Raw genomic sequence first — 71365 nt, 5'->3', positions numbered from 1 at the left:
CCTGCAGTAACTGACAATGACCCTTGGAGATCAAGGTCACCTCTGGCAGCAAGTGTATAGATCTTTCATGAACCCACATCAGCCCACCTCCAATGTTTTGACACTCAAAAAGCCAACTGTTCCTAAGCTTAGTAGCTCTGAAGGTAAGCATTGAAGATGCTTCTCCAACCACCTGGGAGTCTCCCACCACCACCACCACATGCTAGCCCTGACAACAATTGTAGGAAAACAAACTCTACTGTTCTGTTGCTGTCTGAGAAGAGTTGGAACTTCCTTGAGCCTTATTGACCCTATAAATCAGTGCCATGGTGCTTCTGAAGGCCTTTTCTGGGGCCTCTCTATTCAGAGACACCAGAAGAAGGCATCAAATCTGACTACAGATAGTTGTGAATTATCATGTGGTTTCTAGGAATTGAATTTAGAACCCCCTGGAATAACAGTCAATGCTCTTAACCACTGACTGAGCCATTTCTCCAGCTTCCTCTGGAGCCTCTCTTAGAAAAGGCTTGTCAGAACTTCTCTGAAACACTGTTGACCTAATACTTGCTTAGTCATACCCAGTCAGGCTTAGGTCATATAAGAAAGTTAAGGTGTGTGATGGGAGGTCTTTCTATTCCACATCTCCTTGTGAAATAAAATACTTAGTAATAAACTGTCTCCTCTTTATGCTTACCAGACAGCCTCTGATAATAGCTTCACAAAAGCCTAACTAAGCAATGAAGTATAATCTGCTAGATGAAAAGATTCAACTTTCACCAAAGTCCCTGATGATTTTGTCCCAGAAGAACTACTGAAGTAACATCTCAGTTTCTCCAGGTTCCTTTAAGCATGGCTGTCTTCAGTACCAAATGTTGATTACAATTTCTTTTCAACATTGTCAACAGAGATTTCAGTACCTCATACAATTCCTCAAAATTATAGTAATAGAATGTAACCTGGAGCACATTTCTCTCCAATTACATATACGACATGTTACCCAGACTCTCTTGCAGCTAGGTATGTTGAGCCCTGATTTCTGACTGTTTCCAGTGTTGACAAGTTGACAGAATGACAAGTTTCCAGTGTTGGGTTCATATTTGTTAAAGGAAAAGAGCATTATTTTCTTCCTTTCTACTTTGATACTTCCTGCTAGATGGAGCTTGGGCTGAAGTCAGGAGCAGGAGTAAGAGATAAAGGCTGGATATCGAGGAGGCTGGGCCCTGCAATTGTGCAATTCCATGTTGGTTCAGGGCTTTCTGTTCACTAGGCTGGCAGTTGATAAACTTAAATCAGTGTTATTTTAATCCCGTTGATGCAACTAAATCAGTGTCCCAATGGAGGATTTCATACGAGTACATGTGTCAGGTAAATACTTTGGGGAAATTTTTTACTGAGAAAGTTAGTGTATATTTAAAGTCAACAGACAGAGAGCATAAAATCTATAGCCTGAAATTGTTAAATCCAGTTACAGTTTTCTCTTTGAAATTATTTGCTGAGATAAGCTTGGTGGTGCCTGCATGTGACCCCAGCACTAGGGAGGTTGAGGCAGGAGGATTGCAATTTTAAAGCTAGCCTAAACCATACAGTGAGCTAAACAAAAAGCACTAAGGCTGTAGCTCAGTAGTAGGGGGTTTGTCTAGCATGAAGAAGGCTCTGGTTTCAGTGTCCAGCAACAAAAACAAAAGAAAGAAGAAAAGGATGGATGGAGGGACCCAAGAAGAAAAATTAGAACAGCATCAAGAAAATATTTATTTTATTATTTTTTATTCAGGTGTTTATATGAGTGGATACCCCCAAAGACCAGAAGAAAGTTCCAGATCTCTAAAAAGTAGAGTTACAGTTGTGAGCTGCCCAATGCCATCACTGGGACCCAGAGACTGGTCTTCTAGAAGATCAGGAAGTGCTCTTAACCTCTGAGCTACTCATCCAATCCATACAAGAGCCCTTTATTAATGGTCCTACTCCAGTGTTGCTTGTTGGACTCTTTATTCATTTGAGACAAGGTTCTACTATGTAGCCCAGGTTGGCTTTTTTTTTTTCCAGGTTGGCTTTTAAATGGAGATTACCCTCCCTTGTTCTCAAGAGTGTTGCGATACAGTGTGCCAGCACATCTTACTTTCAAGTTCTCCTTACAGTCTTGTCTTACCGCTCTCCCACCAATGAACTCTGGTTAAGGTCATTGGGCCATTCCCAGAACTAGTTAGTAAGAGCCCTACAAGTTTTAGTAGCCCAAGGTTTTGGCATGGCAGGAAGAGGAGACCCAAACTGTGCAGGGAATGAAGAACTAAACCAGATGCCCTCAGGACTGTCTGTGTTCCGGTCAACTCTGAAAGCAGCTACAAGAAAGAACACAGCAGTTGATGTTTGAAAATTTAGTAGAGCCTTTGCAGGAGGTTGGTCAAGTCTTAGCGGTTACACATCTACTTGGAGAATGCATTAAGAACACTGCCAGTTCTGTGGTTTAAACACCCAAACATCCATGAAAAGTGGGTAGTTTTCTTCAGAATCCTGTAGAAAAATAATTTTCCTCAAATAGCATGGCTCCTGGCTGTTCAGAGACTCTAAGACATAGTATAGCATGATTTCCGAAAGTCAATGTCACAAGAGATATCCAAGACCTTTCTTTGTAGCCATGGTCTTTGAGGAGGAGAGAGAGCTGCTTTGAGGTAGGCTGGCAAGCAAGTCTTGCCTGTGCACAGGGTTTCCCTGACCTATGGCTGTTAACATGCCCCTGTAGAAGGTTGTAGCGGTTACCCATATCTGCTCTTACAGTTTCTTTGAAATATTTTACTGTTACTTACAGTTTCTTTGACATAATTTCCAAAAGATTGATGGTTTTGGAAAAACTAAAGCCACTGTAAACAGAATCCAAATCTAAAGGCTTTTTATTTCTTCTAGCTAGCTGAACCAAAAGTACTAGATAACGAGAAAGCACTAGAAGATCTTTTTATGTGAACGACTATCAAGGATAGATCCCTTGTGAACTAAGAAGCTTTGGGAATCTGTGTATAAAAGAGTTCACACCAACCAGGTTCCACCATGCCACGCAGTGCCTTGGCAAATGGTGAGGAAGAGATGCCCAAGTTAATGACATTGTCAGAGTGCAACTGCGCTGTGCAGAAGCCCCGGACTTCATCTGTACTTACAGAGTCCAAGCCATGTGGGCCATTAATATTCTATGACAATGAAGGGCAGTAACATGTGACTAAACTATGTGGTCATCACATGCCAAGAACTGAGTCTTTGTGGAGTTGCTGGATCTGTTATAGGAAACTCACCATTGACTGGGTCATGAACTTTTGGAAAACCAAAGGCAGTCTTGGAAGACTCTGGAGCCAGCTTTGGTCACCCTAGGAAGTGCAACATCTTCTTTACTAATGGGCTTGTCCACTTAGTACAGGACATGTGCAGATCTGACTGAATGGATCCATTTTAAGGTAAAGCACTTCTTGGTAATTAATCTGCAGGTTGGTTAGTTTTTAAGTGATGTAAACAGAAGCTTTATCATTGCCACTTAGAAAGACATGAACTTCCTGAAACACACTTCCCAGCTTTCACTGGGCCTCAAGAACCCAAAGTGGGACCCATAACTGGTCCATGCTTAGTGCTATATGGGACACTAGTATCCCATCCCCCACACCTAAGGCTCAGGGACGAATGGGCTGAGAGGGGCCGGAAAAAAACACAGGTGATAGACATCTACATGGAAACATCATTTGCTGAGCACAACAAGGTCTTTACACACAGGAACTAACAGTGACTGTGACTGAATGCACAAACCTCACCCAAGATCAAGCCAGTCCAAATCCCGGCATGGATAAAAGAGGTTCTCATGAAGTCGTGCCCTTAACTAAGGAGTTATTGGCAACTGATAGCTCCTGAGGTGGAAAAGTCAGTATTCTTCAGAGCCATAGCCCTAGAGAGGCTGCCCAGTAGATCATCCCATAGCTATGTGCATGCAAGTTGCACTAAATGGACTCAGTGTGTTAAAAAAAAAAGCATATGAAGTTGGGAGAGAAAGTTGATGGGGAGATAGGGAGGGATTGAAGGAAGGAAATGGGGGTGGATTTGGTCATAACATAATATGTGCATGTGTAAGATTCTCAAACAATAAAAGGGGGAGTCTAGGATAAGAACCTAAAATGGAAATGTTTTTCCTTGGAGTTCCAGAAAGAAGAGGCAAAAAAACAAAACAAAAACAAAACAAAAAAACCAAAACAACAACAACAACAAAAACCAACCAACCAAACAAACAAAAGCCTCACAAAATCTGCCCCTGTGAGGAACAGGGGGACAGGTGACATGGGGATCTGGAGAGCAAAGAGGGGACCAAATATGAGGAGACAAGGGATGGAGGCAGGGCAACAGAGGATGTGGATGGATGGATGGATGGATAGATAGATAGATAGATAGATAGATAGATAGATGGATGGATGGATGGATGGATGGATGGATGGATGGATAGGTAGGTAGGTAGATAGATAGATAGATAGATAGATAGATAGATAGATAGATAGATAGATAGATAGATAGATAGATAGGCAGGCTAGGATTTAGAAATATCCAGCAAGAAGCAGTTCCTGGTCCCAGCACTGACATAAGCTGCTCCTTGCTGTTATTCTGAAGGGACATTTATTTCTTTCTCACAAAGGGCATGACTAGGAGCCCCAGCAGCGAGCAGGAAGGATACTTTAGTGCATCAGTAGGGCACTCTACCAGTGTGGCGTTCACCTTCCACATCCCTCAGACAGAAGCCACCAAGACTCTTGTATGAACTCAGATGTATGTGTGTATGGAGATAGCAGCTTTGTGTGTACTAGGCTTCTCATAGTGACACAGAGATGAGTCTGGCATTGTCTGGGAGATTTGGCTTTTACCTAGTACAGAGACTACTAGGTAAACATTTAGTAGTGATGATCTCGGTTTTCTTTTTATTTTATTTCATAATGGAATGGGATTATTGTTAAATATTTTACCTTTTTAATTTGTCCTTTGAGGCAATAAAATTCTCAAATAGTCACAGCCTGAGGTCTTAGTTGGCAAGGGCTTCATCTTCCAATCCCTCTGAAGTCCAGGATAAGACCCAAACTATTAAACAAACAAGCAAGCCAGTTGTACTTGCTTTGGGCTGCCTGCCAACACCCCTGGACCTTAGAACTTAGGGATACCTGCCTGTATGATCTGCAGGATTTCCAGGGCACCCTAGTCTCAGAGCATCCCTCCACAGGGGTCCTCGTTATATTTTATGTCCATATTGAAGAGTGATAACATGTTAGCCCTGAGTTTCTGCAAATGGGTGGGATTGGAAGAATGAAGGCAGACAGGGTTTCCCAGCCCATACTGGAGGATGAGCAGGGGTTCCAGCCAACACTAATAAGCCCTCTTTTATCACTGTCTCTCTTTTCGGACTAAGCAACAAGTTTCAAATATTTTGGATTGGTATGATTTTTGTATAATGATGAAAACTTAAGGTTATATTTGCTACAATGTAGTATAGGTATGATTCAACCCTGGTTTAGAATATACTGTCTATGACGGTAAAAATGTAAACTTATATAGATCTACTCAGAGTAACAAAAGTTGACTTAGAGATTTATACCTAACTACTTAACTCTTTGCTAACTGTCCAGTACCAGATTCTAAAAAGAGATAAGCTCACAAAACAGACTTGGATGTAACTTTTTACTATTTGTTTTACTGTGATCTTTCAGTAAGTAGCACCTGTCTCATGACAGATGATTGGATAGAAAAAGTAGGTTAAGTTTATGTAAGGTCTGAGGCTGTGAAAGCTCAGATTGTGAGAGGCTAAGAAAGTGTTTTTAGTGGTGTAAATACAAGTTGTAAAGGTAAAAAACAATGACTTAAAGTATATAAAAACGGAAACTATTTCAGATTTCTCTCCCTCGATATACTGTTGCTATGTAACACTCCAAAAGTTCAGAGTTTACATTCAGCAACGGTTCTGACAAGCTCTTAAGCTCGCCCTAAAGAGCACTATCATCCTAATGACAAACTCGGTGTTTTACATTTCTTCCGGTTGTCTTCTAAGGATAGACTTAAAAGTGCTTCTCATTGTGTTAAGAACATCTGTCCAGTCTCCTGGACAGAGGAAAGAGTGCTCACGCTTTTAGCCCAGAATGATTTGGGGTCCAAGCTTTTACTGGGACTCAAAGGCATGAGCCTACTGCCTTTTCTGCAGTTCAGATTGCAAACACATCTAAAACTCACCTCTTTCTGTAAATGTAAAATGGTCCTGTAAGCTTCAGGGCAACTGGCTTGAATCCACCCTCACAGGTCAAATGGACTTCAGATAAGCACTTTCAACCAGTAGCCTGTTTCCCCACCTGCCTATTCCACTTTTTCCTGGGAAAAGACCTCCCCCTCCCTCTCCCTCTCCCTCCCCCTTTCCCCCTCCCCCTCCCTCTCCCTCTCCCTCTCTCTCTTCTCTATCTCACCCTCGTCTTGGGACTCCTCTCCCACAACTACCAGGACCATGGGCCTAAAAATTTCAAATGTACACCCTGGGTATATTTTTTTTTCTTTGAACTCCTTAACTGTACCTTCTCTCCCTGGTCTGTCCCAAAAGATTTCAAGTCAATAGCACACTGGTCCAGCCCCAGCCCCAGCCCCAGCAGTTCATCCAAATCTGCATCCTGGATAGCTTCAAAGCCCCACGTAGGTGGTCCCACTCCACAGATGCTTCCAACTCTGTAAATCAAGTTGATGCTGCTCACCCAGGAGGCTCTTCTCCTGAGTAAACAGGATTGCAGGGTTGTGCTACCTCGGATTTGTGCTCTAAATAAAGAAGCTCAGGGCAAGCCCCGTTCTAAACCAGTAACTCAGGGCAAGATGGAGGAACTTGAGGGATAGAAAGAATACCCTGCTCTGTAGAGAATTCCAAAAAAAGTGAAAGGACATTTGTGGTTTGTTTTTTTTGTTTTGTTTTGTTTTGTTTTGTTTTGTTTTTTTAACTGATAAATGTGGCACCCTGTTAACATCTGGCTGAACAGAGTGGGGCTGGATTCGCACCACAGCTTCTACATCCAATCTCTTTTCTTGTCAACTCTTGGAACGTTAGGTCAGAAAGCCCACAACTTCCCCCTAACCTCCAAGCTTACTTCACCCTCTCCTGATGATGCAAGACTCTGAACCCACTGAAGGAAGCAGAGAACTGTTAGACAAAGGCGACCAACCACCACCAACCCGGATCACCTCCCAGTCCCCAGACAACACACTCCCTCCTTCCACCATGGTGGAAGGAGAGAACTGACCTTACAGTTTGTTCTTCTACACCGCTGTGCTTCCCCTGGGAGGAGGAGGCAAAGAAATAACCGTAAAACATCAGCAACAAAACCAAAAGGTGGAGTAAGGGGAGGCAGACTTCTCCAGAGCCAGCAACGGCAGAGCAATCAATTCACATTCACTGATGGGTAGACAGAGTCGTAAAAGGCTGACCCCAGGCTAGGTGCTGACTCAGAGCCTCTGTCCCATACAGGGACAGTCCCAGGTGCAACTTTAAGATAACACTGTCTCCCAGAACAAACAGCTGTACCCTTCAGTGTTTCCTCCATCAACAAAAGGCCACAGCAGTCCCTCGGAGAAGACAAAGGGCTGGAGGCTCTTTCATAAATACCATGATGGGAGGCAGGGAGGTGGAGGGAGGGGCAGGACCATCATTCACTCCCCTGCACTTCTCTGTGAACAATGGTGGAGACCGGAAGGACTCCACTTCGCATGGTTACAAGTTTCAAATCAAGCCCTGCCCTGCCCAGTGACTGCCTGCAATGTGGTTGCAGTGTCTGCTGTGTGAGGGTCGAGGAGAAGATAGCATGCTCACTCGCCAGTGCCAGCAGACATTGCACTAAACATATAGTACAATCCTTCTGGGTTGTTTCACCTTTCACAATAGTCTTATCGGGTACGAAGGACCAGTGCTATTAGATAAGCAAACTCCCTCAGATCACACAGCTGATAGCTGGAGTGCCAGGCCTTGAAACCAGACTGGCAGAATTCAGAGTCCAGGTATTTAACCAGCATGCCATATATTAATCTGACTAAATTGATTCAGTGACTCGATAAGGTATTTTGAAAGTAAGATAAAATATTCTGGCAGGGCTTGGCAGTGCATGACCTTAATCCCAGCAGCCAGGAGGTAGAGGCAAGAAGATCTCTATAAGATTGAGGCCAGCATAGCCTACGTAACGAGTTCTAGGACAGCCAGGACTGTGTAGAGAGACACTGTCCCTGTCACTGTGGTGATCGGGTATAGTGTCCACTGGGATGGTAAGCCATTACGGTCACTGTGACGGGCAGTCATTGTCACTGTGGTTATCATTTGGAGTGGTCACTGGGATGGTCATAGTGATCACTGTAGTGGTCAGGCGAAATGTCCACTCTGGTGGTCTGTGGTGGTTTGAATGGAAACGGTCCCCATAGACCCATAGGGAGTAGCATTATTGGAGGTGTGGCCTTGGTGGTGCATCACTGGGGATGGGCTTTGAGGTTTCAAATGCTCAAGCTAGGTCCAGTGTCTCACTCTCTTGCTGCTGCCTGCCGATCCAGACATGGGAATTTCAGCTACCTTACCAGCACCATTTCTGCATGCTTCCTGCCACGATGATAATGGACTAAACCTCTGATCTCTTATCCAGCCCCAAATGAAGTGTTCCCTTTTAACAGTTGCCATGATCGCTGTGTCTCTTTACAGCAATAGAAACCTTAACACGGTCAGTTGTGGTCACTGTGGTGGTCGGTTGTAATGTCTACAGTGATCATCAGCCCTAGTTGTCAGTGTGATGGTCAGCCCTAGTGGTCACTGTGGTGTCAGTGGCAGTGTTCACTGAATATGAATATGGGATGAGTGATCTTAGTTTTTCTCCTTTCAACTTTCCCAGGGATGTTCACTGACCTAACACCCAGAAATGGAGTTTTGGTATACCCTGCCCAAGCCTATGCTTTGAACCCTTGGGGCTTCTTTTATAGCCCTCAGGACAAAGTTCAGTTTTATATTAGCCCACATGAGATGCTGCAAGGATCCCAGCCTGGTCCTGGTCACCCCTCTGCTGCTCCCAGTCTTTGCTCCATCTGCAGGGAGGCCTTCACTACACTTGGCTTTAGCACATGCTGGCCTCTCTACCCAGAAGCTTACATTCTCTTCCTGTCCCTCTCAGGGGCTACTTTGTCCTCGTCTCTACTCATCACTTCCTGTGGAAGTCCTCAAGGACCTTGCAAATCTAGATACCACAGGAGTAACGACACAGGACAGTCTGGTGTCCCTTGGTGCATTTCTTCCAGTAAATGACATTAAGTTAATCACAGCTGAGCCTGAAGACTGCATGGGGAGCACTCTGAAAGTGTTGTCACACAACATGCCAGGCTGTGTGAATGGCCCATAAAATGACCACATAATCCTACTGGATCCGGTGGATATAGAGGGAGAAACCTGACTCCAGGAAGTTAAGCAACTTAGCCAGGCAGTGGTGGCACACACCTTTAATTCCAGCACTCGGAAGGCAGAGGCAGGCAGATCACCAAGTTCAAGGCCAACCTGGTCAACAGAGCAAGTTCCAGGACATCCAGGGCTACACAGAGAAACCCTGCTTCAAAACAAACAAACAAACAAACGGAAGAGGAGAAGGAAAAGGAGGAAGAGGAAGAGGAGGAAGAAGAGGAGCAGGAAGAGGAGGAGGAAGAGGGGTAGTGAAAGAGGGAGGAGGAGGAAGAGGAAGAGGGATAGGGGAAGGGGAGGAGGAGGAGGAAGAGGAGGAAGAGGAGGAAGAAGAGGAAGAGAAACAGCTTGTTCAAGGTCCCTCAGATGGTAAATTATCTGTTGTAGTGTTTACACCTGAATCTTCAAATTCAGAGCCCAAACCTTCAGTCTCTGGTCACCATGTTATAATGGCTTTTTTTTTTTTTTTTGAGACAGAGTAGAAATTATTTAGTCTGGAGAATAAGTGACCTGAAGGATGTCTTTTGTTAGGGTTTCTATTCCTGCACAAACATCATGATCAAGAAGTAAGTTGGGAAGGAAAGGGTTTATCCTGCTTACACTTCCACATTGCTGCTCATCACCAAAGGAAGTCAGGATAGGAACTCACACAGGGCGGGAACTTGGCAGCAGGAGCTGAAGCAGAGGCCATGAAGGGGTGCTGCTTACTGGCTTGCTTCTCCTGGCTTGCTCAGCTTGCTTTCTTTAGAACCCAGGACTACCAGCCCGGGGATGGCACCACCCACCATTGGCTCTCCCACCCTTGATCACTAATCGAGAAAATGCCTTACAGCTGGACTCATGGAGGCATTTCCTCAAGGGAGGCTCCTTTCTCTGTGATAACTCCAGCTTGTGTCAAGTTGACACACACAACCAGCCAGTACAGTCACCAAAGTGGCAGCCCGCACTATGTCTTCGTCACTGTTCTATTGCTCGAAGAGACACCATGACGGCAGCAAAATCTTATGAAAGAAAGCATTTAAGTCTGGTGGAGAGAGAAAGACACTCTGGGCTTTTGAAATTTAAAAGTCCACCCTCAGTGATATGCTTCCGCCAACAAGGCCACACCTCCTAATCCTTTCAAATAGTGTCACTCCTTGATGACCACACATTAAAACATATGAGCCTAGGGGGCCATTCTTATTCAAGCCTCAACAACCGGGGCCTGATTGTAGGCTCAGAGATTTAAGTCTATCGATATCATGACGGGGAACATGGATAGGAGGTAGAACAGTGTTTGCTGTACCAGGCAAACACCACTCGAAGTGGAACTGTTAAAGAAGGCCTACAGCCTCAGTTCCCTCACCTGCAGGCCAGGGAGCCTCTGTGTGCCCTGCTTTCTCATCTTGCACAAGCTTTGACTCCACCCTATGCACTGTTTACACCGTGATCTTCCCACTCCCTTTCTGAACTTGGACACTAAAGTCCCCAGCTAATGCCTTGCAGAAAGCCTGTGTGCAATGAGCTTTCACTCAGGCATCGCCATGCCAACTGGACCCCAAGCCTCTTCTCAGGACCTCTCTAAGACCTGAATCATTTTCTTCCTGCCCCTAAAGAGAAAAAAAAGAGCAAACTCCTCCAAAGAGAAAAGGAGAGAGGGCCCGTCACACTTCGCAAAATGTGCACCTGCCAGCACAAAACAGTGGCAGCGTCAATAACTGAGTTTGAGAAATCTGGGTCGCCTGGGAATTTGAGAGACGCTCCTTTTGTTTGTCTACCTACGGGGCTTTTCCACTAAACTCGGTGACAACTCTTTCTCAGTGAAATCTCTTAAGCTGAAAAGCCACAGATGTTGCATATTGTTATGTACTCAAAATCCCCAGAATCCCAGAATCTTGGCCTCGCACAGATGAATACCATGTGGGAGGTACAGACGTTTCACACGCTTGTGCCTCTCACAGGCAGATGCTCACAGGACAGTGGCTACTCACACAGACAGACGTCCACGAGGAACACGATGTACACCACAAGCTCCCTCAGGGTAGTCTTGACATAAAGCTCTCTGTTCTCGGCTGTGTTCTCAGTCAGCGTTGTCCCCCACAGCCCTACAGGCATAGAAGGAACACCCATTCAGAGCCTGCCCCACATGTGGCCCATACATATACAGCCACCCAATTAGACAAGATGGATGAAGCAAAGAAGTGCAGACCGACAGGAGCCGGATGTAGATCTCTCCTGAGAGACACAGCCAGAATACAGCAAATACATAGGTGAATGCCAGCAGCAAACCACTGAACTGAGAATAGGACCCCCGTTGAAGGAATCAGAGAAAGAACTGGAAGAGCTTGAAGGGGCTCGAGACCCCATATGTACAACAATGCCAAGCAACCAGAGCTTCCAGGGACTAAGCCACTACCTAAAGACTATACATGGACTGACCCTGGACTCTGACCTCATAGGTAGCAATGAATAGCCTAGTAAGAGCACCAGTGGAAGGGGAAGCCCTGGGTCCTGCTAAGACTGAACCCCCAGTGAACTAGACTGTTGGGGGGAGGGCGGCAATGGGGGGAGGATGGGGAGGGGAACACCCGTAAGGAAGGGGAGGGGGGAGGGGGATGTTTGCCCGGAAACCAAAGAATTATTATTAAGTATTAAATAAATTAAAAAAAAATACTCAAGTTAATAAAAAAAAGACAAAAAAAAAAAAAAAAAAAAGGAAGTCCAGAATTCCCAACAGCACATCCTTTTAGTGATCCACTCCTCCCTGTCCCTAGTCCCTACCCCATCTCCACTGGTCCTTCCTTACCCACCCAGTGTCCCCCGGGACCTGACTACAGCACCCACACCCCTGCCTGACCTCCTACCAAGTCCCTGAGGGAGAGGGGGTGGGGATACTGGGTCAGAGTGAGGCTGTGAATGGGGTGGGTATCTGTTCAGGTGGAGTGGTCTAGAGCCCCTCACCTCAGTGTTCCATGCACCAAACCCACTCTCCTACAGTCCCTGGGATCCCAGGTAATGTCTGTGCTAAGTGACCTTTCTGGCAGACCAGGAGCTGGGCCTCTGTCCCCGGGGCAAGCAACTCTAACACTGACAAATTAGCAACACCAAAATTTCACTTCTTCCTGTGATCCCCTGCCTTCCATAAAGCTGTTCAAGCTCCCTTCAGACTCTCATACCCCAGGAGAGCCCTCTCCCACCCTATGCCTGTGGTGCAAAGACAGATACAGAGACAGAGGCTGGACACTGGGGTTCTCTGTGTCTTCTCCTGGTATCTGTCTTCAGGCTTCTTGGGTTGAGGCTCAGGGAGAGCCACAATGGAGACAGTGCAGATCCTCCCGGTCACAGGGAATTGGGGGCTGCTGTAAGCAGGGTTGTCCAAGGCTCTGCTCCCCAGTTTTTGCCGTTCCTGTCCCCCTTGGGACTTCCTACAGTATTCATGGGAAAGGGGGTTCCTATTCTTAAAGTAGAAAAAGAGCACAAGCCCAAACGGGCATAGTCAGAAGACAGCCGAGGGACCAGCACCTGAGAGCAGCCTCTGCCAGTATGGCAGGGAAGCTGAGGTCCTCTCGGGTACAGAATATCCATGAAGGGATAAGGATGACATCAATCCTCATCCTTCCCCCTCTCTCTGTCCCTTCTCTCTGCAAGGCTCAGGACACACAAGGAAAGGAGCTGTGAGGAACTGAGGAGTTTAGGATCAGAGACGAGGAGTGGTCGGGGGTTAGGGCGTGGCAGGGGTGGTATTCTGAGGATCCACATGGACCCTGCGGTGTGAAGTCTGGACCTCTTACTGTACAGATGATCAAAGGGTAATTGGAGGGGCTGAGGAAAGAGGTGCTGTAGAACACGGTGGGTCTAAGCTGACATCCACCAGAAGGGCCAACATGGACTGCAGTGGAGATCACACCCAGAGAGGAAAGTGAGAGGTATTCCTTCCCCTCTGCTCCACCAGCTCAGCAATGGTCACACAGGTCCTGTGAGCCATGCCCTAGTGAGTAGAGATAAAGACTTCCCCCTCTCAACCTGCCCTGAAACTGGGGAGCGAACAGGGGCTGAAGTCAAGCCATTTTCAGATTCTAAAAGACATCAAAAGCTTCGTTATGAAGTGTCCCTATAATGGGGTGCCAGAGATCCAGCTCAGCCCCTTGATAAACCAATGTACCCAGGTCTAGGGCACTGAAGAAAAAGTGTGTCACCTCCCTGAACCTGTCACATGAATTTCCTCCCCAAGGCCTGGACACTGGAGAGGGGTGACTCCCTTCACGGCCTGCATCTGAGGGCTGTCTGGGCCCCCCTAAAGGGATAAGTGTCCTCTCCGCTGTTCCAGACAAGTGAGATGCACCGAGGTGCCAGTTTTCCTTGGAGAAAAGGGTGAGAAGCTGGGCCAGGGGGGAGCATCTTGCATTGGATCAGCTGAGCAAGGAGGGAGCCTACAGCCTTTTAAGGAATTGTGCAAGGACTCCTGGGTCAGGAACGGGGTGACAACAGCGTGGTCCCCAAGAAGCAGAGAGTGGAACAAGAGATGGTTTCCCATTCCCTCGGGCGAACCTGAATTCCTGAGGAGGCCTGAGACCAGCAGGGGTCTGAGTGGACTTGAGGACATTCCTCGTGTGACAAGTCTCCTCATATGACAGAGCTCCAGACCACGACCCACTGCTTTATTCATGGCCACCCCTCCTGGAACCCATCCAGTTGCTTTTCCTGCTCAGTGCGGAGTCCTTTTCCTCACGAGTGGATCAGATTCTACCGCCCTATGGGGCAGGCTCTGCAGCTCGGGTTGAGAAATCCCAGAAGGCTCCTTCATTCCTCTGCTGTTTAAACTTACTCAAGAAGCTGCAAATGTGGTAATCGAGAGGAATCTCATGATTGTGTTACTTGGTATTTCTCCAAGCTCTCGAGCTTCAGTGCCCACTCGACTTTTCCTGTGAGGAGGGTAATCAGAGGTCAAAATGGCAGGTTTTTGCCAAACTAGGCTGGTTGGTATTCAAAACTGTACTATGCTGCAGGATTCAACAAACCAGGGTTAATGTGACATTATACAATCCATGAGACTGAAGCTATGAGAGAAGGCAGAGGAAGGCTTCGGAGAACCCCTGCACTGACAAAGGGGTGGGGGCAAACAGTATGGGTGGTGGGAGTGAGGAGCCTCAGACTCAGGCTGCCTCTTGAGGAAAAGCAAAAGCTCATACATAGTTTGTGCCAGTCTCAAGCCCATAGCAATCCTCCTGCCTCAGTTTCCCAAGTTCTGGGATTCTAGGTATGCACCACCATGTCATGCACCCCTTTTCTGCCCTATGGGGAGAGCTGTGGAAATTCCAGCTTCCCTGAGGTTCAGAAATAGTTTGCTGCCCTAAGCAGAGGAGAGTGGACCAAGTTCTAAGACCAAAGCGAGGGTTCCTTAGGTCCCGCATGAAGGCTGGTTGAGGCGGCCAGGAACCCTCGTGGTCACAGGAACATGAGCCGAACTGAGCCGAGATGCCTGCATCAGATCCTTCCCTCCAGGTCTGCACCAGCCTCATTTCCATTACGAAACTGGGTTATCTCCTTAGAACCTGGAAAAGAGACAGACAGTCATGAAAGGGCAAGCCGAGCAGGTGAAAACACCCAGAGATTCAGTTTCCAGTTGAGAATTGAGAAGTGGTGGCTCTTTATCCCTTCATCTCTTCTACCGTTCAATCCCAAATCTAGGACTCGGTCAGCATTGTTGGCAATGACTTTTCTCACTATGATAAAGTTTAACAATGGGGGAAAAGCTTAAATAAATTACAATGTAGTTTCAAAAGGAGAACTGATCGTGGAGAACTTCCTTGTCTTTTGGAATGATATCCAGGGTCATAAAGTATTTACCATATACCGTATTGTCACATACACCTGCAGTGTAGCAAGAGTCTAAATAGAATAAAGTGAATTTTAAAATTGCAGTGGTCACTTCTAGGCAATTCCAGGTGCTTTTCAGCCCCGGCAATTTTTTTGTGCAACATTTGACACTCATATTTGGAAAACAACTGCCTACGACCAGACAGCAGTCTGTCTTTCTGGGGCTTGAGGTTTGTTTGATCCTAGGCTCAGAGACTCCTCTGGAGCTTCCCAGGCTTTCGTGGAGTTCCTATCTTACCATGGAAGTCCTGAATACAGTAGGGATGTTGTGTTAATGACTCCCTCATGGCTTCCTCCCTGCAGGTTCCAGCTGGAGGGGGAGGACTATGGTGAAGTGTGTGCTGAGTATGACAAGAGCCATACTGAGAGGGATGGCAGCTCCCAGTGCTTCAGAGGAATGGACCAGGGAGTGGGGAGGTCATGAAGAGAAGCTGGAGGGAAATGGCCCTGAGGTGAGCTTTTTTAGTGGGTGAAGAAAGAAAGAAACAAAGCAAGCATGCTCGCCATGCACTGACCACCCGGAGGCCAAGCGTGTGTGATAGTGTATTATCTCAGTTAGCTGTCATATAATCGTGTGTGTGTGTGTGTGTGTGTGTGTGTGTGTGTGTGTGTTCTATTCAAGTATGTGTCTGTGTATGTGTGGTATACAAGTATCTGTATGTGTGTGTTGGATACAAGTGAGTGTGTGTATATGGATACAAGTGAATGAGTGTGTGGATACATATGAGTGTGTGTATATGTGTTGGATAAAAGTGAGTGTGTGTGTTTTGGATACAAGTGTGTGTGTATGTGTGTGTTGTACACAAGAGTGTGTATGTATGTGTAGACAGGCATGACGGTGAAGGACAGAAGTTGGCATGAACTGTCATGGCTCTACACTTGTTTTGGAGACAGAGCCTCTCGCTAAACTTGGAGCTCACCTTTTCAGCTAAACTGATTGGCCAGCATCTTGCTGTTTTTGTCTGTATTTGTCAACCTGACACAAGCTAGAGTCATCTGGGAAGAGGAACCTCAGTTGGGAAATGACCTCCATCTGATCGCTTCTGGGCAAGTCTGTGGGCTGTCTTCTTGCTTAATGATTTGTGTGGAAGAGGCCGGTCCCCTGGATATGGTGCCACCCCTGAGCCAGTGGTCCTGTGTTGTATAAGAATTCAGGCTGAGCACGCCATGGGGAGCAAGCCAGTAAGCAGCACCCCTCCACAGCCTCTGCTTCAGCTCCTTCTATTTTAGTTCCTATTTTGGCTTCCTTCAGTGATCAACTATGACCAGCATAAGCCAAATAAACCCTCTCCTCTCCAAGTGGCTTTTGGTCATGGTCTTTATCACAGCAATAGAAAGCACACTAGAGCCATGGGTGAGCCCCAGGGTCCTCATATCTTTACCCCACACACATACACACTCCCAGGCTTTCTCACACTGGGGCTCCAAACTCAGGACCACGTATTTGTACAGCAAATACCTTACATGCTGAGCTGTCTCTCAGGCTCAACTCTCGAACTCAGATAATCTCATGGGGGTCATTCTTCATGATCAGAAGAAGAAAATGGGGTTCAGAGAGATTATGCGCCATGGAATTAAGCTTCAGAACCAGGATTGTGAGACAAAGGGGAAAAAAAAAAATCTGGTTAATTCACAGAAGACCTTAATGGTGTTTTGCCTGGTACAGCCACCAGGTGGCAGCAGGGCCCCAGGCCCCACCTCCGTTCCTACTGTGTCTCTCCTCCAAAGGGGTCCTAAACTGGCCCCACTTCTCTCCCCATCCCCTTCCCTTTGGGTAGCTGAAAGCTCATGTTCTCTGCTAACAGATCGTAAACCCCAGGGATTGGTCACTCGAGGTGTCTGGTAGTCCTCTGTGTGGAGCTGGGTCCTCGAGAAGCAAGCAGAAACTACCCTACTGTGCAAGTCTTTCAGAGAAGAGGTGGGGTTGGGCTCACAAGGGCCAGAAGCTCACTTCTGTCCCTGAGGGAGGGAGATGGGGAGTAGAGAGTTGGTGAATTACTATGTTGTGGCCTAAAAAAGGGGGATTGATAAAACCTTTAGGGAGTCGAAATAGGCCACCAGAGGTGTCCTGTATCCTCCAGGACTAAGCTTGCTCCCTGATTGGCCTCTCTGTTTCTGGGCCAAGAGCAACGAAGGAGAGTGTGGCCTCAGGTAAACATTGTTGGTCAGAGTCTCTCCCTGTAATTGGAGCCCCATGATTCAGGTCTTCTCCTTGTGGCCTCCTTTGGAAACCTGGCAGCCTCAGCTCTTGGGAGCGTCCACGAAGTGCTCTACCTGCTTCCCACCTCTGAAGGGAGAATTCACTCCTGACCTCCCACTTTCTGTGCTGACCTCACTGCCTTCTGTCCATGGCTTCCCAGCGACCAGAGCATAAACTCTGTGCCCCTCCCTAATGGGACCCTGTTGCTGGACACCCAGACATACTCACCATGTCCACCCTAGCTCCTCCTACATCTGCCTGTGAGGCCTCCCTGCCTTCACTGTGGACATCTGTTAGCCTCAGCACCCCCACCCAGGCCCAGACACCAGTCTGCCCTGGCCACAGGCTGGTTGGCCAACATCAGGTCCCATGCCATTTTTGGACAACCGGTTTCTGGGATCACTCTACCTGGTACCAAAGTTAACCATGAGGTCACTGCCATGAGCAAGACCAAGTAGATGACAGGAAGCCATAGCTTTGCCAGGTGGCCCAGAGGGTGAGGTTATTATAGGGCAACAAGAATAATATGCTGGCACCTGTCTGGGGAAAAAGAAGTGTGTGAAGAGATTGTTAGGGGAAGAGAATGCTGGATGCTGGGATTGTCCTGGGGACCAACAGATCACAAGCCCCCTCTGGGCTTCTAAGTGTCCTTCAGGGTTGGGAGCCTTATGGTGAGGCTGAGCCCCCTACCCCAACCCCCACAGAGAGCCTGCCGGGCTCTCTAATTCACTAACAGCCATTCCCCAAGGACCTATTATTTCCATTTTCTTTCCTAAGAAAGTTTACAGATCTCAGGCTGCCCGACTCCCAGACACCAGAGGGGTTCAGAAGATGGCACATACCCACCTGTATAATGGGTACACCTTAAGTAAATGTGACCTTTTCCCTCCACATCCTTGGAGTCACATGTTGCTCAAAAGGCATTCCCTCCTCGCCTCCTAACTCGAGGAACTTGACAGACAGCCTCACTGTGGAGAGCTATGGGCTGCTCACCAACCAGTGATAGGAAACTTCCTGCTACAAAGGCCTGATATCTCTCTTATCAAAGCCCCTTGACATCCTGTCTGTTTACCTTGGGGCTTGAACTCACATGGGAGCCTCCGCCATGCTGCTGTCTGCCTGTGGCCTTAACAACTCTTCCAATGAATCTCTTACCCAAAGACGTTTGCCTCAGTGTCTCCCTTGAACTCTAAACACCAAACCTTACACTGCTTTAACAGAAACCGGAGACTGCAAGAGCCTGTCTGAGGCAAGCAACATTGCAAATCCAGCGTCCCTTTGGGAAGAAAGAAGAAAATAACCCTGGACTTTGAAAGGGAATCCAGCCAGATCCTGGCGAGCAGGGAGCAGCCTGAACAGCCTGGAAATGTACCACAGTTACATTCACTTGTGCCTTGGGTTCCGAAGGCACAGCTGTGACACCAGCTGGGTTTTCCCCTTTCCCCTCTTGGGCAGGGAGAGATGAGGCATAAAGGATTGGAAAGGGGAGAAGAAGACATCTCCTGGGCTTGTCACACCGTCCTGTGCCTAAGGGTCAGGACAAAGGTGTCTGCTTGGAAGGTGTCCGTGGGACACTGGGTGGTGGGAGGAGCAAGAGAAGGGGGACCTGGTAATTAATTTCGACTGTACTGAGCAGGTCCGTTCTGTGGTTGGAAAGAACCATGCAGCAAGCAAAATGTGCAAAGTCCCTACACTCATTATCAGATTTAGGTTCTGGTACCCTTCCACCACAGGGTCCCCCAACCTCAGCAGCTGTTCTGAGGATTAGAGAACAAAGATAGCACCCCGGTGACTGTTAGCAGAGTCACAGAGCTATGACGATAGTACACAACCTTAAAACGCTGCTCCGTCCACCTCAAGCCTGTTTTCTCCACCTGCCCGACTTAGGGGTCCCTCTGTTGAGAAGGCTTCTCTCCTTCCCTAAACTCCTATTCCACTTGGCAGGCTGTTTGTATCCTGTATCATCAGGTACTGGCCTGTGTGGTTGGCCTTTGTGCTTTGTCCCCGCTTCCCTTAGAAATCTGCGAGCTCCCCAAGGCGTCAAGGGAGCTTGGTTTAGTTGTTCTGCACAGAGCAGAGCATCGGATTTCTGCAGGACACAGAGGAGGCTCAGTCAGCACTGGGGCCCCCGGGGGTTATCTTGGCACCCAGTGATGGCATGAGAGAATCACAGACTCCTGGCTGGGAAATGTTTGGTGGAAGCTGGGGTTAGGTCATGGCCAGCCGCCCTCTGGACTTCACAGCCCTGCTGTGGCTGCTCAGTGCTGTGTCAGTGCAGACCAAGGGTGACATCAGTCCAGGGAGGTTACTGCAGGGTGAGGCAGGATGGGGACAGTGGGCTGGCGGTCTGTGCTCCTGTGGAAGCTGAGGCTACATGAAGACAGGGAAGGCATCTTGTAGAGAAATAGGGGGAGGGGACAAAAGGGGGGAGGGTCCTCTTGGTGGGGGGAGGGTAGCAAAGACTGGGATCTGTATCTTAAACCTAAAGGGGAAAAGGAGGTACTGGTTCAGGGCACAGAATGGCCGCCATCTGCTCCACTCTGGATTACTGCAAGAAACCAATAGGACTACCTCTCTCTCATCATAAAGACAGAGGAGCACAAGCCCCTCTTGTGTCGCCTTGTAGTCCCCCAAACTAAGACAGGGCAAGAAGGATGCAAAGGGTGCTCCTTTCCGCGTATTAATTTGTCGTCAGGGGCAGCCCAGAACCTGTGTCACTTGCTCTCTGTGACTGTCCACTCAGAGGCTCACACACAGCACAAGCTGCTTCCAGAGTTGGGGAAGAGCCTCCTGCAGGTCTGCACAAGAGGGAAGGAGCAACCTGGAGCCTGGGAAGAGAAGGTCAGGCCACCGTAGAAAACAAATCCTGAGACCTTTGTCCCCAGGTCTCGGCTGTGCAGGCTGTCAGCTCTTGATCACACGCTCTGCTCCTGAGACGTTACTTGTTCCAGCCACATTCACCCTGCTCTACAGAGCCCAGACAGGTAGGGACAGCCTGGCAGAGGTCACTCCTATGGCCCCATCCTTATGCCGCAAATGTATCTACATGTAGCACGCACACACACACACACACACACACACACACACACACACACACTGCTCACACTCCAGTTCTGTGCTGAACAGAGGAGCAGCAGAGAGAGGAGAAAGAGACAGGGATGTTGGGGACAGCTCCTTGTACCACATGGACAAACACATGACCGTGGGCTTAGACAAGTTCACTGACCTCTTCATAGCTAGGGCCACACCGTTCAAGACCAGACTCTCTAGCTCAGAGCCTGTGCCAAGGGTACTCCTTAGTATAATGTCACATTCAAGCCCCTTCTCCAGTGCTGGGCTCTAAACTGCCACTTGTTCTTCTCCTGTCTAACTCCAATGGCCCCTTGGGATTTTTTTCACACTGCCATGTTCTCCATAAAGTCTTCCTGCTTCTCCCAGGCTGGTCTGGCCTGTGTCTGGAGCCTGTGACACCCAAACTGACTCCAAATGGGACTTTGCCTAGGGTCTCCCACCTGGACCATATCCCCAGAGGTCTGTACTCCTTCTCCCCCCACCACCAAATGCCCTGTCCTAGAAGAGTGGTGCTGGCTTCTACCCCTCCCTCCCCACCGTGCCCTCGACATGAGAAAGCCTGTGAGGTCCAGGATGGTGAGGACATTTCTCCAGCTCTGACCTATTGTCCCAGTGCCATGAGGTCATGCTCAGAGTGGATGGGGAGATCCGTGGAGCTGGTTGCCTAACGACTCTCAGTGTGTGCTGTGCCTGTTTATTGAACAAACCAATAACGATCTCAGCATCTGCAGCAGTTGGAGTGTCAGCGGAAAGGAAGTATTTTAAGGACACAGTTTCTACAAGGTGTTACTCTATCCACTTAGGGCACACAGCTTTAATGGCTTCTAGTACATCCCCAAAGTTAACCCTGACAGTCAGTCTTCCAATGTTTCCAGTACCCCTCAAAGATGCCCTGCGTTCCTTAGTCAGCCACCTCCCTCCTTCACGACCCTCTAACCCACTAACTGACTTTCTGTCTCTATACATTTTCTTATTCTGAGCCGGAGGTGATGGATCATGCTTTTAATCCAAGTGCTGGAGGAGCTGAGGCAGGAGAATGCTGAGATCAAGTTCAGTCTGGGCTAGAGTAACGAGTCTCAGGCCAGTGAGAGACTCTCTAAAACAAACAAGATAATAGTAGAGGCGGAGACTGTGGCTGTTGATGGAGTCCTCACCCAGCATGCACCAAGTCCTCAGTTTGATCCTCAGCATGGCACAAGCCAGGGATGGTGGCCCAAACCTAAAGTCCCAGCACTTGGGAGACAAGGGAACCAGAAGTTTGACCTCTTCCTTGGCTGTACAGGAACTGCACAGCCAGCCAGCGATGCATGAGATCCTGTCCCGAAAATAAAATAAAATAAAGACTTTTTAAAAAGTAATAATAACAAGGCCAGTGATGTGACTCAGTGGGTAAAGACGTTGGCTGTCAATCCTGACCACCTGAGTACCTGAGTTCAGTCCCTGGGACTCACACGGTAAAAAAAGATGAATGGACTGCCCAGGAGTGTCCTCTAGCCTCCACATGTGACCCATGGCCCCTGGGCGCGCGCACACACACACACACACACACACACACACACGTAAATAAATATATAAGAAAATGAGTAGGAAGGCTAGAGAGATGGCTCAGCAGTTAAGAGCACTGACTGCTCTTCCAGAGGTCCTGAGTTCAATTTCCAACACCCATATGGTGGCTCACAACCATCTGTAATGGGATCTGGTGTGCTCTTCTGGTGTGTCTGAAGAGAGTATACTTGTATACATATGAGTATATAAGTATATACATATGATTTTATGCATGTTTTCATATACATAAAATAAATAAATCTTTTTTAAAAAAATAAAAAAAAACGAGTAAATAAATGTAATTAAAAATTACAACAGTGAAAATTAAGAGAGGTTTAGCTACTCAAGACAATTTGCATCAACAGGCCATGTGATGTGCTGTCTTTGACAACTGGCTTCTTTCACTTGGCATTCTATCTCTGTGCTATAGCATCTACTTCCTTTTCCTTTTTCATTTCCAAATAATATTCCATTGTGAGCATTAGACCGAGGAGGCTGTCTGGTAGAGGGGACCAATCACACCCTACATCCTCTCTAGTACCTTTCCTAAACTGTGTAAGTCCTCACTCATACATCTCTGGGGTAGTTTGGAACAACAGAATTAGCTTTTACAGGGTCTCACTATGCAGATCCTAGACCAGGCTGGCCTCAAATTCTGCCCCCTTAGTGCAGGGACTAAAGGCGTGAACCATGCCTGGTCCATGATTAGCTTCTCCCTTCCTTTCTTCCTTCCTTCCTTCCTTCCCTCCCTCCCCCTCTCTCCCTTCCTCTTTCCTTTCATTCACATGCATTGGTATTTTATCTACATATGTGTCTGTGTAAGAGTGTTGGATCCCCTGGAATTGGAGTTACAGACAGTTGTGAGCTACCATGTGGGGTGCTGGGATTTGAACTCAGGTCCTCTGGGAGAGCAGCCAGTGCTCTTAACCACTGAGCCATCTCTCCAGCTCCCCCCTTTCCAAATTAGCTTCTTACAGTAAGACCTTGAGGCTGAGGAGATGGCTCAGTGGTTAAGAGCACTGGGAAGTCCTGGGTTTGGTTCTCAGCGTTCACACAGACACTCACAGTAGTCTATAATTCCACTTCCAGGGGATCTCGTACTCTTTTCTGACCTCTAAGGTTACACTGCACACACATGTTGCGAGTATATGCATGCAGGCAAAACACCCATACCCATAAAATAAAGAACAAATAAACTCTTAAAAAACAAAAACCAAAAGACAAGTATGGCCTCATACCCTATCCAATACCTTCAGTAATATGCTAAGCTCAGAGCCCTCTACCCTATTCCCTGCCAAGGGTACTCTTGTTCCCCTTTTAAAGAAGGGGTGAAGCATTCACATTTTGATCATCCGTCTTGAGTTTCATGTGTTCTGTGCATCTAGGGTAATTCAAGCATTTGGGCTAATAGCCACTTATCAATGAGTGCATACCATGTGTGCTTTTCTGTGATTGGGTTACCTCACTCAGGATGATATTTTCCAGTTCCCTCCATTTGCCTACGAATTTCATAAAGTCGTTGTTTTTGATAGCTGAGTAATATTCCATTGTGTAGATGTACCACATTTTCTGTATCCATTCCTCTGTTGAAGGGCATCTGGGTTCTTTCCAGCTTCTGGCTATTATAAATAAGGCTCCAAGCAGCCTTTCTTAATGAATCATTCTTTGTTGTTTTGTTGTTGTTGTTGTTTGTTTGTTTGTTTTGTTTTGTTTTGTTTTTGTTTTTCCAAGGTAGGGAGGCTTTCTCAGTGTCACCCTGGCTGTCCCTGGAATGCACTCTGGAGACCAGACTCAGAGCTCCACCCGCCTCTGCCTCCCGAACGCTGGGATTCCAGGCCTGGCTCACTACCACCCTGCATACAGATGAGGAAATCAAATTCACAGAATAATTTTTCCAAGTCAGGCTAGGATCTGGTAAGTTTCAAAACAGCTTATTTCCCCTCCCTTTCTAAAATATGTTATTCCTTTACTGAGATTAGACAAAACCATGTCCAGTGTCTTACTTGCAAACTCCACAAAGTGGACACACTTTCGGATCATTAGAGACTGTTTTGTTTGTCACAGGGTCTCCTACATACTGGGCTGGCCTCAGGCTCCTCGTGTAGCTGAAATTGCTCTTGAACTCCTGATCTTCCTGTTGCTAACTCCCAAGTGCTGGAGTTACAGGTGTGCACTACCATGCCTGGCTCAGAGAGATACTGTTGTTATTTAAATTTATTACATATATGCATGTGTATGCTGTCTGGTTTATGTGGTGGGGGGTTACTAAGCCCAGTGCTTTGTGCTGAGCCCCATCTTTAGGCCTGAATTGAGTGTTTTAAAACTATTGGTGGGCAGAATAAATTAATTTACTAACCCAATATTATTTATATTAAAAACAAGCCCTAAATCAGTATTATAAATAACAAATATAAAATATCGTTGGCATAGCTATGGCACACATAGTGCGTAGATCTGCAATGCTTAGTGTGTGTGTGTGTGTGTGTGTGTGTGTGTGTGTGTGTGACAATTCCAGAAATGGGTCAATGGGCTGAGGTGTAGCTCAGTGGTAGGGCACTTGTGTAGGATAGGAGAGGCCCTAGATTTAATTCTCTAGCACCATGAAGAAAAAAATTACTTATAAAACATCTTTCTGATGGGCAGGCAAGAAGGCTCAGGATGTAATAACATTTCCTGCTAAACTTAATGACATGAGATTGATTCCCAGGCCCCTCATGGTAGAAAGAGAAAACCAACTCACACAAGTTGTCCCAGAAGTTGTCTTCTGACTTCCACAGGTGAGCCTCCACACACACATACACACACATGTACACACACACACACACACACACACACACAAAACACACACATGCATATGCACGTGCACAAATGCACAATTAAAAATAAAAATAAATCTTTAAAGAGGTATGAGGCATACTTCTAGTCCCAACACTCAGGAGGTAGAGGCAAACAGATTTCTATGAGTTCAAGGTCAGCCTAGTTATGTAGCAAAATACTAGATAGCCTATAGCACCCAGTATTCCCAGGCGGTCTCCCATCCAAGTACTTACCAGGTCCAACCCTGCTTAGCTTCTGAGATCAGCCGAGATCAGGTGTATTCAGGGTGGTATGGCCATAAACCTTTATTTTTAATCATTTTGAGTTTTCGTCAATCTATACAAACCCTTTAAGAGTCTAATAATTTTCTTCTTTTCATAACTGCTGGAAAATGTTCCTCTTTTATGATGAAACAAATACACAATCCAAGTCAGAATGCCAATTCTGTTCTTCTGTTACTGCTAGAGCCTCTGGTGAGAGGTGATCTCTGCTCAAACGGGAACCAGTTTTCTAGTTAGAGGAACTGAATGAAAATCGTCTCACACGTTCAGTCAAAGGCAATTCTTCTCGTCAATGAGGGCCTTTGGGGTTTTTTTTTATGTTGATTAAAGAGGATGGGGTGTGTGACACAGACATACCATGCACTCTAGAATACGTGCCAGTCAGTCCATTGCAATGGTTGTGACAATTTTTGAAGAGTGTTTGTCAGGAGGGACAATGGATCTCCAACACGTCTTCAAAATACCCCTCTGGGTGGGTAGAGTCAGCTGGCCAGGTGCTTTGTGGGATAAAGGCATCCAGAGAGATGGCAGTGATTCTGGTGCTCTCCAAGCATGCGCCCACATTCTCAGACCTGCGCTCAATCCATACAGTCTGGTTGGAATAGCGGACCCAGCTTGGTTGAGGACCGAGTGAGCAGCCTTTTTCTGTGGATTCTTGCTGAGGTCTAAGGTCTGTGTGTTTACTGAAAATGTCTAAGTGGGACCCCGTTTTTACCTTTTTTCTTGTTCCCTTTTCAATCTCTTAGAATTTAAGAACTCTGGAAAGTCCTAACGGCACCCCCCCACCTTCCACACTTACCTTCTGCTTCCCTTTCATCGACAGGAAAATACGTGAATTACAATTTTAAAATTTGATTTAGAGAAAGGACCTCACTATGTAGTCTGTCTGGCCTGGAACTCAGAGATGTATCAGCTTTTGCCCCCTGGGTGCTGGGCTGAACGTTACGCGCTGAGAGTCATGAATCATATTGTAAAGAGGAAGGGTGGCTCAATAGTTAAATGTCCTTAATCCCTCTGGCCGGGAACTGGAGATCAGTTCCCAGCAAACATGTAACCACCTGTTACTTCAACTAAGCCCAATAAATGGAAGATCCTGAGGTTTATAGTGGGTGCCATGTTACAGTCATATAAGATCACGGACAAACCAGTGCCTACTGTGTCTGGGCCCCCAAAGCTTTCTCACTAGCACAACAGCCTGATTTTAGAGGGAAGTGTTGGACTGCTACACTGCAGGCTGTCTTGGGTCTGCCCTTACCTTTGCTGGCAATGTGTGTCACAGCAGTTTAGTCCAGGTAATGTCCCCAGACCTAGTGGATGACAGCAGAAGGGGAATTAGGGGGAATTACCAGGGGAACCTGGTTGCTGCTGTCAAACAGGCCCATGCAACACTGGCTGACCTACAACCCACTGTATAAATGGGGCTTAGTGGCGCAGGCCTTTATCCCAGCAGAGACAGACAAAGCTCGAGGTCAGCCTGGACTCCAAAGTAAATTTCAAGACAGCAAGAGCTACATAGAGAAACCCTGTCTTCATTTAATTTTAAAACGAAAGAAACTCAGCTCATTGTATAGACCAGGCTGCATAGAAGTCACAGATATCAGAAAGGAAGGAAGGAAGGGCACAGACAGACAGACAGACAGACAGACAGACAGAAAAGAGGGAGGGAGAGGGAAAAGAAGAAGAGAAAAGAACTCCCTATGCAAACCAGGCTGCATAGAACTGGGAGATACTGCCTGCCTTTGCCTCCCAGTGCTGGGATTTTTTAAGATGCACTGTTGAGGCAGCCACTAATCCCACACTCTATTCTTAGCTCCACCATAACTTGCTAAGTGTCACCACCAGTAACCTCATCTCTCTCTCTCTCTCTCTCTCTCTTAAATCTCACTTCCTTTTTTAAAAGACCAAGGAGCCCCGCCCAGAACTCAAAGGCACACAGGTTTATGGAGCTCAAGGTCAGCTTGGTGTACATAGTGAGTTCTAGGACAGTCAGAGCTTCAGAAACCCTATCTAAAAAGAAACCAATAATAATAAATACCAAGGAGTACCCACTGCTCACCGTCAGTGTGGGTTCAACAAAATGATATTCCTGTGACAACTTGTTAGGGATGGCAAAGAACCTGTTTGCTATTCTTACGGCACATGCAGGTCCTTTGATTAGTACCTTTCCTTGGAAGATCCCCTAATTTGAGCCTGATGATCTCTCAAACATCCCGCTCAGGGAAGTGGGGATAGGATTGGACTCTGGCTCCCGGCAGAGGCGGTTCCCTCAGATTGAGACCAATGAGCAAACGCAGTTGTAACTCAGCATGTGAGCTCCTTGCACTCGGCAGCGACCGGACAAACCATTGTTTTCCTGTGTCAGAGCCCTGGGCACTAGATATCAGAGACTGAGAGCACCCTCATGTCCTAGTGTCCCGGTTTTCTCTTTGTAGGTGCCTGGAAGTGGGGGTGGATGTGAAGTTAGAGTTATGAGTGGCGATGGCCAGTGTCTTCCTCACTTTTTCCGATGCAATTTCCCCAGTGAACCATTCATTAACCGCCAGAAGAGAGTCCTAGGCTTGTACACAACCCCTACAAGGGACCACGTTATCCTCCTCTTAAAGAAAAGTCATCCATCAGCCCACAGCAAAGAGGATAAGGAGAAAAAGAGGGGAGGAGAGAGCGAGGAGCTAGTGGCAGAGGGAACAGCAGATTGCGCCTAGCCAATGGAAAAGGCTGGACAAGGTGGCACCAAATTCTCTTTGGCCAATGACAAGACAGGCTTCACAGGAGGCGCATTAGCATTTACCCTCAGGCAGGGGGTTGGATCCGCGCGGTGTTGATGCCTTCAGCATCCCGGCGCCTCGGAGGTCTACTCTGGAATCTACTTGGCTTTTTTTCCCCTTCTTAGTCCCTCCCTCCCTCCCTCCCTCCCTCACCTCCACGCCTGGCTTCCTTGGCTAGCTATCTCTGCGCTCTTTACCCTTTGCTGGCAACAGATAAAAGGGGTCTGAGGAAATACTGAGCACGGTCATCCCATCGCCTGCTCTACCCTTTAAATTCCCAGCCCAGGGAGATCTACGCACAGCCAGACCGGGCTGAACACCCATCCGGTGAGACAGGAGGGCAGGTTTCCAAGCGCCGCTCCGCCACACTTGATCTCAGCGCTGGGAAAGTGAAGCGAGCAACCGACAGCCACGATGCCGGCCCACATGCTCCAAGAGGTGAGCTTCCAGAAGGGGCCCTCGCTCTGCGCGCCAGCTACGCTGCTAGGTGACTGGTCCCCGGAGGAACAAGTTGATAGTTCTCCGGACTACACAGCTTCCTCGAATTCTAATGCGACCAGTTGATTGGGAGGTGTGGATTGTAATTTGGGCAGTTGAGTCCCAACTTTCATGTCTTTAGCTTTAAAGCAGCGGTTCTCAAAGTTCCTGATGCTGCGATCCTTTAATACAGTTCTTCACTCTGTGGTGACCCCCAACCATAAGATTATTTTCGTTGCGACTTCGTAACTGTAATTTTGGTACTGTTATGAATCGTAACGTAAATATCTGTTTGTTGATGGTCTTGGGCGATCCCTTTTGGTCGTTTGAGCCCCCAAAGGGGTTGAACGTGAGCCACAGGTTGAGAACCGCAGCTTTAAAGGAAAGCCCGTCCTGCTGAAACTTGTATACTCACGCAGGGATGCCTTTGTGTGTTACTAGGGGTGTGAATGTTTCACTCTTCTTTCCTACTTGTCTTTCACACACATACACCCTCAACAAATGTGTACGGTTTCTGGAAACTTCTGATTTATCTCAGAGTACCTCTTTCCCTGAGCTCTGGAACAGGATCTGTTGTGCTTCTGCTGTGCCTTTCACCTCCACTAGTGTGAGGAACATGGTACACCAACGGCTCACACAGCGCCCCGCATAGATCCGCCTCCCCCAAATGACCTTTTCCTTGCAGATCTCCAGTTCCTACACGACCACCACTACCATCACAGAGCCTCCTTCCGGAAACCTGCAGAATGGACGAGAGAAGATGAAGAAGGTGCCCCTCTATCTGGAAGAAGACATCCGTCCTGAAATGAGAGAAGATATCCACGACCCCAGCTACCAGGATGAGGAGGGGCCCCCGCCCAAGCTGGAGTACGTCTGGAGGAACATCATCCTCATGGCCCTGCTGCACGTGGGAGCCCTGTACGGGATCACACTGATCCCCTCCTCCAAGGTCTACACCTTGCTCTGGGGTAAGCACCTTTCTTCCTTCTGGGTCAGGGAGCGTCTTCAAGTTCTCCCACCTTTCTAATGAAGGGGGTCTTGCAATGGACAGTGTCCCGTCTGTGTCCAGGTTTCCCTAACCTTTTCTTGATAATCTAACGAACACAGCCGGCTTCCCTCCTGCAAGGTCTACACCTGGCTCTTTGGTGAGCAGCGCCCCTTGTCTTGAGCCAGTGCCCCAGATTCCTCTTTGCTCTTTAATAAAGTGACCCAAGGCACCCCTCTGTCCAGATTTCTCCAGCCTTTTTTTTTTTTCTGGTTCCTTGTGGAACTGGGCATTCCTGAGGCAGAGAAACAACTTTCTCTGTAAAAGCTTTTCTGTGTGAGGCACTTTGCTTTAGCTGTTCGTCCTGGTTTCACCTGACCCAGGAGAACCTGGCAGGGGAATCGGGTGCTAGGCCAGGGGTCTTGTGGACTACTCTTCACCTAGGGCAGGGAACAGAGCCTGAAGACCCTGTACCAGAGCAGTCCCTCAAAAGAAAAGAAGAAAAGGCCGTTATTTACACAACTATTCTGACTTCAACCCCTGCCTAGGTAGTTTGCCTTAGGGAAAGGTGATACAGGCTTCTACCCCACCCAGGCTACAGGTGTGTGCCTCTGCTCTGGGTCATTCCCCAGGGTGCAGCACCTGCTAATCAACCAGATGTTAAAAGAATGAAATAAGGCCTCTCTGAAGGGTTCCCTCTCTGGATGACAGGTTTCTCTGGAGCAGTATTAGCTCTAGGTACTTTGTGGCTGCTCTCTCCAAGGGTAAGATTGTGAAAGGGATGGTTAGCCTGGTATTGGCTCTTCTGCCTTGTGCCTCTTGGGCCTTCTAAGTAGTTAGATTTGGTCTGTGAAGTGTCATCTTAGAAGTTGTCCAGATGACCTAGATCTGAAAGGATCCACTGTTTTTTCCAATTAACGAGTAGAGGGACCGTGCTTTGTTGGGGTTGGTGAGGTTCTGTTAGGCCAGTTGTGCTACTTCCTAGCCTTTCTCTTGAGGAAACTATTTCCAGAGCCTTTCCATTCTCTTTGTTAACTCTGCAAAGAACCCCGTTCTGAAGAGATCTCTGATAACACTCAAAACTAAAGAATCTCCAGCCTGCTACCCCCTTTTTTTGAGACAGGGTCTCACTGTAGACCAGGCTGGCCTTGAACTCACAGAGATCTGACTGCCTCTGCCTCCCAAGTGCTGGGATTAAAGGCCACCACACCCAGATCCAGTCTGATTCTTAAAATAACTCTTAAGATGTTCCTTTACCAACATGTAGACACAATTGATGAGGGAGGAGTGGGGAACACTGAGGTTTAGGTAGAATATCCCAGTGTGCCTGTGTCCTTGTCCCAAGCCCCCTGTTGTCATGGTATCATATATGGTCTAGCCTGTGCCTGGGTCATCTACAGCCTGAAACCAACACGGATGCTTCCTTGGTGTAAAGTTGAGGGCCTCTTTGTTGCCCCAACCCATTTCTTCCCTCCCCTTGATTGCTAGTGGTTCTCTGGGGCTCTCTGGTATAGTGTGGTCAGATCTGGTACATAAGACAGTCAAATTGCCCCGTGACCATCGGTAGCAGACATCTGGTGCTTCAATCTCAGCTCTGAGAGAATGTGGCTAGAATTTGCTTAGGATGTCAGACACTGACTCTGGCTCACAAGGATTCTGTGAGAGGAAAATGGGGGTGCACGGAAGCTGGCTTAGGAGTTTTCTGTCTCTGCTACAGGACGTAGACATTGTACAATGTGTGCCTCTTGACTGCAACTAAGGTCAAAGGCTTCTGAGGGTCAGCTGTTGTTGTGGCTCCTTAGGCATGAAAACAGTGGCTACCAGGGCCTCTGTCCCAGCATTCTAGTGCTGGCCAGAGAAGAACCATTCAAGATGGAATTTAGTACCTTCTCACCCTGCATGCCTAGAGGACGACGAAGCAGGAAAGGTTCCGATGTCGGTACCTATTTTGAGAATTGAACAGCCCTGTTCAGACCTAACCTCTCTTGAGATCAACTTCCTCGATGTAAAGTTGAGGTTTTGGTTTTGATTGTTTGTTTTTGAGAGGGGTTTCTCTGTGTAGCCCTTAATGTTCTAGAACTCTGTAGACCAGGGCTGGCCTTGAATTCAGATTTTTCTCTGCTGTCCGAAGTTCTGGGGTTAAAGGTGAAGTGAAGTAGTATTAATGACACTCTGTTTAAAATGAGTGGTGAGTCTGAGAATATTTTTTAAAATTATTTATCTATTTTATGTATATGAGCACACTTTAGCTGTCTTCAGACACATCAGAAAAGGATACCAGATTTCATTACAGATGGCTGTGAGCCACCATGTGGTTGCTGGGAATTGAACCCAGGACCTCTGGAAGGGTAGTTGGTGCTCTTAACCGCTGAGCCATCTCTCCAGCCTGAGTATGAGAATCTTAAGGTCACTTAGGACACTATAAGCATGACTCTTTCAGGGCTGACTGTCTGATATGGGCCACAGTCCCTTCTGGAGTATTCGAATGTGACTGTATCCTCTGTATCCCTTGAATGTCCCCTAAAACTCAGGGGTTCTCTAACTGGTTGATGTTCCGATCAATGTATCTGCTATTTTTCACAAGGCTCCTGTTTGTGGCCCTGGGCTCTGCTAGAAGAGTTTACAACTCTGCCCATTTGGGGGGCAAAAGCTACTAGGCCCGAGAGACCAAGGGATTCTTACAGTTCTGTGAAAAACAGATCCTCACCCTAAACCCAAGGAACACTGGCATCAGGGAAGACGCCTTGGCAACTGGCACTGTTGAAATTTGCCTATTGATGAGCTCCCCACTGTCTTGTCTTGCAGGGATATTTTACTACCTTATCAGTGCCCTGGGCATCACAGCCGGGGCTCATCGCCTGTGGAGCCACAGGACTTACAAGGCTCGGCTGCCCCTGAGGATCTTCCTCATCATTGCCAACACCATGGCGTTCCAGGTAAGAGGCTGGTGCTGTGGTGGTGTCTTCATCCCATGGATGATCTGAGGGGGCCATGGGGGATCAGCATCTAGAGGGGAATTGTAAGGACCACCATTGACTGCCTTGTTTGGTTTCCTGGAGTCACCTCAAGTACAACAGGTTCAGGACTCATGTGGTATCACACAGTATGTTTGCCTAAAGGGCCCTGCTGCGTAATCCATGCACTGACCCTGATTTCCTGGACTCTTCTGACTGGAGAGTCAACTCATACTTTACTGTGGCTATCCTGGGATGTCACCACAATGGGACTAATGGTGATAAGTCACAGAATTGGAAACTCAATAGCACTGGCTTGTGCCTGGCAGACACTTGCTAAACCCTTGGCATAAGTTAACCCATCAAGTCCTCACAGACACATTGGCGGATTAACCACTATCACACTAATTTTTGTTCTTTGAGATAAGATCTCACTGAGTGGCCAAGGCCGGACTGGAACTCACTATGTAGATCAGGCTGGCTTCTGCACATCACCCCTTACCTGACTCCGAAAGGTTGGACTGGTGAACCTTGTGCTATCTGAGGCCGACCAGGCTAGGTCAGGTGTAAAAGTGGACTCATAGTAGAAATGAGGAGCGTTGGAGGAAGACTTTAGCTGTTGGCTGAAACAGTGGGCACTGGATGACTTGAGACTTCCCTTCTTACAAGAGAAAAACCGGGAGCTAAACCATTCCCGTTTATTGACAGTATGTGAAGTGTTTCCCATGTGCCCCAGATGAGCTCAGAGGTCCTATGGAAATGCACTCATGCTCACTAGTTATGGGACAGCTTAAAATTAGGTCGGGTGGGCTGTCACCTGTGAACGCATCTAGGCGTCACTCCCTGCATCTTCCAGGTCTCCCTGGGATCCAAGGCCACCTGCCTGAGGATCTCTGTCCCCAGGTTCTCACACTCCTTTCTTCAAGAACTGCAGAGTTCTTTGTAAGTGCCATGACTTTCCTCCCTCCCACACACACAACCTTCAGTGTGCTCTGGGGCTTTGCCCAGGGAGCTTCGGGGACAAATGTGCAGAAGAGCAGCCCCCTATGTTCTCCTTTGGAGTCACAGGAGTTCTCTTAGGCCCAGGAAGATACCAGGCCACTGACTTCCCCCAGGAGAACTTCTCTTCTCAGCACTTGGTTCCTCTCTCCCGTTTCCAGAACGATGTGTATGAATGGGCCCGGGATCACCGCGCCCACCACAAGTTCTCTGAGACACACGCCGACCCTCACAACTCCCGCCGTGGCTTTTTCTTCTCTCACGTGGGTTGGCTGCTTGTGCGCAAACACCCGGCTGTCAAAGAGAAGGGCGGAAAGCTGGACATGTCTGACCTGAAAGCTGAGAAGCTGGTGATGTTCCAGAGGAGGTGCGTGGGGCATGGAACCCAGACCACCTTGGATTCAGGGATTCCACCTTTTCTCTTAGGACCTATAAAACAATAACTGGGTGATTTACTGGATTGATACGTTCAAAATCATTTAAATGTCCAATGTCCTGATGGCTCCCAGCCATAAATTATTGCTCTGTTTCTGCCTGAGCCATCTTGGTAAAACCAATTGACTATAACATTGGTTCTAGTCTGGTATGCCTGGCTGAGTGGTTACCTTCAAAGAATTTCAGTGTATTTGAGGTTGAAGGAATGAGCCTCAATTATCACCACATAAAGCAGGATGGTGCAGTGTTTACTGTGATTAACAAGGAGGAAACACAGCTCAGTGGATGCCCGATGTATGCTAGTGAAGTAGCATTAGGATCCAGCCAAAGACAGGCTCTGGCAGGGACTGCAACAGAATGCCAAGATAGGCTCCTCCTGAGCTATAGTCCTTCTCTAGGAGATGTATCATGTGATGGGAGCTGGGCTGCAAAGACAGACACAGAGTCGGTATTGACTCAATCTGTTTCAGGGAACCCCTGAAGCATTCTCTGGCAGTGTGGGGCCTAGGTGGGCTCCGAAGGACCCATTTTCAACATAGGTGAAAGTAGTCATGGATCTAGGGAGGTAGTGGCCAGAGTCACAGGTTAGACCACCAGGAGGTTCAGCTAGGGAAGTAGTGAGCAGATGGACAGGAACTATGCTAAGGTTATCAGTAATACAACCTCAGTGAGGGATGTCAGCAACCTGGTTTGTAGGGAATGAAGAGTGGGTTGGGGCCTCTAAAGCAACAGAGACCTACAAATGACCTAGGACATTTGACACGTCTTCCTGGGGGAAAAAGCAGACCAGAGACCTACGGGGTGCCAGGAAATGAAGGCATGACACTTGCCATACTCTGCCAAAAACCTCAACGGGGAAGAAGGAGCTCAAAGGCTGGTGGAGAACAACCTAGAGAGCAGAATTGGCTGACGAGGTTATGGTTTGATTCTGATCGGTTTGACGAGCAGGACCTTATGTTCCTGTGGGAGGAAAAAGGAATGGATTTGTAGTCAGGAATAGAAGTGACAGGAGACAAACCGTACCCAGTAGGACACTAGAAGAATATTGACACATTCGTGTATTGCATCTGAAAGAAGAGAACACTGTGTTTAAGACTTTGTACCACCTCTCCTCTTGCTGATGATCTGTCCCATCCTTTAAAGTGACACAATGTTGCCTAACCAGGAAGGACAGTTCGTGTACGTTTGAGAGTCCTCTCTCTGGACTCAGCGTGTCATCTCCCCTCGTAGGTACTACAAGCCTGGCCTCCTGCTCATGTGCTTCATCCTGCCCACACTGGTGCCCTGGTACTGCTGGGGCGAAACTTTCCTGCACAGCCTGTTCGTCAGCACCTTCTTGAGATACACTCTGGTGCTCAACGCCACCTGGCTGGTGAACAGCGCTGCCCACCTCTATGGGTATCGCCCCTACGACAAGAACATTCAATCTCGGGAGAACATCCTGGTTTCCCTGGGTGCCGTGGGTAAGTCACTAGTCCCCAGCACGACTGTATCTGGGGGGCCTGTTGGTTGTGTTGTTTGTCTAGGAGCCAGAGGAACCAGAAGGACCTGTTTTATGAACTCTACGTAGTTTGTTTTTTCTACCATAAAACTGGGGGGCGGGGTGGTTGGGGAGAGTATATCGGGAACCCTTGTGAGAGCCTGGCAAGCAACAGCTCTTAATGTAAAAAGGAAAAGAGAGGAAGGTTTATACGTTGTAAAGCAGTGCTTGTAATGAGTCTCTGAGTCGCCTAGCAAGTCTGTAGTTCTGCGTAGCCCAGGATATGTGTTAAGCACATCACAGTCATTGGGATACCCTCTTGCCTGGTGGTCACATGTAAACCACCTCGCTGTGTTACCTGTAAGAGCATAATTTAGCCAGTAACCTTCAGGTTGTGGCTCTTGTTGTATTTATCGCTCTACCCCACTGTCCCCTGTTCTTTGACACATGTGGGCCATGCACTGTCTTGTGGTGATGGCAATGGCAGGGCAGGCTCTTTCCTCCCTCCATCATCCCTGAAGGAGCCTTTGTCTGTTCCTTCTGTGCGATCTGCTGTCACCAGGTCCGGCGTCCGACTGCAGATCAAGGAGGGCAGTTCTGCCATAGTTCTCTGTGCTCTCCCTTGCTACTTTCCAAAATGACTAGATTCTTAGGATCCCTGTGAGGATCATCTGCTGGCGACCCAGAGACCCCTTTCTTTGCTCATAGAACGTGCCTGTCATTCCACGAGCGCTTTTAACTCTTATTTAAAGCCCTGCCCTTTTTCTATTTGGATTCTATGATTTCAACCCTTCTCTGGCACCTGTTGCCAATTTGTATGCTGCGACTTCTGAATGATGCTGAAATCGACCCTGCTTTATCCAAATCTGATAACGTCCATGGAAGTAGAATAATGAGTCATGTGTGTCCTGCCTTGCTGTACAGCGAGCTTTCCTTGTGACCATCAGTTCCAAGCGGCTGCCAATGTCTTCCTTTGTTCGGCTGTTATTTGCCACGCCAAACCTGTTGGCTCTCTTACCGGTGTCTCCATGGGCCGCTTCCTATCGCTCTCCGCGCCTTCTTGTATTACTTCCCTCGGGTCACGTGCTCTTGGTCTCTGGTCACTGGAGCATTTCTGGGCTGTCTCTTGCTGCTACAGTTGCTTCTCATTGATCTCCACTCTCTTTCTCTGTTGTCACCACGATGTCTGTTTTCATGTTAAATGTTGAGACCGGAATGTTGGGGAGGGCTCACTCAGAACATCCTTTCCAAAGCGTGTAAAAACTAGCAATCGTTAAAAAAATTTTTATTCCTTGAAATTGTATTTTTTCTTTTTTCCTTTTTTTCAGAGCTGGGGACCGAACCCAGGGCCTTCGCTCTACCACTGAGCTAAATCCCCAACCCTGAAATTGTATTTTTATGTGTTGTATTTTATTATATGTTGGGATATTTTGCCTGCGTGTTTGTCTGGGCACCATGAGTGTGCAGTGCCCGAGGGGGCCAGAAGAGGGCGTTGGATCATTTGGGTTCTGTATTGTTAGTGTTGGGATCCATTCAGAAAGAAGAGCCCCACCAAGAGCTGCCCCCCCTCTGCAGAAGCCCTCCTCAGTCCAGGGTTTTTGTTTTTTCCCTCTATCAAAATGTCATTTTTAGGAATGGTCAGATTCCTTGATGTTATAGAGAATATCAAAGTACTTCCATTTTTCTCAGCATCTCCAGAACCCCAGGGTCAAACTCAGTCAGCTCTGCTGTGAGCCAGCAGTGGGTGGGTGGAGGACAGAGAGGCCTTCCTTTGCCTCCTCCTGAATACAACCCACTTCCCTTCAGACCCTATAGATTGAAGACCCAGCTTCTCTCCCATCCTCTTAGGATACAAACTCCCTCTGACAAAGGCCCCCAGGCAGGCATGAGTGAGCAGAACCTGTCACTGGTTTCCTGAGATGCCTCTGAGGGGCATCTATTTGCTTTAAAATACAAGACTGGGGGTTCATCTATTCACCCCAACATCGGGATTCTTCAAGGTTTGAGGTACACAACAGCTAAGAAGTGTGCAGAGGAGGAAGCCGAAGTCATTGAGCCCCTAACTCCTCTCCTTGCTTCTGTTGCAGGCGAGGGCTTCCACAACTACCATCACGCCTTCCCCTACGACTACTCTGCCAGTGAGTACCGCTGGCACATCAACTTCACCACGTTCTTCATCGACTGCATGGCTGCCCTGGGCCTGGCTTACGACCGGAAAAAAGTTTCTAAGGCCGCTGTCTTAGCCAGGATTAAGAGAACTGGAGATGGGAGCCACAAGAGTAGCTGAGTTCTGGGCTTCTGAGTTCCTGTTCCAAAAGTTTTCTGGGCAGAGATTTAATATTCTGTTGATTAACTACTGGATAATGCTATCGGAATGTTAATGATGCATTTAAACTATTCCGGTACAGTATTATGAGAAAGCTTTGATCATGTTTTGAGGTAATGCATATTTTAATTAGCCAGGATTAACCATGCCACAATACATATATATTTCTAAGCATACATGATAAATGCATATACAATTGTGCACATCAGCTTTAAATAATAACGATGAATTTGAACATTCTATACAGAGAGTATTAAAGCCAAGGAACATGCTGTTTTGATGCTAGGGCAAGCATGGTGCTCTTTCCCTGTTTGCACTGCATCCAGCTTCGTTCCTTCCTCTGTCATCACCATCTTCAGGCAAATAGCTGACCAGCCACTGGCCTGTGTCCACCTTCCAAAGCCCAGGCAACCTTTCTGCTTTCTGAAATACTGATCCTTCCTCCTGGATATGTCTTTCCTTGTTCTGAACTTTGAGATTGCTGGCTCAGACTTAAGATAGAACAAAAACCTTCCTGGAAGTTCCCACTGGTGAACTTCACTATAGGTTTTGCCAGAGGGAATAGGGAAATTATCTTGATTGTAGCAAGTAGATCACCTTGAGAGAAGAATTAGCACGCACGGTGTGGTTTGTAAGTAAGGATGGGAGAGAGCTAGGAAAAGGTAGCCATATCTAATGGCCTACTTACCAAAGCCCCCAGGCCTCTCTGCATAGCATGACTCCTTCCAGTCCATATTCTGAACAACAGAAATTAGTGAGATTTGAATAATTAAATTATTTTCAGAGTGAAGGGAATGGGAAATGCATGGTCTGTGCTAGGGGCGGAGAGTGGGGAAGGGTTAGCTTTTGGTAACTGAAGATTTCTTCATGGAAAGAGTCTTAATGTTAAATGTGCCTAGAACTGGTAACTAAACAGCTGACATTTGGAGGGAATGTGGTGTAAAACTATGTAAATATAAGCAAAATCTGCACATGAAAATATTTCACTTAGAAAAAGTGTTGCTAAAGAAAAAAATTCGAAGGACAAGAGGTGTTGCCTGGGTTGCCAGTTTCTTTCGTGGCAGGGCAGGAAATAGTGAGGTTGAGAGGCAGCATCTGTAAGTAGATGCTAAGAGGTACATTTCTAAATGAAGCCCTTGGGGAACATCTGCCAGGGATCTAGAGAGTGCTGGTTTCATCCATTGTTTTAATTTCCTCCTTGGATTGAGTAGAAACGTGGCTTCTTGTGGTGTTGAACCTTCCCCGACTTCTTTGCTTTGTTGCCATCTAGCCTGCCCAGCACTGCCTAGGGAGCGCCTACCCACCCTGATTTCTTCTGCCAGCTCCTACCCACCCTGATTTCTTCTGCCACTTCTTTCTTTGGCATTCATTTTTCTTTCCCTGGACAGGAAGCTAGTTACCCGAGTGTATCAGGAGCACCTAGGCTTGCCTTTGTCCAGGCCCATTCCTCCTGGTATCCTTGGGTGTGGAACTGCTGGACAGCTTCAGGAAGCAGAGCCAGGTGCCACTTTTCTGTGGCTTCCAGATCCTCCCTACCTCCACCCCTATGTGCCTCTGCCACAGTAATTTCAGAAAAGCTTGGTACACCCTCTAGCAACATCTTGGTTCAGAGAGTCTCTCTGGCTTGTGAGTTAACAGCTCAGCCAAATGCTGTGTTGTCTCAGTGAGGCAACCACTGAACGAGAGGGTTGGTTGTTGGGCTGTCTCTGTGTGAGTCAGAGTAGACAACATGTTCACTTCTTCCTGTCTGCTTTGCAAGGTGTCTCTGACTGATCAAGGCAGGCAGGGAGTGGTATAGTACTTCTGAAAGGAAGAAGTTCCCTATTTATCTGTTAAAAGACCAGAGGCATGGGCAAGTGCTCAGGACCTCACTTCGGGAAGAGGGTCTGCTTCCTGAAGCCAGTGTATAAGGAAAAGCTTCGACTGAAACCTGGTATCTAAGGTACCATGAACTAACACTCTATCACACAGCCCAGGGCAAACAGTGGTATAGAAAAGTCTAGAAGAAAACATCACATCAGTATTTTAGAACCATCCACCTTTACTGTCCCTGTAGCCCAATCCAGAGCCTGGCTTTTAGATCTGGCTGCGTACAGTGCCAAATGCTCAGTTTACTTGTAAGATCAGAGCCTTTCTTTCTGTGTTAATTGAACACATGCTCTGAGCTGTTTTGTTGAAGTAGAAAATCTAGTAGAAAATCACTGTAGATCTGATGACCTGGAAACCTCTGGAAATGCCTTCGGGGTGGTTTTATTTTTCCAGGTCACAGATGCCTGATTTATAAGATGAACAATGAAATCAGCTTTCTTTCTCTTCTGATCTTATTCCCTGGATTTGATGCAGCCCATGTTCCAAAGCAAAGCTACATAGAGACTTCAGGCTGAGGTCCTGGTGTCTTTAAGCAAAGGACACTCTTTCAGATCCTCTCAGAGGCGGATTTGTAACAGTTTCCACATGAATGTACTAATCATGTTGGGTGCCTTATCGCTTTCCTAATCTACAGTGCCTGTTAGCCCAGCCTCACTCCTTCCCTTAACCCTGAGATCCCGTAGATGGAGCGGGTGTAGACAAGAGGCTGGCTGGAGGATCATCAGTACAGTGATTTGCAGAAATCTTTTATGGGCTTCATTTTGGAAAAATTTGTTTTTAGTAAATGCTCAAATTTGGTGGGAAGTAATTTGAATGTATTTGATTGTATTGTCCTCATTACAATTGTTAATTAGACACGTTCTACATGACAGTAGTACTCAGGGGAGTTTTCTCCCTGGGCTGCTAATATCTGGGTGTAATCTCTGAAACTGTAGGTCCAGTGAGGCGGCGTGAAAAGTTAGCAAAGCCACCATCTGCTGGTGGTTTAAGCCAAGGCCTCTCTTCTTCGCCACTGACTTGCTATGTTATCCTTTCTCTTGTAACAAACCCATCCCAGAGATGAGGCCTTTAATCATCCCAAGAACCTCCTGGGCTAAGTATCTGACAGTCTCACATCTCAACATCGTGTATTAAGTGTCCAGAACATCAGCTCAGGAGGACACGCTGAAACTCTCACTCTGGGCGAGTCCTGATAAAACAGGCTCCTAATACTGACCTACCTCAAGGGCAGTTCTGAGGTGATTAGAGCCTTTTCTTTTTTTAAGCAAGTGTTTGGAGATGCATGGCAGAGGTTTTCCTGCAGACTTGTAAAGAGCTAGATGTGTTCTAAAGACCATCTTTAGTCTACATTGCTCTTCCCAGAGATCTACAACTATGACCCAGCCAAAGTGCAAGCCTACCTACTCACTGCCATAAAAACTATTCAGGAAACCTTTTCCTGGCCTGAATGAGATTTTCTTTTTTTTTTTTTATGTGGGGCGGTTATTTGTGACCCAAGTGTAATTTGGATGATTTTTAATTAATATCAACTCTTGAAGCCTAATTGTACTGATTTGAGATTGCATTTGTTCCTAATAAAAGTGGATCTAGCTGTGCTGCCTGGGAGCTTTCGGCTGTGGTCATCCTACCTATCGCAAACACACAGCTGGGGATGGAACCTGGGGATTCCCACATGTTGTTGGGCAAACACTCTACAGATGAGGTACAGTCATGGCTTCTTTGTCTTGAAGCTGTTTCTCTGAGACAGATCACAGCAGAGCCTTAGCAGGCCTGGAAGTCCCAGTGATGTCCTCACTTTTTGTGGGATTATAGACAGAATTGAGATTGAGAGGAGTAAGGGTTGACCCATACCCCAGTAACCTGTCTACCCTTCCTAAGGGTAACTTGAGGTTAAACTCTGGCAGCAGGGAACCAAGAAGCTGGCATTGAATCAAACACGGCATCAGCTGGCTGCTAGCCAGGGGACATGCCAGGTCTCTACTGTCACATGGTGGCCACATGGACCCAGCACACAGGTACATGAACTGTTAGCTCAGCCCTGGGAACTCATGCTTACTCCTTTTCCTGGAATGCCCTACTTCTCGGGGACAGAAAGCTCCTGAGTGCGGTTTCACACCTGGTTGAAAGCAAATAGTCCAGAGAGGTTTGCAAGTCTACAGAGTAGAAAGGGTGTCATGACCTCAAGATGGACAGTGTAGGGTTTGGGATTTGTTCGGTGGGGGCGGAGGTGTGTGTGTTTGCTTTGCTCTTTCTTAAGATTTTTACCTTTACTGCTTTTAGACTTCTGTAGAAAAGAAAGGGCTGTGGGGGTTTACAATCTCTATGAGCTCCATATTCCAACAAGTCTCCCCCAGTACTTCTGTGAACTCCCAAACCAATTCTGCCAGCTCATTGTCTGCTCGGAGGTTCTTACCTAGAACAAGAGATGTGATCCTCTCAGACACAGAATAGGATGCTCACGCTCGACACTAAATGTCCTCAAACTTGCTGTTTAGCTGAGACTGGCTTTAAACTCCCAATCCTGTGTCCATTAAATGCTAGGATTAAAGATATCTGATGCTTTGATAGGGATGAAGAAGTACATGCTTTTAATCCCCGCATTTGAGAGGCAGGTAGGTTTCGTAAGTTTCAGGACAGCCTGATCTACCAAACAAATTCCAGGCCTGCCGGGGCTGTTACCCAGAAACCCGTTGGGTTAGGGAGGGGATTGCCATCACACCCGGCTCTCTAAGACTAAGTTTTTAGTATCTAGAACAATGCTTCTCAACCCTCGGGTTGCAACCTCTTTAGAGGGGCGGGGGAGGGGGTGTGTATCAAATGACCCATTCACAGGGGCCCCCTAAGGCCATCAGAAAACACATATTGCATTACAAATACCATACAGTAGTAAGATCACAGTTATGAAGTAGCAGAGCATAAGTGATTTTATGTTTCGGGGCCACCACATGAGGACCTTTATTAGAGAATCAAGAAGGTTGAGAACCATGGCTAGACCTGAGTAGTCTCAGCTTTCTGGCCCCTGGGAAACAGCACATTCCAGGAAGAGTGAGCATGACTTCTCAGGACCCAGAGGTAACAGTTCTTCGTGTACCTGTGTGCTAGTCCATGTGACCGTTGGACAGTGGAGACCTGGCATGTCCCCGGGCTAACTGTCAGCTCTCAGCTTTGCTGCATTTGACTCAGTGCTGTAGGTTTGTATGTATTGAGCTTTGCCAGACCCTAGTAATTCAAGCTGATGGTGACAGCACTTTCTTCACTGATGGCATAAACATACTGCTATGGTCTGACACAGGCCCACCCACCCCCAATAGCTGTAGCCATTTTGTCGCACTCCTGCCAGCTATTTCCTATTGGTGCTGTATGTAGCCTGCCTGCCAGTCATTGACGCAGCGAAGTGACTTGACTCAAGGACATGCTGACCACACACCCTGTTTTGTCCTGAATGTTCTCTATGAGGTTTGCTAATCTTAAGACACTCCACAAAGCTTTACACAGGACTCATCAAATCGAAGGTCAATATGAACTGTTATGTCTGAAATGGCTTGAGTCAGAGCTGACCACCGGGCAGCCCTTCCAGCACCTATGTATGAGCTCACGATGGTTTTGTGGCTGACACTGAGGAATGCTGCTAATAAGTCAAAAAGCTCTGTTATCTCAATGTGCTGAAATTCCCATTCGCCACCCATCCACCACCCCCCTGAGTATGGTAATATTCAGAGCCATCAGCTTAAAGGTTAGCTGATAATCCTTTGCCTAGTAAGCCAACAGCTCCCTTCCTTGCCCTTTAAACTTTTGAACCTGGTTTTTCCTCTAAAAAGCCTGCCCTGAGAGCAGACTTGTACCGCAGTTAGGCTCCTGAGTCCTGAATGTTCATAACTATTCTTGCTTAACTGAGATTCAGTGCTTGTATGGTATGAGTGGCAGTTCCTGAACCCCAGCACATACGCAATAATAAATTAAAAAAATTTGTGTGTGTGTGTGTGTGTGTGTGTGTGTGTGTGTGTGTGTGTATTCATTCTTATTTAAATCACTCACACCAGAAGTCTGTAAAAATCTCAAAGAGAAAGAAGGGGAGGATGAGACCTTCCAGCTGCACCAGTTTTCTGAGACAGGGTTTCTTGGTGTAATAGCCCTGGCCCTGGCTGTCCTGGAACTCATTTTGTAGACCAGGCTAGCCTGCTAGTCAAACAGCTACAATAGTTTAAGGAGAGAAAGTTCTCCTGAGAGCATAAGCCCAGTGGGAGTTCTCAGAACCCAAAACAGTGGATTCTGCTTTGGGGGTATTACACGGCAAGGGACAAGGAGACTGAGGTCCCATTCAGACATAAAGATTTAACAAGAAGTGGTTTAAAATAATGGTTTAAAGTCAATGCCTTTGTGGTCAATGGTCACCATCCCTTCAAGAATGAGGATAGTCTCCCAGGCAGGAAAAGAAGTGCCAAGTCAGATAATACAAACTGTCATCTACAGATGACGTTACATTTATAGAGAAAATTCTATTCACTACATACACAGCTTTTGGGAGCTGAAGGGAGGGAGGGTCAGTCTTAACTTGATTATCTCTCAGCAGTTTTAAACATTATACCCACCGAGAATGGTGGCATGTGCTTACAGTCCTAGCATTCATGACACAGAGGCAAAGTGTGTTTGAGGCCAACCCGGGTGACATGAGGCTCTGTTTCAAAGCGAGAAAACTCAAAGAAAGGAAGAAAGAAAAAAAAACTAATGACCTTTGATGCTTCAGAATAATGTACTTCGAGACTCTGCTTCAAAAAACCGCCAACCCAGGACTGAGTCGTACCTCTGTGGTAAATGCCTAGCGTGCCTGAGGCCTGATCGGCAACAGCACATAAATCAGAGCGGAGTTTCAAGATCATCCTCACCTGGGATGAATCAAGGCCAGCATGGGTTACGTGAGACTACCAAGCAAACAAACAAACAAAAATCAAACAAACGAAAAACCTAGGCACCCTTCAAAATGAGGGAAAAAGTCAAGTGTCTCTGTATCTATCCTGGACATTTCGTATGAATGGAAGTGCATGTCTAACCATTTGGGTTCAAAATAACATCAAGATCTACCTATGTTGTGGACCTGTATTTCTTTAGTCTCTTTGTGTGTGTGAGGAAGGGTTGAGACAGGGGCTCACTGTGTAGCCCTGGAGCTCACAGACCTGCCTGCCTCTGTCACTGGGTACTGGAATCATGGTGCCTGAGCCACCACACTTGGCTGAATGTTGTTGGTTTTTTGTTTTTTGGGTTTTTTTTTTGTTTTTTGTTTTGATAGAGGAATACCATTCTATTTTATAAACACATTGTATTTTATTGATGGAAACTTGGGTTTTTTTTTCTATCTTTCAACTACTTCATGAAGCGCTCGTGTACAGGTTTTTGTGTCAACATGCACCCTGTTTCTCTTGGATATACTCCTAGAAGTTGAACTGTTGGGTCATAACGCATCTCTGTGTTCACACTTCACCGAGCTCTTCCGAAGCAGCAGGGGCACTGCACTTTCCAAGGTCGGTGCACGCAGGTTTCAAACCCTGCAGATGTCAGCCAGCAGGGTTTCCTAACTTTTTAACAGCATGGTGGCCAGGAGCCATGGGGAGGGAAGAGGCTTGAGTCCTATGGCATGACAACATTCAAAACTTATATTGTAGCACTGCCTGCACAATACTAAAACATACTAAAAACAGGCATGCTATACAACATCAAGTGTGATTTTGTACACTTTATATTTATTATGTATATTATGTGTTGGTATAATAGTTGTATCCCAATTAAAATTGTATAAAATTTTTTTCTTGTATTTTGCAGTGTTATCCATTAATTCTACTTAAACTTGAAACCCAAATGCATTAAAGCTGCAATGATTACGTCAGAAGCTACATTTGTAAAGTCTCATCAATATGCCTGCCTAAATGTGAGGTGGATGAGAACACTAGACATGATAATGTGGGGGAGAAACAACAGGGCCTCAACCCACACAGCAAACTACAGGCAGCAAGGGAATGCTGAGAGCAGGAAAAATAGTCGTCTCCAGAGAAGAGGCATTGGTTATCCAATACCAAATGGCCAGCCCTGCAAACATATACAAGTAACATCATGCTAAGCAGGTTATGTTTACACACACACACACATACATACTACATACACACATATTACACACATATATACATACTATTCACATATATGTATATATACACAATACACACATATGTATGTAACTACAATTAATGAGGAAAAAAGGCCATCAATTTGTAAGGAGGGATATATGGGAGGTTTGGAGGCAGGAGAGGAGAAAATAGAAACATTGTAATTATATTATAATCTCAAAACTAAAAGAAGAAAGACTGGGCAGTAGTGGCTCACACCTTTAACCCCAGCACTCAGGAGGCAGACACGGGCAGATTTCTGGAGTTTGAGATCAGCCTGGTCTACAAAGCGAGTTCTAGGAAAGCCAGGGCTACACAGAGAAACCCTGTCTCAAAAGGGGTAGGAGCACTGATTAAACTACTTGGTTAGTCAATATTCCACTTAATTATAGTCTAGATCCAAACCATACACGCCATATGCCAGCAGGCAGCTAATCTATAAACTGTAGTCTGGCCGCGGTAGTTGTAGAATGCAGTTAGCATGTGCTGGACTAGTTAAAAGGGGTTTGTGTCACTGCACAAGCACAACTCTGATTCCCTGAAACCTGGAAAAGCCAAGTTCCAAATCCACACACTGGAAGTCATAACGATACTCATATCATACCCATAACATTCCTAGGGAGGGCCACCATGCTGGCGTCTACATGGCATCTCATTTCACTGTGTAACACGCTATTTAAAAAAAAAAAAAAACTAAATTTGGTTCATTGGGCCGAGTTCCCTTGGAGAGAAGAAAGTGAATATTGGTGCCCTGGTACAGATGAAGACCCCACTGTTCTCCTACCTCCTGGCTATGTGGGACATGGAAGACAGGACAAAGCAGGCATACCCGGATGTCTCCAATGCCTAGGAACCTGCTGGTGATACCCAGTTATACTGAGAGAAAGAGCCTGGTGGTGTGGACCTCCTCCCTGGCTGGCAGTGGTGTGAAACTAAAATCATGTCCAGCCACCTTGCACAACCTTCTGTTTGTCAGGAATGAATGTCACTCACCCTCCCTTAACATGCAACCATGTGGCACTTTTAATCCCCTTTCTCTTCGTAATTCCTTTTCTTTTCCACAGGAGTTTATCTAACTATACTCTCCAGTCAAGCTCTGAGACCCCACCCCCCAAGACTACCCCCTCTATTAGAAATGTCTCCCTGCACCTATAACAGACAGTACTGGATAAAAGCAAGGAACGATCTCTCTCATCTTTTAAATTCTAACTTTGCTACCAGTTGTGGGAAATGTTGCAGGGAGGGAAAGTTCTGCCTGTGACCTAGATTAACTGTGGTGATTCTTGAGTGTTGACCTTAGGGCAAGTGCCACAAGCCCTAATTACAGGCTGCTAGGACTCTATCTGGAGGTTGCCAGAGGCGGAATACTCTCCTTTTGATGACCCAACTCTGGCCTTCCCCCACTGTCTCTCCCAGCCTGCCACACCCGAGCCACAGAGGGTATGCTGTGTTGGTTCGATGATCTGAGTCCAAATGAGACCCTTATCAGAGAGACCAAAGTAGACTCTTTGTCTTGAGCACGTCCCACGGAGACTCTAAATATGAAGGCAGTGAGTGAAAAGGCCATAGATGACTCAAGTTAGTTCATGGCTCTAGTCTTATTCCTTTATGGAGATTTCAGACCAATAGAAGGATTCTCCTTAATTCACGTACATGTGTACTTACATACAAACACACACACACACACACACACACACATTATAATACCCTTACTATGTCTAGATCTAGAGAATTTTATGCTGCTAACTATTAGTTGTTTCTGCAAATGATCCTGCTGTAGACACTTGTGTAAAAACCCTTAAGAACGTTTTTGAATGTTTGCCGCTGACTTGGGCACACGAGGAGGAGTGGAGTTGCTCACTCACTAAATTTTTCCACAGTGGAGCAACCATTTTAAATTTTCACTACCAGTGTTCGCGTGGTACCCTTCATTCTTCACTCGTACTTCCTTAGTCCCGTTCCTCCGGTCTTTCACAAACGCCTGTTCCCACCAACCCAGCCCTTAGTCCCTGAAGTACGTGCTGAGAGAGGCAGCACCTTGAGTAATTTCAGTTTCTGCAACCAAGGCTTCCGGTCATGCCCTTTCCTGGATCAAGGACAGTATGAAGAGGAGCCATCTCAGTGAGGTCACTAGGGCACACGGCCGCTACAGCCATTCGTTAACCTCGTAAACCACCTTCTCGGTGACCCGCCACACCTCCGATCTCACAGTGAGCCTCATTAAACTCCATAAACCGAGGACCTGGGGGAGGAGGGGCCGTGCAGAGCCTCCGCCAGCTCATTGCGGTGGGCGTTGGACCCTCAGCCCACACCTTGCCTCTTCACGCCCCGGGCTGGTCATGAGTGTAGACGCCCAGCGAGGCACGCCCTCCCGGGGTTACTCTCGGTCAGCACCGCCCCCGGGGTCACTCGCGTTCACTCGGCCCACAGCGCCTGACCCCGCGCAGCCAATCAGCAGCTGCGCTGCGGCTCTGCTGGCTGGAGGTGCGCGCGCACTTTGAGGTCTAGCGTAGGAGGAGAGCTATCTGGTTAAGTCCTATCTAGGCGCTAGCATCCCTTTCTATAGGCGAGAAAGGCAGGGAACTCGCATGGTGGTCTCTAGCCCAGGGCTGCCTTTTAGGTAGCGATTCCTACGATGAGCAGACAGTAATCAGGTTGCGTTGTACTTATCTGCACAGCGCAGGCGCAAATCATAGAGGGATCAGAGCTCCACTACTCAAAACATACTAAAGACTCGGCTGTCAAGGAGAGAACAGACAGGAAAGCACAGTGTTCAGGAACCTTCCACGGTGATGGCACCAGGGATGAAGGAATAGGAGGAGGGCAGGAAGGGAAAAATACAGAAAAGGCTGTGAATACCTGCCTGAAGAACCCAGTTTCCCTGTTTCTTAGAAAAAAACAAAACCTTTTTAAGACAAGGTCTCACTGTGTAACCCTGGCTGGCTTGGAACCCGCTATGTGGAAATTCGTAGAAATCCACCTGCCTCCGGAGTGCTGACATTAAAGGCGAATGCCATTATGCTGGCCCTGGTTTCTCATGTGGTGAAGAATCATGTTCATGTAGGACAGAAAACTATGTTTCAGAAAGTTACTGTGCTGGCCACAGTAGAGCAGAGAGGGGCGGCCTAGAGCTGAAAGGTCAGATTCAGGCTTTGATACAACTCCTGGTACAAGCGGGGGGTGGGGGGTGGGGGGGGACCTATCTGGCAGCATAGGGGGAGAGCAGTGTGGAATTGGGAAAGGGGACTTCTGAGGGGAGTTTGGAGCAGAGCACCCCAAGAAGTAGACAGAACACAGTGGGCTTTTATCCTTAGTAGCTGTAAAGCCAGTGCTCACCCCAGCCGGCATCTGAGAAAAGCAGCTTTGGGAAGAGAGTAAGAATTTAGTTTCTGACATGAGAGTTTGAGTTGCAAGAAGTCTTACCTGATTGTGGAAATACTACCCGGGAGGTTCCTGGGAATTTAGAGGTCATAGGGAGAAATAGATTAAAACTACTCAGTGACTGCATAATGGCATCACAATATATGCAGAGCATAGAATAATAACAGAAGGAGGCAGAAAAACACCAAATCCCTCCCAATCAAAACCAAACAAGCAACTAAAACGGCAACCTAACCACACAGGCAAAGCGACAGTGGTGGTGTATAACTGAAGATTAATTCCAAGTGACAGCAAGAAAGGGTCTGGTGAAATAATATTTAATTTTCACCTCATACATTTTTTCCTAAATAAGTTAGTTAACATTTGAGGAGATACTATGCAGTCATTAAGATTTTAAAAGTGATGATTCGTGGATTTATCATAGGCAGAGCCCTGGGTTCAAGTCCTAGCCACAAACATCTCCTTGCTGAGTTGTAAAACTATTAATTACCATTTAAAAAATAATGCTTAGCGAGGGGCTGGAGAGATGGTTAAGAGCACAGACTGAGGGGTTGGAGATTTAGCTCAGCGGTAGAGCGCTTGCCTAGCGAGCGCAAGGCCCTGGGTTCGGTCCCCAGCCCCGGAAAAAAAAAAAAAAGAGCACAGACTGCTCTCCCAGAGGTCCTGAGTTCAAATCCCAGCAACCACAGGGTGGCTCATGACCATCTGTAATAGGATCCGATGCCCCTCTTCTGGTGTGTCTGAAGGTAGCTACACTGTGCTCATATACATAAAATAAATAATTCTTTAAAAATAAAATGCTTAGTGATGGGCTGGGAGACAGCCTTGAGTTTGAACCCCCAGATTTTAAAATCTGGATACAGCAGGATCTTAAATCCTAGTTCAGCCCTAGCAGGAGATGGGAGGCAGAGACAAACATCTTCAAAACTTCTGGGGTGTCTACCACTAGTGGGCAGTGGGGCCTGGGAAAATGGCGCTGATAGATGACTCGGAATAAAGTCTCACACAATGGCCAACTTTATTCAGAGATTCCGACTCTACTCTGAAGGTTAGGAGGAGTCACGTGAGGAAAGTGTCCAAGCACAAGGACTAGCCACATGTGACAAAAACATGTTTTCCCATTGAGGCATATAAACCAATAGCCAGTTGTAATGTGTAATATATAAAATTTTAAGTTATCTAATATTTATTCCAAAAAGGACAGGGGAGATGGGAACTGAGGTTAAAAAAAAAAAAAAACTTGCTAGCCCAGGGGAGGTAACTTTATTTTCTTAACTATATACAAAGTATCTATTTACATGCCTGGTCCCACAACTAACCTGCCTGCTCTTCAGGAATCTCTTCCTATCTGTATCATTCTGCCTTTCTCTTGAGCTCCTCCAAACCCCAGCGGGCTCCTTAGCTCTCTTTCCTAGAATCCTGTTCTCCCGGTGCCCTGCCAGCTGCTTCTCTGTAGCTCCCGCAAGCACACAGAGAGAATCCCTTTCTCCTACTCGGAGCCTCTTCCATGAAGTTCTTCCAAGCCAAAAGAGCCAAAAGAGAGAGAGAGAGAGAGGCCTCAAAGTTCCGATTGCTGTAAAAGAAGTCTCTAGCTCCTCCCCTACAGCGTTGGCAAGCGGAACACGTCCCAGTCATAGTGGAGGGCACCAAGCCAAGCCAGGAGATGCCAACCATTATGGTGGGGCAGCTCAAAGCCATCCAGCTGACACTCAAAGAGCAAAGACCTCAAGACCTCTCCCCAGCAACTTGCCTCAAAACAGACAGGTGCTTGGCATTCTTTAACATTCTTATCTGTGGAGGCTCGTAGAGGTGCAATCTCTTCAAGACACGCCTAACTGCATCTGACAAATGCAGCATCTTTCTAAGCTTGCATATCGTGCTAACAAGTAGGTTTTCTATGTAGTCACCGAATATCCTGTAACAGTAACGAATAATCTGAAGTAAACTCACTCCTATCCGCCATCCCAGGGAGGTGCACGGGAACATAATCCAAGAAAAAAAATCCGTGTTTTGGAAGACATGGAAGCGATAACTCTTGGTTTCCTGGAGTTTTCACAAGCACTCAGAATCCGCCACGGGACACCATTCTTGAACTGTGTTCCGACACTGGGACAGCTAGCCTGACTTTTGCAGCAGCAGAAAGACTTATTTCAAAAAATGGTGGGAAGGCAAGGGCCAGAAAGTTTCCTCTGACCTCGACAGGTGAGCTGTGGCACTCCCCAGTGTACCCAGGTCTGTGCACAAACACCCGCCCCCACTCCCACACACCCCCACTCAAACACAAGACAACTCCTACACACACACACACACACACACACACACATGCACACACACCATCCTCCTACGTCCACACAGCACACTCTCCCACACATAGACACAAACACAAAGCCCAGTGCATTATAAGAAGAAGGACATTCACTCTAAAGAGTAATGTGGGATGCCGAGAGAGTTACCCGGTTGCTGTCAAGCTTAACATCCTGAATTGTATCCCCAGGAACCCACGTCATAGGAGAAAGAACCACCTAGTGAGTTGTCCTCTGATCTCCACCTGTATGTTGTGGCCTGGGCACAGTGTGTGCTCCCATACACACACACACACACACACACACACACACACACACACACACACACACACTGCTACACAGAAATAGAGGGAGGTAGAAAGGGAAAAAATTAGTGTGCTTTTAAAATAGTTTAAAGGGGAACAAGATTCAGTTTGGCTCATGTACATGGGGCCGGAGGACTCGGCAGGCAGAAAACAGAGAACACCCGCTCCTGTTGGTTTCCTCCCGATACCCCAGCTTTGTCTCTCCTGAATACCCACCCCCATTGCCTGTCTTGCACAGATCTTCATGAACAGCTCTGGAGATGGCATCTTGAATGCTCAGAAGAGGGCTCTCCTAATCCTGTAGGCTCTCAGCCAGTTGAGCTGGTCATCAAGACGAACCAGCACAAGCACTGTGTATGCTACCCCACAACTGGACACACTGACCCTGAATCCTCAAAATTATAATGTAGCTGTTGATGGTCCCTACTTCATGGCAGCTCAGTGGACGTGGAGGGCATGTGGTGACCAAGGACCACCGCATGGAAACCTGGAGCAAGGCCTGGAAGAGTTAGTATAGGCCTGACTGTAACCAATCTGACGGGCAGGAAGACATTCTAAAGAGATACCTGTGCTCCTCCCTCCCTTCTGCCCTCAGCTTTGCAACAAGCTCCCTCCCCAAAGAGTTGGAATTTCCCCCGGAATCTCCCTTTGGGAGGAGGAGAAGGCCTGGTGTCAGCCAGAGGGAGCTTACCTCAGAAGAAAAGAGTTTTCCCAGTTGTCAGGGAAATGACAACTGGAGGACAAACGTGGGCTGAGATAATGATCAGGGATAGGTGGAACCACATCTCGGTGGGAAAGAAGGTTGCTTGTGAATGGGTTTTATTTCCTTCTATTTAAGCCTGAACTTCATGCCAAGACCCTGAAAATGGACTAGTTGGGTGCAGGGGACAGGAGGTATGGGGAGGAGGGGTCACTGGACCCCTTAGTTCCTCTTCCCATCCATATTGAATAAATCTTTCTTTACTTTCTCTCTGACTGGTCTGTCTGTCTGGCCGGTTGAGGGCTCTGCTCCAGTCTACCTTGTTAGGGTTGCCAAGGCCGTGCCTCTGACCCTGACAACTCCAGTCACTGAGGCTGACCCTCAAAACAAAACTACACTCGAACGAAGAAGCTGCATGGGACGGGAAGGTAGGTGGATACATTAAATCGTTTTAGACCGAGAAGGGACCGTCTGTTTGTGAGGAGACTCAGCAACTGACTTAGAATATGTCACGGAGGAGAAGGCCAGTCTCTCTCCAGCTGCGCCATCCATCAGGAGTAACGATATTCCGAAAAGAACTGGTGCTGCTTCCCCCTTCTTCTACCCTAGCCATCCACTCTGGGAGAAAGGGCTGAAGCTTGATGCTATGCAGAGGGGGTCTTTGTGTCTTGAGAAGAGATTCTCATGATTTTGAAAATTTGTCAGACCACCTTACAGGAGAGACTGGAGCTGAGAAAGTGGTGTGTTTGGTGCCACTCCTTGACCAAGACTGCTTAGCTATGCAGACTTCTGGACGGCTCGTTCTATACTAATCCTAAGCTTCTAGCCATCGTGGAATGTGGTGGTGAACGATTTTGATCTCAACATTCAGGAGGCAGAGGCAAGTGGATCTCTGTGAGTTCAAGGACAGACTAGTCTACACAGCAAGCCAGAGAAGACTCTGTCACAAAAAGAAAAGAAGGAAGGAAGGGAAGGAGCAAGGGAGGGAGGGATGGAGGGAGGGAGGAAGGAAGGAACAAAGGAAGGAACGAAGGAAGGAAAGAAAAAACGGTGGCTGGAGAGATGACTCTTTGGTTAAGAATGTGGGCTGGTCTTCCAGAGGACCCAGGTGTTGGATTTCAGGCCCAGGACTAGGGTTTGAAGTGCATAAAGCACACCTGGCTTCCAGGTTCTCCCAGTATACCTCCATCCCCACCTGGCAGACCCTGTCCCCAACCCTGAACTTTCCAGTCCCAGAGGCTCTTCCCTAGATAATCCAGACAGTTTGATGTCCTCTCTCTCTCTCTCTCTCTCTCTCTCTCTCTCTCTCTCTCTCTCTCTCCCCCTCCCTCCCTCCCTTCCTCCTTCCTTTCTCTCTTCTCCTCTTCTTTCTCTGCACCTGTATGAGTCTTCTCTTTTTCCCCTCCTCCCCTCAGCCCTTGGGGCCAATGAACTCATCTGAGAGCAGCATTGAAATAAACCTGCCTTTATATCCTCTAATCTGGCTTGAATTGGCTCATTTCCCTAACACAGAAATAACTTATCACCAGTTCAATTCCGAGAACTGAACATGGCACACAATTTGATGCTCTTTTGACCTCTATGGACACTACACACATGTGGCACACAGACTCACATACAGACAGACAGACAGACAGACAGACAGACACACACACACACTGAGAGAGATGCATACAGATGTGTGTGTGTGTGTGTGTGTGTGTGTGTGTGTGTGTGTGTGTGTGTGTGTGTGTGTATTTAAAAGGAAAAATATCAGGGTTGGGGATTTAGCTCAGTGGTAGAGCGCTTGCCTAGCAAGCGCAAGGCCCTGGGTTCAGTCCCCAACTCCGAAAAAAAGAAAAGGAAAAAAAAAAAAGGAAAAATATCGAGCACAGTGGAACACACCTTTAATTCAGAACAAACCAAGCTATAAATGTAAGCCTCATGTTCCTAACCTGAAGATGGCCCCAGTGGGTGAAGCAGCGCTGAACCTCTCTGTCCTAGTCCCATATGACGACATTAAGTAGCCCTCTGCTTCTTGCCATCAATTCTGTCTTTATTGAACAGCTGAGGACAAGGCAAAGGTCTTTAGGGCCCTAACTCTCGTGGCCTTTCCTCACTGGCTCAGAGGTTGAACTGTGTTGGAAGAGGGTCTGTCAGTCACACAGATAGGAAGGACCGAGGAAGCTTTAGAGGCAGCAACCTAACTTCTCTGGGGGGCTTGGGAGGGGTGAGTGGTTCCTCACTACAACTGTTATCCATCTTGCCCAGGATGCTGGGAGGAGCCCCCATGTCCTGAGAGAGCAGGATTGCCATTCTAGCTTAAGTGTATGGAAACCCTTCACACAAAGATCACAAGAGTTAGCTAGGCTGTTTTCACCACACAGAATAGATGTCAAGTGTGTCTTTTTGGAGTTTGACGACTTCCCTTTCCCTCACACTCTGGAGATTTGAAGTAAATCTGTGCAAACTGTCTTCATGATGGGAATCAGATGAGCCCCAAATCAGAATGAATGATAGGAATGTTAATTGCATTTCTAATTAGGCATGTGGTAGATTTGCTGGCTGGCGCTCTCTCCCTCCTTTCCTCCCACCTTCCTTCCCCCTCACCCCCTACTCCCCTCTGTGTGTGTGTGTGTGTGTGTGTGTGTGTGTGTGTGTGTGTGTATGCACGCGCGCACGTGTGCTGCTGAGGTTCAGACTGCCAGGCAAGTCTTCTATCACTTTGCTACACCTTCAGATTCTTCTTCTTTTTCAATGTTTGGTCCCGGGCCTCATGCAGCGCACACAGGCTCTTCAAGCCTCCCTCACTGTGTGCTCAGGGACGACCTTGACTTCCGACATCACTGCCCATGCTTCCCAAGTGCTGAGATTTTTCGGTATTCGCCACCTGACCTGACCATGTGATTAATCTTATTCTTCATACTGTTTAGAGCCCAGGGTCTTGTACATGCAAGGCAGGACTTCTACCTGTCTGTGCTATATAACACAGCCTGTGATTATTTGATTTAATCTGAGCCCTCATTATACGTCCTCTCTGTGTCGCTGGCCTCGCATGTTACGGCACAGCAGTGCACCGTACGCATATGTATAATTAGACAGAAGCCTACACAGCCTAGCCTTAAGTCTTAAATCCAGTACTTAGTGGGTATATGCTCTGGGAGAGCCATTTTACACACACATATTCAGTGTGTGGCCATGGACCCCTGAAGCTCCTTAGTACTTCTAGGAGATTCAGGAAAAAAATGTCTCCCTATGTAGCCCTGCCTAGTCTAGAACTCACTGTGTAGATCAGGCTGGCTTCAAACTCAAACTCAAACTCACCTGCCTCTGCCTTTTAAGTGCTGGGATTAAAGTCCTGTGCCAACATGCCTGATCTTCTTGCTAAATTATAACAGTTTTTTATTTATCCTGACTATGGCCTCTTGACAGATACACCATTTGTAATATTTTCTCCTATTCTGTCATATATATATATATATATATATATATAGAGAGAGAGAGAGAGAGAGAGAGAGAGAGAGAGTAAATGGGGGCCTGGAGAGATGGCTCGATGGTGAGGAGCACCACTTTTTTGAAATAAAGATTTCTTTCAAATTTTTGTTATATTTTATGTACTTGTTATGAATTCTCCAACCCCACCTCCCATGCACACACGCTCGCCATAGCACATGTCCAGAGGTCAGAGGTCAGTTCCATCTTTTCACAGACTCAGGGGATTGAACTCAGGATGTTGGGCTTGTTGGTGGGTACCTTTACCCTGGCGCTGTCTCTCCAGCCTTTTCTCTTTTATATTTATATATAATATATATTCTTTTATATATGTATATATACTGCATGTATCATTATATAATATATAATTTGTGTGTATGTATGTGTTTACCTGTGTGAGTGTATGCCACACATGTGGCCCACTGAATTAAGGAGAGCCCTTTAGATCCTCAGGAGCTGCACTTATGGTGGGTTTGAGTCTGTTCATATCAGTGTTGGGATCGGAACTCTGGTCTTCCACAAGGGTTGAGCCATCTTTCCAGGCCCCCTTTCACTTTTTGATACTCGCTTTTGAGGAACAGAAGTTCTACGTTTTGATGAAGTCCGAATGACATGGTTTTTCTTCTGTCGGTTGTGTTTCGGTGTTGGGCTTCAGAAAACCTTTGTCTGATTTGAGGTGGTAAAGGTTTCCTCTCGGTTGTCTCTGAAGACTTGTGTAATTATAGATCTTCATTTTGCAAATTGTAAGAGGCCCACCAATAATAGTTCCAAGGGTGTCTAGGGGTCCTGAGGTGTTTGGGAATGACTAATTTGTTGTTACTCCTGTTTGTTTAAGATAGTGACTATATTTAACTTAACATTTCCTTTTTTATTTTAAATGTATTTATTATATATAAGTACACGGTAGCTGTCTCCAGACACACCAGAAGAGGGCATCGGATCCCATTACAAATGGTTGTGAGCCACCATGTTGTTGCTGGGATTTGAACTCAGGACCTCTGGAAGAGCAGTCAGTGCTCTTAACCACTGAGCCACCTCTCTAGCCCTTAACTTAACATTTCAGAGAGCAGACGTGAAATCAAAAGTGGTTTCTATAACACCAACCAGCTGCTGGGAACCGAACTCAGGGCCTCTGAAAGAGTAGCCAGTGAGCCTTCTCTTCAATCCAACCATCTTTTCCTTTCTTCCGATTACTTTTTCCCGATTACTGTGATAAGCACCTATATGCATCACTTTCTTCACCCCACCCCCCCAGTGCGGTCCTGCTGTAACTTTTGGCTGTGTCCATAGTCAGTGCTTATACAAATCTATGCTAATATTGCTCACACTGGAGTCTTGCAATAGCCCCAGGACTTCTCTCTTACAAAACTTTTTATTTCCTTTGACTGTAGTACCAGTGTGGTTTTGTGGTTCTTGTCATTGCAGTATTTTTGTTTGTTTTCTTTCTTGCTTTTGGGTTCTCTCTCTGTATTTAACAATTCAACCCAACCTCTCCATCGCTTGTGAGGTGCTCTTCCGTAATACATCTGGCCACATCAGGGATTCTGTCGTCTCTCTCTCGGTGACCTAAAGTATTTTCTCCTCAGCCTTCCCCTCTGCTGACTTGGCCAGGTGCTCTCCATTCATCTTCTCCTTTGTATGTTGGATTTCCCCCTGGATCACGGTGTTCCTGTTTCTCCCATATTCCTTTATTAAGAAGTGTGCCTCCTCTATTAACCTCTTAGAAATAGAGTGCTTTAAAAAGACTTCTGTGGGCTCCCAGTTCTCCCCAATTTCATGACATTGTGCCTTGGTTTGGAATAATTTCCATTATCAAGAGTGTTTGCTATGTTTTATCATGTGGTACCATGTGGAAGGAAGCAATACTTTAGTAGGCTTGTGTCGAGGTGTTTCCCCCAACCCTCCGGAGGAATCAGTCCATGTAACAGGCCTAGATAAAGGAAGTTTACTGGGGGGGGGGGGAGAAAGAGACCTGGAAAGGGGTAGACGCAGAGAAAAGGGGGCCCCATTATACACCTAAAAGCTCTATGGATAGGTTCCTGGGAGGAGCCTAATGAATTGTAAGCCAAAGAACCAAGACCCGAAAATTATCTGGTTATCCTCTGACCTCTACATATGCATTGTGGTGTGAATGTTCACACGTGCAAACACACACACACACACACACACACACACACACACACACACACACACACTGAGAAGGGGGAAATGCTTGTTCTTTGTAGCTAGGATTATTTTTGTGTGCGACTTCATTCAGTGACGACCTCTTTCATTCCCTTCTGCTTTTTGCTTCTCTCTCTACTGAGTCTTTAGAACTGAAATGGGTTCCCTGCAGTTTTTCAAAGATTTACTATTTATGTATTTTATGCACATGAGGGCTCTGACCGCTTGCACTTCTGAGCAACAGAAATTGTATCAGATCCTGTTACAGATGGTCGTGAGCTACCTCGTGGTTGCTGGGAATTGAACTCAGGACCTCTGGAAGGGCAGTCCGTGCTCTTAACCACTAAACCATCTCTCCAGCCACTCCCTCCATTTTTTTTAAGTGGTATTTTATTGTATAGCCAAGCAGGCTGACCTCACACAGCTCAAACTAGAAATAGGTCCTAGTTTGGCCTTCTGAGTGCCAGGATTACAGGGCCATATGGCCATGTTAAACAGAATCTTTTAAGAACTGCTGTGTTTACTCTTGATATAATCAAAATAGCCCTTTAAAAATTGTGTTTCTGGTGCTGGAGAGACCGTTTAGCAGTTAAGAGCTGTGTTTTTTCCAACCCATGGTGGAGCAGGGAGGGGGAACCTGCCCCAGGGTTTAGTGGATGCACACTCCTAATCTTAACTCCGGGTCTACACAGAGTAGGCTTCTGTTCCCATTGCTCATGTACAGATCTCCTGACGTCATCATCTGTGAGGACAAGATCAGAAAGCTATGGCAACTGTCATGGAAATCTCTCCGGATTGACTTGTCCATGCCATGTATAATGTCCCCATCCCTCCCAGGTTCAAGGTCACCAAGGGACAGACACAAAGGCATGCCAGTCTCTGTAGTCCCCTGGATCACCAGGTCACCTGGAGTGCAGGCTGAGCTTGGAACCAACATCTCAGAGTCCCTCAGAGTGATGCTCCTTCCCTGAGGAGGAGCAGAGGCCAGCATTTGCATCCCTGCAAGGATGCTTTGACCTCCTTCCTGGGGAAATTTCATTTATATCCAGGGCTTAGGGCCAGGGTGTGGAGCAGGAAGCAGAGGTCTCATGAATACATTTGCATAGCAGGCACAGTGTGTGTTTCTCCAGAGTCCACCGGCCACTCCTTTACAAAACTTTATTAAACTGTGGATCTAATTTCCAGGAGAGCCAGGGGGACCATGCAGGAGCTGGCCTTTTCCATCTCGGGATGAGGACCAGTGTTGAAGGTGAGGCAGACACTTCTCTCAGCCTCTGACTGACAGGGAGAAAGTGAAGCCGTTCAGGACACTGTGGAGCGTCCAGGATGAGGGGCCCTGCAGGTTCTGAGACTCCGTGGAGACAGGCTGGTGTTGGGGGTGAGGGTGGAGCAGAACTGCATCTGGAGCAGCGCCCCCAGGCCTGGGTCAGTTCCTGTGAGACCTGAGCTTCTGTCAGAGCTCTTTGTTCTCACTCCACTCTGCTCTCCTGCTGGCCCTGTCACCCCTGGCCCTGTCACCCTCCCTCACTCTATGCAACCCTTGGAGATGTCCCTTCAGGATCTTTGGCTTCAGGTGTCTAGAGTTTCTCTTTCTCACCAACCTGGTGTCACATGAGTCACTTAGAGTGTTGGTCAATCCTCTATGTCTGTGAAGCTCATAGACACCTCTCGTATGCAGCTTTGAAAACTGCATAACCACACCCAAATATACCCAGGTTAAGATAATGTTTCCAGACCAAGCTGGGTCAAAGGCCTTTTTTTTTTCTTTTCTTTTTTTTTTTAAATTTTTTAAGCACCTAAGAAGACAACTTCAGGAATTCTTCTACCATGTGAGCAAGGGGGCAAGGTGGTTGTCAGGTTTGGTGGCAGGTGCCTTTGAACTACATCGCTGGCCCTGTGTCAGAATTTAACAGTGAATGGACAGTATGTTATCCCGTGTGCTTTAAGCATTGTTATTTCCACAGGGAAGACTTATTGATTATCTAATACCAAATGGCCAGCCCTGAGAACATATGTACGAGTAACATGCAGACTGAGCATGCTGAACAGAGGGATGTATGTGCACAGACCCAGACATATATGTATGCAATAACAGTCCTTGGAGAGGAAAGGCATGAATCTGAGGGAGAGCAAGGAAAGCTGTAGGGGAGGGTTTGGAGAGAGGAAGCAGAAAGAGGAAATGATGTGTTTTACGATCTCTTTAAAAATTAAATTTTTTAAATTCTTTTTCTTTAAAAATGACTGTTTATATGAGTACACTGTTGCTCTCCTCAGACACACCAGAAGAGGGCATCAGATCCCATTACAGATGGTTGTGAGCCACCATGTGGTTGCTGGGAATTGAACTCAGGACCTCTGGAAGAGCAGTCAGTGCTCTTAACCACTGAGCCGTCTCTCCAGCCCGAAATAATATTTTTAAAGTGCTGGAATTCTAGTATTTAGGCTCAAGAAATGATAAAAAGGCTTCTGCTTCCAATACTGATGTCCTGAGTTTCTTCTGTGATGTGCCTCCCTCCCTAAACACACCCAAAATAAGGAAATGAAAATGAAAATGAAAAAGAAAAAGAAAGGGCAGAGAGAGAGAGAGAGAGAGAGAGAGAGAGAGAGAGAGAGAGAGAGATTCTTAATTGGAAGGAGCCTTTGTCCTATGACTGAGACCTGATCCCAAAATTCCCTTTTGTATAAAGTAGGTCTCTGGGGCAGCCCAAACTCCTTTTGTGTTGCTTCTCTGTAATCAGAGAGGTTTTGACTGGAGTGTAGTGAGGGCTTGGGTGTGGCTGGAAAAAAATACCGCCCCCTGGGATCTCTTGGGTTTTTTTTTTTCTTCACAGTTCATTGCTTTCACGCTGTTACCCATGAATAAAATTTATCCTTGTGACACTTGTTCTTTCTCTTCTGATTTAGCTTATTCAAATGGCCCCTTCCTTTGTGGTGAGAAGCAGCAGGCCGCTGTGTTTGTTTGCATGAAAAAGATGTGAAGAAGATCCTAGTCTTGCAGAAGGGCTGGGGGTTGGACCCTCTCTGCAAGAAGATGGGCCTCTGGGTGCCCAGTTTAGTCAGATTCTTTCTCTAAGAGTTCCTTTACTTTCCAAGGAAAAGGAAGCCCCACTGTCTCAGTCAGGGTTTCTATTCCTGAACAAACATCAGGACCATGAAGCAAGTTGGGGAGGAAAGGGTTTATTCAGCTTACACTTCCACATTGCTGTTCATCACCAAAGGAAGTCAGGACTAGAACTCACACAGGGCAGGAAGCAGGAGTTGATGCAGAGGCCATGGAGGGATGTTTCTTACTGGCTTGCTCCCCCTGGCTTGCTCAGCTTGCTCTCTTATAAAACCCAAGACCACCAGCCCAGGGATGGCACAACCCACAATGGGTCCTCCCCCTCTTGATGACTAATTGAGAAAATGGCTTACAGCTGGGTCTCATGGAGGCATTTTTCTCAATTGAAGCTCCTTTCTCTGTGATAACTCCAGCTTGTGGTCAAGTTGACACACAAAACCAGCCAGTACACCCACCCTCATCTCCACTCCTCTCCCTCCCCACTCAACAAATGTCTATGAACGCTGCCAAAAGGGATCAAGAGTCCCAACACATGGGGTTGGGGATTTAGCTCTGTAGAGTGCTTGCCTAGCAATCGCAAAGCCCTGGGTTCAGTCCTCAGCTCCCCCCCTCCAAAAAAAAGAGTCCCAACACTGGGGAGTGGAAGGGGAGGGAGGGAGGGAAAGAAGAAAGAGAGGAGAGTAGTTTCATATTCACCTTTTTAAAAAGCACAAACTTTGGCCAACTTGGAAATACAAAGCGCCAATAAGCTGTACCCACTTCTTGGATTTCTGTTGAGAAAGCAGAGGTAAGTCAGAGAGCATGTAGGAGAGTCGGGAGTGTCAGTCTGCCCAGAGCTGAGTTAGCCCATCTTGAAGCTGGGATGGGCATGTGGTACTTTAGCCAAGACAGGCTTCTCCAGTCCCGACATTTGGCCCTAGCATGACTGCATGGTATGTGCTGGTTGGTCTGAAAGCTAAATTAACCCTGTGCCAGCTTGGCTTATGAAACGATTCCCAGCAATTTATAATAGTGTGTTGAAAGGCAAAGCCTGACCCAAGGGCCTTTTAAACTCGACTTGCCTAATTTCCGCTCTTAGGATAAGGTGGAAAACACATCAAAGAGAATTTTCAAAAGTTTATCCTTCCATTCATAGGGTCTCAGCCAGGGCAAAGGAAGGCACCCACACATGTGGGTTTATAAGACCAGGTAACAGGCTGGTACACAATGTAAGAAAAGGGTTCCTCTTAATTTGACATTTTGTAGATCTCTAACCTATTGTTGTTGTTGTTTAGTTTTTTGTTTTGTTTTACAAGACAGGGTTTCTCTGTGTAGCCCTGACTTTTCTGGAGCTCAGTTCTGCAGACCAGGTTGGCCTTGAACTCACAAAGATCCACCTGCCTCTGCCTCCTGAGTGCTGGGATTGAAGGTGTGCTCCACCACCACTGGGCTACATCCCTAATCTTGAAGGCTGGATTCTGATTTCTCAGACTGAACAGTATTTCACAGCAGAAGGTTTGCAACGGGCAGAGCTGGTCCCTGTTGGTTCCTATTCTGTGCTAAAGCTGTCCCCGGTGGTAGAGGTCTTGAGTCCCTCATGGTGACATTCCCATCAGATGTCATTAAAATGGTCGCTTTCTTGTGTCTGTTGAGGTGTATATGAGGTAGTACCACCTTGGGAAGACACACATAGGCACTGTTTATTAAGAGGGACATACGGGTAAGGCATTCTAGAGTTCCAGTCTCTGGCCTAAAAGAATTAATATTGTAATGATCCTACCCCTTCTCATGGGTATTGCCATGACAAAAGTAGGAGACAGGGCATTAAAAAGTTGGTGGGGTGAGGTGTCAAAATAGGAGCTGCTTTGCTTAAGTCCGTACGGATATGTACTCGCAAATGTTTTCATTCACTTTTTGTTAAAACAACACACATCCGTGGAATAGATTGCATAGTGAGAACTTACAATAGGGACTTCCCACTTCTCTCCACAACATTTCCACAGAGACTATTTCCTTGAACTCGAGCAGCTATCCAATCACTTGCCTTGACAACCCTCAAGTCTACCGTGACAGTCAGTCTACGGACTTTGGATGTAAGTGACACAGTACCTAAGTCATTTCAAACCCTGGAAAATTTGTGAGGACGATGGAAAGAAATTTTATTTTACTTCAAATGTTATTTGAATTAAGCAGCTGGTCTTGCCTCTCCTGCTCTGCTCTTTGGCACACAGCAGGGTATCCGCAGACACATGGCCAGTATAGCAGCTTTAATTACATTAATAGCTGGCACCACTGCTTCTGCAATTGCTTTGATGCCAAAAGTTAAGACAGCCACTTTTTAAAATCATTTAGCAGAAAATGTTACTAATGTTCTGAGTATTTAAGAAGGCTTAGATAGGTGTTTGGAACAACGGATTGATGCTTTTTATGATAGTATTCAAATTATTGGAGAGGAGGTTCAGAGTTTAAGAGTAAGAAGCCATCTTGAGTGCGCTAAATACCAATGGATTTGTATCACTTCTAAAATCTACAATGACAGTCACTGTAATTCGGAGAAGATTCAAAGACACTTGCAGGGTATTTGGCATAATTCTAACACCTCTCTGGATGTTTTAACTTTGCATAACGAGATTATTAATTTACAGAACGCTGCTCCACTGAGTTTTAATGCTGTGGATACTGCTGATAAAATTCCTGGCTTAAGGTCAGTATTTACAGTTTGGTCAAGCTTCAAGAATGGCTTATATAGCTTGATCATGTTGGCCCTTCTTGTCTTGGGAATACTTTTATTCCCGCCCATTTTGATAAAACTTGCCTTTAACAAAATCACATTGGCAGCCAAAATACATAGCTTGAAACTAAAAATGGATCCCCAGACACAGTCTTTAATTTAACAGGCTGCCAGTCAAGGACAGGTAAGATTCTGCACAGAGCCTTACCAACTAAGACAAAAATGCATTGGTTTGATAATGCATATTCCATGACAGGTAAGGGAGGCATTTTTGTCAAAAAACAAACAAACAAACAAACAAACAAAAAACAAAACAAACAAACAAACAAAACCCAAAAACCTAAGACAGGCACAGTCTTGTTTATGAAACAGAAAGGGGGAGATGTGGAGAGCCCTTGATGCCACTTCGAAGATATTGGCAAGAATGTTTACACTGGGCTAGAAAGACAAGGGAATAGGCTCTAATAAGAGTATTTACATTTGGGCTAATACAAAGCTCAAGTAAACACAGCTGAGGAATGGGTGGCATTCCTTTTGTCTTGGTCATCCTAATAAGCCCCTAGACACAGTGACTATAGGACTTTGTTTATTGCCTTGTTTGATCTCCTTGTTTATTGCCTTGTTTGACTTCTTTGTCTTTGATCTAACAACTGACCTTATTCTTTGCATGCACTTAGAATGGTATAGAAGCAGACTGGAAAAAAATAAGCCCATTTCCACTTCCACACTGGCTGGAGTCATGTTATAGTGTTGTCTAATTGTCTTTTCTTTCTTTAATCTACATTCCATCCCTGAGACCCTTTTGACTGACTGAGCAAGCTTGGTCATGCCGAGAATCATTTATTGTTATCAGTATGTCTTTAATTTCCTTCAGTGTGGAACAGTTGTTCCTGGACTCTCATGATCCTGCTGCCATTGGGTATGAAGCCTTGGTCTTTTGGGCTGTGTATCAATTTGTACTTCTTTGGTGATGCTAAAGGAGATTTGAAGAACCCTGGGGACTTTCGACATGGAGCAAGGCTAGACCAGTTTCCAGCTTCCCACCTTGGGCCAAGGTTAGGCCAAGATCCATTCTCCACCCACAGGATCATTCTGTGTAGAAAATTCTCAGAATGTACTGACTGATGCTTGCTAGCCAATAGATTTAAAGGTCAAATGCTTAGCCAATAATTTTGAACTGTAACCCTGCTGATATAACCCATCCCCCTAAAAGTATAAAACTGCTCATAATAGCTATTTGGGGTTGCCTTCTAGTAGCCTTGAGGGACTGATTGAGGGTGGGCCCCAATGTGCTGGAAAATAAACCCCTTGCTTTTGCACTGATCTGCCTGCTTCTCAATGTCTCGCTCAGGGGCATCTTGAAGTACCACTGTGTTGTTGTAAAATATAAAAAATAAAAAAAGTATGGTTGTCTTTTACCTTGCTAGGTCCACACCACAGCACCCCAAGATATCTGCTAGATATCTTGGTGGAAACACATCCCAACTCCACAGCAGCCCAGTGTCTCTTGCCACCACACACTTTCCTACACTCAAACCATCACATAAAAGAACACACAACACAATAATCTTTGACCCAGCTGGTAAGATATAATTGCCCACCTAAACATGCAAAGCCCAGTACCATCCATCCCTTAAGAACATTAATAACAACCTGTAAATACACAGAGTGGAATCTTAACGTCACGTGCCATATTGTCCTGCCACCGCTTCTCCCCCTGTCTCTCCTGTCTCTTCCCCCTTTCTGTTCCAGTATCCTCCTCTTCCTTCAAACTTCTCTCCAGCCCATCCTTCCTTCTCCTCCAATGACAGGCCTCCTTCTATCTCGTACCTGCCCTTCACCTGTATTTTACAAATTCATTGGGGAGAAGGTTCTGGTGAAGTCACCTGATTCCTGAGTACTTGACTAGGCAGCTGTCCTTGGGGCAGTGGAATTAGCATCAAAATACAGATAACTCCAGGGCAAACCATAACACCACTGACCGAGGGTTGGGGTCATACAGAATCAGAACACGAATGCCATGTTTACTGCATCTTCTTGGCAGGAATATGACTTGGATCTGTCCCATGCCTGGTCATACTCCATCATATGATTAGGGTAAGGAGTTTAAAATATACTTAAAGAACATCTGGAGAGATGTCTCCGCAGTTAAGATGTCCTACCACCCACTCCATTCCTGAAGGATCTGGCACTCTCTTTTTTGGCCTCTGGAGGATAATGGGGATGCACACAATGCAGACATGCATGCAGCCAAAAACACCCATACACATAATTTTTTTTAAATAAAAAATTAATTGGGCTGGAGAGATGGCTCAGTGGTTAAGAGCACTGGCTGCTCTTCCAGAGGACCTGAGTTCAATTCCCAGCAACCACATGGTGGCTCACAGCCATCTGTAATGAGATCGGACGTCCTCTTCTGGTGTGTCTGAAGACAGGCACAGTGAACTCACATACATAAAATAAATCTTTTAAAAAATAGTCATTTATGAAGATTCTTGGCGATTACTGAAATATTCCTTTCTTCACCAAATATTCATTCACCTTCTCCACATCACTTGAGGCCATCAGCACACACCAGCCTCTCTTCTCCAAGGTTGCTCTGTTCACCCAACCCTGGCTCCATCTTGTAATCATAGGCACCCCTCCATGATACACGAAGACCTTTTCTCTAATGTACTGCACGCTTCCATAGGCCTGTCTACCCATCTAACACACTCCATGAAGCATCCCACCTTGCTTACCCACCAGCTTTGGATAGAAGTTATTCATAAAGGAAACAGAATAAGAACAGAGGAGCAGAGAAAACGAAGGCAGGAAGGAGGGGGTGGGAAGAAGGTGGAGGGGAATAGAGATCAATGTTGGTTTATTATGGAGCATTTGGTCATGGTAGTGAGTACATTGTAACTACATATTAGAGAATTTTCTGATGAGACTCAGAAAATGAAATAGTATATTGCCATGCTAACTCGTCTAATTCTTATTCCTTGCTGGGAAAACAAGATTATACTGACATTTATCTGACACAGAAAATTGAGAAAGGGATTTCTTTAGGTCACATGGCCCACCAACCAGAGGTAGAAGAACAGGTTGGTCTGAAAGGAGGCAAGTGAAGACCCTCTTGTCTCTATGTGCCCTTGGTTTAGAAATGAGGAATAGACTCAACACCTTCACAGTGTGGTCTGAGGCTTACCAAGAGGCCCAAGTACTCCAGGGATACTCTTCCCAGTGGATCTGTCATACTGCCACTCTGCCCTGCTGCATACACTAATATCCTGACTTGTTACCTGGTTTTGAAATCAAACAGAGAAAGAAAACATAGCACTTGGCTTACCTCTTGCATGGAATCTTTGTTAAAATGCACATTTATTGTCTGAAAACCAACATGTAGGGAGTGGTTCTGATGCTTTGATGGAGAATCTGTCTATGAAGGCTGAAGTCCCATTCTTGGTCCTTCTTGGTTCCATCAATAAAGAGGCTAGTGCCTAATGGCTAGGCAGAAGAGGCAGGACTTCCAGGTTTCTACTGACAAGCTAAGGGGGCAAGAGGAGAAAAGAGATTGACCATGCTTTGAAGGGAGAGAGAGTCACCAGTCATGTAAAATCTCTGGTGGAGTGGCCATTGGCCATTTCCCCGACTGGGCCTGGGGTATCAGGAGGGAGATTAGAATCGTAACTAAACTGAAGGCAGATTTAGGGTTCTGAGCAAGGAGAAAATAACTGGGCAACTGAACTGAGGGCAGAGTTAGAGGTGTTGAGGAGTGAAGAGAAGGGCAGGCTAGCCGAGGGATGCTTAAAGGCATATTAAAAATAAGCTCTCTCTCTCTCTCTCTCTCTCTCTCTCTCTCTCTCTCTCTCTCTCTCTGTGTGTGTGTGTGTGTGTGTGTGTGTGTGTGTGTGTGTGTGTGTGTTTCATCCACAGATCTACGGGAACCTGGGCAGGGGCTGGTAGCATGCTCTGCCCAGAACTTTAAACATCTCCCACACTACGGTATATGGATAAGGTCAAGAAATAAATACCTAATGGAAGGCACCTTGTTCCGTGTACTGTGAAGTGGACAGTGATAAGCCAGACACGATCACAATGTGATAAAGGCAGGTACAGCAGGCTTAGAGGGGATCTGGTTTGGGGAGGCAGCCTGGCAAACTTTCTAGAGACTTGAAGAAAGCAAGATTAGCTAACTCCGTGTTACTGGGTGAAGGATCAGGGGCAGTAGCATGGCCTAGGTAGAGGGGACAGAGTATTTATTCTCAGGTTCTGCCATTGGAACGTGGGGATAGAGGGAGCATGCTCAGAGGTGAGGGAAAGGCTTAAGCGGGAAGAAGGCACCTTGTTCCAGGGTCAACTTCATCAGGCTTCACCCCAGTAAAACCAATAAAGAGTTCTTAACAGGGAGTCTGAATGCAGATCGTTATTTTCCAAAAAGCCACTCTGGATGCAATATGGCTAGTGGGCTGCACAGTGTACCAGCGAGGAAGCCATTCCTGTGGCACCAGTGACTGAGTCTGAGGGCCCTCACCAGAGAAGACAATGAACAGCTCGAGACTGGAAAAGGAGAAGAGCTGGGGTCCAAGTGACTGGGTGGTTGTCTAGCAAGCCTTGAGTATGGTCCTCTGCCCTGCTGCAACCAATGGTGGAGAAACACTTGTAATCCCAGCACTTGGCAGGTAGGAGGAGGAGGACATAAAGTTCATGGTCATCATCCTTGGCTATATGGCAAGTTCAAGGCCAGCTTGGGCTATATGAGACCCTGCCTCAAAACAAACAAACACACCACCCCCCCCACACACACACACACATTGACAAAAACAGAGAAAGAAAGGTCCTATGAGATCTTGACAGCAAAACCATTTGGAGACTCAGGACAAGGAGCTTCTGAAGTGGATGGGTATGACTGAGTGGGAGGGATGCATGGAGGTGACTGACAGTTACATTATTAGCCTTGGGTTGGTCTAATCTTAACCTTCCACGAAGATCAAAGATTTACTGTCAAGATTGGGAAGATCAATAGAGCTCACATAACACCCTTACCCAAACATTCAGACATATCCCCATTGGGACATCTCTTTGCCTCTGTGTACTGCTCAACCTATTTCTGCAAAATAGCTAGGCAGCAGAAAGACTAAAGACTATTTAGTTAGGAGGACCCATGTTTGATTCTTGGTACCTACAATGGCAGCCCACACTACCTGTTAATCCAGTCTCTGGGGACATGACGTTCTCTTCTGACCTCCACAGGTACTAGAAATGCACACTGGACACAGACAAACACATTTTTTTAAAAAAAGAAAGCAAGAAACGTGGCTTTTTAAGACTATTGTGTCATTTTGAGACTACAGAACGGAAAACCAGGTCTTCCAAACACCCCTGCCTTCCGAGGTATCAGACCAACATGGATCCCATGAGCCCTGCAGTCTGGAGCCTGCACAGTATACCGACTACTTCACCAAGCAACTGGTTCCTTGTGCCTTTGCTCTCTGAAGGCTGTCTCTTCAGCCTAAGGGGACTCAGGAGAGTCCCCTCTTCTGTGCATTCTACATCCAGTCATTTCACCACCTTGTGATTCGCTCAACTCCGAAAGTGCTGGCTCAGAAGAGGGTAGAGTGGATTGAGCAGGCGTCTGAGGTCAAGAACGCAGAATGTCCCCAGAGGGCAGGCTCTCCAGCAGGTGCAGGCTCTTACTGGGTATGTTCAGAAGCCAGGTGACATCAAGGAATAAGGGCATGATAGCAATGATGTTTTCAGCGGACTTTGTCAACTGGCAGTGCGGTTTTGTGTGACTGTTCCCATGAAGGGTTGTTTGTAGCGTGCAGCTGAGGTTATGAGGATTAAGAGGCTCAGAGGTGGGGTTGGGGATTTAGCTCAGTGGTAGAGCGCTTGCTTAGCAAGCGCAAGGCCCTGGGTTCGGTCCCCAGCTCCGAAAAAAAAGAAAAGAAAAGAAAAGAAAAGAAAAGAAAAGAAAAGAAAGAGGCCCAGAGGTGTGCTCAAAATCATCCAAGCCTGGGACTTAATTAAAAAGGTGAGCATTGAGCCAATGAGGTGGCTCAGTGGGTAAGGGCGCTTGCTGCCAAGCCGGATTAGCCTAAGTTTGATTCCTGGAACCCATACGTGGAAGGAGAGAACAGCAAGCTCTGACCTCAATGTGAGTGCCGCGGCACGCACACATCCGCCTGTAATTACTACCACCACCACCACCGATGATGATGATAATGATGATGATTATGATGATGACAACGGCAACGATGATGATGCAAATATTCATTTCCCTCTTTCTTTTTTTTTTTTTTTTTTTTGGGGGGGGGAGCCGGGGACCGAACCCAGGGCCTTGCGCTTCCTAGGTAAGCGCTCTACCACTGAGCTAAATCCCCAGCCCCATTTCCCTCTTTCTTACCCATCTCATCTACCCATTGACGCTTTTCCGAACACCACACACTCCTTGCTTTAAATGTCCATGGTACAACAGAGGGTCCTTCAGTGGGTCCCTGAGATATTCTCAACTGCACAGAAGGTATGGTTTACTGATGACGAAAGGGAAACAAAATTCAAAGGATCTGGAGACCTGGAATTTTCTGGAATAGGAAAGTGAGTGCACTTCTGTAGGTGAGCGCCATCTTTGGTCTGCATTGTTGAAGCCAAGAGTCTGTCCAAACACAGCAGCCATACAACCTTAGATGCCTGCGCTGATGGGTTTAGACTGGTCCCTTAGAGGAGCGCTTTTGCAGGTTCCTGCTTCCCTGTCTGTGTCTGAGGCATGTCCTCAGGTGTAGTGTGCAAGGAGCACCCTTGCCTGTCCTTTTTGCAACTTGGGTCAAGGGTGAAACTGATACTAAGCACTAAGTACCGGGCACAGCCTTGGCATTTTCTGTTTCCAAGTTTTGATGGCTCCACTGGCCTTATTTCAAGATCACATGTTAATCTGTATGAAATGCCTGCCTGAGTAGAATTTTGATGTTTTATCTTTGGTCAAACCATCTGACAGCCACTGAAAGGTTCGTCTGTTATCAAAGCTCTCTAAGGTGGGACATGTACACCACCAGTCTTCATGCACGCCCAATGGATTCACGTCTCCTTGCTTTATAAGCTTCAGTGCTGTGCTTGTCGATTGGATTAAATGTTACACGACACGAAATCAAGTTATCTTATTGTGATGGTTTTTGTGTGCTAGGCCCAAAGAGTGGTACTATTAGAAGGTGTGACCTTGTTGGAGTAGGTGTGGCCCTGTTGGAGTAGGTGTGGCCCTGTTGGAGTAGGTGTGGCCCTGTTGGAGTAGGTGTGGCTTGTTGGAATAAGTGTAGCCCTGTTGGAGTGGGTGTGGCCCTGTTGGAGTAGGTGTGGCCTTGTTGGAGTAGGTGTGGCTTGTTGGAGTAGGTGTAGCCCTGTTGGAGTGGGTGTGGCCCTGTTGGAGTGGGTGTGGCCTTGTTGGAGTAGGTGTAGCCCTGTTGGAGTAGGTGTGGCCCTGTTGGAGTAGATGTGTCACCTTAAGACCCTCATCCTAGCTGCCTAGAAGTCAGTCTTCTGCCAGGAGTCTTATGAAGATGTAGAACTCTCAGCCCCTCCTGCACCATGCCTGCCTGGATGCTCCCATGTTGCTGCCTTGATGATAATGGACTGGAAGCCAGTCCCAACTAAATGTC

At 46.7% G+C, this 71365-nt stretch overlaps 1 protein-coding gene and 1 non-coding gene across 3 annotated transcripts; one reads left to right on the top strand and one right to left on the bottom strand.

Annotated features, from left to right (window-relative positions):
* Positions 1-25101: 25101 nt before the first annotated feature.
* On the bottom strand, positions 25102-25220 carry LOC120100217 (5S ribosomal RNA). The gene has a single exon (XR_005499997.1). It is a non-coding gene; the product is annotated as a 5S ribosomal RNA (ribosomal RNA).
* Positions 25221-27959: 2739 nt separating this feature from the next.
* Positions 27960-41093, top strand: Scd (stearoyl-CoA desaturase). Of its 2 annotated transcripts, XM_006231433.3 has the most exons (7): positions 27960-28047; positions 28245-28401; positions 29126-29408; positions 32231-32361; positions 33540-33745; positions 35044-35276; positions 37381-41093. In XM_006231433.3, exons 2-7 carry the CDS (start codon positions 28378-28380, stop codon positions 37578-37580), a joined length of 1077 nt encoding a protein of 358 aa, XP_006231495.1. In that variant the 5' UTR covers positions 27960-28047; positions 28245-28377; the 3' UTR covers positions 37581-41093. The 2 variants fall into 2 exon arrangements, with proteins under 2 accessions (XP_006231495.1, NP_631931.2); NM_139192.2 differs by lacking the exon at positions 27960-28047 and having other exon boundaries at positions 28330-28401; positions 37381-40930.
* The last annotated feature ends 30272 nt before the right edge of the window (positions 41094-71365 follow it).

The sequence above is a fragment of the Rattus norvegicus genome, chromosome 1 (assembly GCF_036323735.1).
Source record: "Rattus norvegicus strain BN/NHsdMcwi chromosome 1, GRCr8, whole genome shotgun sequence".
NCBI lineage: Eukaryota > Metazoa > Chordata > Mammalia > Rodentia > Muridae > Rattus > Rattus norvegicus.
This window is presented reverse-complemented; position numbering and strand designations above follow the sequence as displayed.

What these genes read in the sequence shown, in the direction of transcription:
- Scd (XM_006231433.3), top strand. Translation starts at nt 28,378, where the DNA reads ATGCCGGCCCACATGCTCCAAGAG. An exon ending in GGTCTACACCTTGCTCTGGG is followed by an intron (nt 29,409 to 32,230) that starts GTAAGCACCTTT and finishes CTTGTCTTGCAG; the next exon opens with GGATATTTTACTACCTTATC. An exon ending in CTGGTGATGTTCCAGAGGAG is followed by an intron (nt 33,746 to 35,043) that starts GTGCGTGGGGCA and finishes CTCCCCTCGTAG; the next exon opens with GTACTACAAGCCTGGCCTCC.